This window comes from Amborella trichopoda, chromosome 8, assembly GCF_054954075.1.
Source record: "Amborella trichopoda isolate Santa Cruz 75 chromosome 8, AtrichopodaSantaCruz75HAP2 v2.0, whole genome shotgun sequence".
In the NCBI taxonomy this organism is placed as follows: Eukaryota; Viridiplantae; Streptophyta; class Magnoliopsida; order Amborellales; family Amborellaceae; genus Amborella; species Amborella trichopoda.
Genome location: NC_142343.1, coordinates 4,056,034 through 4,128,122, shown reverse-complemented (window position 1 = coordinate 4,128,122; position 72,089 = coordinate 4,056,034). Strand labels below are relative to the sequence as shown.

The 72,089-nt window shown below is 32.8% G+C and overlaps 1 protein-coding gene and 1 long non-coding RNA gene across 7 annotated transcripts in view; both read right to left on the bottom strand.

Moving 5' to 3' along the window:
* TOPP2 (type one serine/threonine protein phosphatase 2) overlaps window positions 1-6,540 on the bottom strand; it is a 13,734-nt gene extending 7,194 nt beyond the window's left edge. For all 3 annotated transcript variants that reach the window (XM_088873423.1, XM_088873425.1, XM_088873424.1), the window contains exons 1-3: window positions 5,855-6,540; window positions 3,119-3,675; window positions 2,559-2,785 (exon numbers count right to left, since the gene is read on the bottom strand). In XM_088873423.1, coding sequence (XP_088729549.1) covers window positions 2,597-2,785; window positions 3,119-3,675; window positions 5,855-6,053 — 945 coding nt within the window. In that variant the 5' untranslated portion in view covers window positions 6,054-6,540 and the 3' untranslated portion in view covers window positions 2,559-2,596. The remainder of the gene's footprint in view (window positions 1-2,558; window positions 2,786-3,118; window positions 3,676-5,854) is intronic.
* Window positions 6,541-33,097: 26,557 nt separating this feature from the next.
* On the bottom strand, window positions 33,098-64,073 carry LOC148780719 (uncharacterized). Of its 4 annotated transcripts, XR_016060400.1 has the most exons (4): window positions 61,147-64,073; window positions 49,832-49,899; window positions 48,691-48,823; window positions 33,098-33,613 (listed from the first exon to the last, which is right to left on the bottom strand). It is a non-coding gene; the product is annotated as an uncharacterized LOC148780719 (long non-coding RNA). The 4 variants fall into 4 exon arrangements; XR_016060401.1 differs by lacking the exons at window positions 33,098-33,613; window positions 49,832-49,899 and having other exon boundaries at window positions 48,545-48,823; XR_016060399.1 differs by lacking the exons at window positions 33,098-33,613; window positions 48,691-48,823 and having other exon boundaries at window positions 49,452-49,899.
* Window positions 64,074-72,089: the final 8,016 nt, after the last annotated feature.

Sequence of the window (72,089 nt, the reverse complement as noted above, 5' to 3'; positions counted from 1 at the left end):
TTGGATCGAAGTGTTTCTCAAAGTTACGAAAAACGGATCCAAACAACACCCAGATAGATTAGATTTAGTTTTGGCGTTTTATAATCCTATTAAAGGGTGTTTTTTATAAATTTAGCACCTGAAGACATCTCAGAGGTGGGAGTTTGGAGTTCAAACAATCAAAATAAGTGCAAAACTTTATTTTTTAGATTGCTTGCTTTATTTTGAGATGTCTTCTTCAGGATCTAGTCAAAGTGGATGCCCGAGTTGGAAATATGGATATAACCCGAATCCAAATAACAAAAATTGCATTAGATGTAATTATTGTGAAAAAGATACAAAATGGTGCATAAACCAGTTTAAGAAACATCTTGCCAGTATTAAGAGGGATGTTGCCCTTTGTAAAAATGTTCCTGAAGCTATTAGAGAGGAGATTAAGCAATATATGAGTTCTGTAAGACAAAAAAAGGAACAAATCCTTGTCATTTGAATAGATTTATTTTTGCTTCTTCTAGAAGAAATGATCTAGGTTGGAAGTATGGTTATAACCCAAAACCAAATGATAAAAATTGGAAAAGGTATAATTTTCGTGAAAAAAATACCAATTGGGGGTATTAACCGATTCAAGAAACACCTTGCTGGTATTAAAAGGAATGTTGCTTCTTATAAAAAGATTCCTAAAGCTATTCAAGATTCAAAATGAGATTAGAAAATTTTTGAATTTAAAAGAACCAGAAAATGATGAAAATGAGCCTTGTTCTATGGAAATATCTTCTCCAGGTTATTCTAAAAGTGGTGATCCTGGTTGGAAGTATGGTTATAACCTGAATCTGAATGACAAAAATCGTATGAAATGTAATTATTGCGGAAAGGATACTAATGACAAAAATTGTATTAAATGTATTTATTGTGGAAAGGTTACTAATGGAGGCATTTACCGGTTTACAACACACCGTGTTGGTATTAAAGGGGATGTTGCCCCATGTAAAATTATTGCTGAGGCTACCAAGGAGGAGATTATATAATATTTGAGTTCATGGAAGCACAAATAGATAAAAAAGGGTAGAGCAGCCAAGACTCCTAGGGCCTCATCTGCACATACTAATAAGAGGGAGGTAGAAGAAAAGGAGGAGGAAGAAGCAGATTCAGAAGAAACAGAGGAGGACGAACGTTATATTGAAGAGGGGATGATGATGGCTTCGAATCTGATGCATATAATGAGGCATACCCTATTCCTTCTGATGATGATGACTGAAGACTCTTGGTACTGAGTATTGAGTGTTGAGTGTTGACTATTGTGTCCTAGACTGTATAGTTTTTGAATTTCTATATATTTTCATTTTCTTATTTTTGGTTTCTACTTTCTAGTTTCTAGTTCTATTATCTAATTTTTGTGTGTACAGTCTCCAATGTATCAGACTATCAGTGTCTACTTGTATAGTTTTACTGTTTTAACATTGTATGAAAATTGACAAATGAAAATATGGATAATGGTCTCAAAAAAAATATGGATTATGGATTATGGTCTCTTGCAGATTATCAAAATTCTCTTCTCGATTTCTATCTTTCTTTTTTCAACTGGTATTATGGTCTTATGGATTATCAAAATTCTTATGAATTATGGTCTTATGAAATATCAAAATTCTTATGGATTAATCATTATCAGACTATCTTTTTTTTTTTCAACTGGACCGCTCAGGTTCTAGGCACCCGCCGAAGCACTGGGCAGCCTAGAACCCCATGGCCGCCTGGGTGCCGCCTAACGCTTTTTGAAACACTGCCCTTAAAAAATTGTCACTTTCCTTTCGGAAAATATATAGGATTGTGGCTTTGAGAAGCATAGGACGCTAACTTGCTTAATATCAACAGGTCAATATCATTTGGCTTCTCTTCTCTTGCTCAATTTCATGTTTGTTTGAAAAATGCACATGCTCCAGTAGAATTTCTAGTTGCACTAAATCTGTCCTTTTTTGAATTGTGCAATTGTGTTTGACCTTCAGAACACATACTATTTATTTCATGACCATTTATCTTAAAAAAATAAAAAAATAAAAAATCCTAATGAAGAGCAGTTGCTGCAATCAATTTTTTCAAGGGGTGACGGAATTCATTATTCCTAAAAGAGGAAATGACACTCCCAGAGGCTATGTCAAATTCCAGCAAAGCAAACCATACCAGATTGGTGACAGTCAAATGCACATAGTGTTAAAAACCCTGAGTGAGAACTACAAACGCAGCTGTGAATAATAAATGAAAAATAACAGATAGGCAATCCTTAACATTACAAAGGTAGACGTAACACTCCCAGAAACATGTAAAAATTTTCAACAAGTAACAAGAATTAAGCAACAATAACAACAGTAATGCTAAACAAGCACCTATGACAAACTATAAGACTCGCAAATACCAGTGGTGATGTTTTAAATGTATCATAGCCGTATCATAGCCTAGAAGAGAGCTAAAGGTGTCGGTAGCATACAGTATCAACAATGCCACATTGCAATCAATTAAAGAACAAACTAATGAGAAGGTGCACAAAGCACAATGACCAATACAACCATGAAAGAAAGGCGCAATACCTTGATGCCAAAGGAGGTCATATCAGGCTTAACTGCCATTACATCCTAGTTGCTCCCATTAATTTTGGTTTTCTCTCTGCAGGCTTCAAAATTTGAAAAGAGCACATCAACGTTTCATCAACACTCATCAGTGCACCTGCATTATCAAATTCGCCACAGTAATTGGGCGCCGAGAATATTGTAACAAGTTGTCTATCAGCAAAGAATTCATATCCATCCTCAACAACCTGCAACGATAAGAATTTGTCATCACAACCATAAAACTTTAAGAGAAAGTTTACTTCATTAAATGGAATCAGACAAACCCATGGTCCATTTGGGCCACCATCATCCGATGAAATGATGGATGTCTATCGAGAGAGATAGATCCACCAGATCTCTCGATCCACCAGAACAGGACATGAACCCAACAATGGCTTTTGGGGTCCATCTCTGGCCAGTGCCATCTACCATTTCATCGTGAAGTATGCAATCGATAGTTCATTCAGATTGTAGTACACTTCTCCATAAGATTAACTAGGTGTGATATACAGGTCAAGAAGAACAAGAACAGCTATTACCTGATGAGCACGACAGATAAGATCCAAATCATGCTTTTGAAGAAACTCTGACACTTTATCAGGCCCAAAGGTGTAAGAAACACCTCTATCATTCATACCCCACCCGTTATCTTTACCAGGGTCCGACCAAAGCAAATCACAAAGCAAACCAGCGTCCGGAACATCTGTTGGACGAGTTACGCTCTTAATCTGATCCAAGTTAGACAAATCTGGTGAAAGGCCACCATGCATGCATAGTATCTTTTCGTCTATAAGCGCAGCTACTGGCAGGCAGTTAAAACAATCAGTAAAGACCTTCCATAATCTGACATTGAAGCGGCGTTTGCATTCATCATAAAACCCATATATCCGATTTATAGAGGCACATTCATGATTGCCTCTCAAGAGGAAAAAATTCTCGGGATACTTAATTTTGTATGCAAGAAGGAGGCATATTGTTTCCAGACTTTGCTTGCCCCTGTCTACATAGTCCCCTAGAAATAAGTAGTTTGCCTTTGGTGGCAAACCCCCATATTCAAATAGCCTAAGTAGATCAGAGTATTGACCATGTACGTCACCTGAAAATCCAATCATGAGCCAAGATACCAAGTAAGAAGTCGTGAACTTTATAAAGCACAGAAAACAATTCATCAAGGAGTATGTAAACTTCACTTAAAAGGATACAGAAGTTTAAACTATAAGAGCTGATAAAATGTTTGCCAAAAAAACACAAGTTTCCACAATTTCTACTGCTTGACAATTCATAGTATTTCTGAAGAAGTTGATCCTCTGGAAAAAAGAAGAGTCTTACAAAATCACTGAAGTATCACTATATCCTTGAAACCACCATCTAAAAAGAGACAATACATTGGAGGCAACTAGCATGTTAACTAGACCTGTGATCTTTAGATTCAAAGTACTTACACTAAATATTGATTAATTATAAAGAAAAATTAGGGTATTTCTAAATCTACCTCCAGATGCCAAGAATCATGCAGAGTCCAGTATTTCATTCCTAGGAATATTTCCAAAGGGAAACATCTATTGCACATGGCACAACCAACACAATGTCATGAGTTCTGAGTAGCTAAATTATCTGTACCATCATTGCAAGAGATCCATAACAGATCAGCGACAACGGAAGGGCACAAGTCCAATTTACAAAGAAATCCTGTATTTTTTTTAATAGATTCCAAAAATTGTTCAAGAACTTTGCAAGCATACAAGCATAGGATTGGGACACAGACAAGATTTTATTGCAAAGCAACATCGGAAGACAGTTCAGATCCTAAGTTGAATTTGCTTTATCAACAGAGAAGAACCATCGCATGTAAAGTTCAAATTGCACAGTTGATCATCGTAAGAAATGAATGGAGAATAAGAGAAGCATAAAATAATAGAACAACAGTGTTTTAGTAATCAAAAAATATAGCTATCATATTTCCAGTTAGGCCACAACAATCCCATATAAGGTAAAAGTTCCACCAGTAGTTCCATACTACAGATACAGATGCGACCAAAACTTCAACAAACAGATGCCTATATATTTCAGTAAGAACACACGGTTACATCCTTCTCCTTTCTTAGAAGAGCCCAATCAAGCCCGGTAAACCTCATAGAAAAAATAAAAAAATAAAACTTAGTAGCCATCAATTTCTTCAAGAACACCAAAAAAAAGGAACAAAGAAAATATAAAATTTCAAATTCGGAATGAATACATCAGAAGGGATTTAGGGGTAGCTCTAATAGGCCATAAGGTGAGGGAAAGTAAACTTACGTGGTCTAACCATGTGTAGCTTTGATCTAGAATAGCATCAGGTAGGAGAGGTGATTGGGTTCACGTGGAAGGCTCTAAATGGAAGTAGTGAGAAGATATAAGTGACTAGGTGGTCTGACCATGTGCAGCTTCGATATAGAATAGCATCAGGTAAGAGAGGTGATTGGGTTCAAGTGGAAGGCTCTAAATGGAAGTAGTGAGAAGAGATATAGTGACTTATGGTCTGACCAAAGGTATGGCGCTTGATAGAGTGGAATGGAACATGATTCTTGTAGCCGACCCCAAATAATTGGGATAAGGCTCGAACGATTATGATGATATGATGATGATGATGATGATAATGATAATGATCTACAAATTCCAATAAGAAGACAGAAATCACTTATAGTTGAAAACAGAAATACATGCCACATAACCATAAATTGAACAGCCTTCAAACATATTGTTATTCCCATTTCCCATCTTTCTTCAGAAATTTTGAAAAATTAAACAATATCCAGACATCCAACACATTAAGAAACTTAAGTTTCTCTAACAGAATTCCATCTGTTCCCCCAAAAATCCTCAAATTTGTAATTACTAAAGGCAATATTCTACTAGTAAAAATTAAGCTGATACGCAAATATCTAGTTTGCAATCACAATCTGCACAAGACAATAGTTCAGACCAAAAGAAGCAGGAGCTAACAAACACCCACTATCAATAATTAAAAGAACCCCACATTCTACATAAAAACCACACAGAAATAACAATGAAACATAAGTCCCAGTATTCCATAATCAAACAAATACACGGAATTCTACCAAATTATACATAAGGAGAAGAAGAAAAAATAAAACAAGAACCACAAAATAGTCAAACAAAAATACGCAAAGATCAAGCTAACAATCGGAAACCAAAGAACCAGAATGACAGCCATAAGAGAGGAAGATCCATATGAAAATCAAGACAATTATCACCATGAAAAGCCATGAATTTACCACAAATCTTGATAGGAGCTTCAAGCTCCAAGAGCGTAGGTTGTTGCAGAAAGATCTCTCTAGACGTCATGGCGAGTTGCCTGATCTCTGACTCAGAGAGCTGGACCTGCTTTCCAGGACGAGCTCCTCTAACCTCTAAGAGCCTGTTGATTATATCATCTAGAATTGCAGGGTCCATTCTCTGCCCCTGTAGAGCCATTCCTCAAAGCCTGAGCATCAAACCCTAGGTCGAGTTGTCACACAATTATCACAAGCGTCCGTAACCAGATAAACCTCAAATCCCTATCTCTTCCTCTCTCTGCAGACGAACCAAAGCAAACGCTAAAAACCACTCTTTTACTCTCAATCTCTTTCCTGTTGAGCCTAATAGGCAATTGAAAAACTAGAAAAACCCTAAATCCCTATCTCTCTCTCTGTCTCGCAGCAACTAAGCCTATCCAAACCCTAAATACTCCTGATGTAAATGTGATCCCCCTTTTCCCTCTCTGATTTCCCCTATCTTGTGTTCTCTATCTACTGAAACCGAAGATCTTGAGGAGATATATGAAGACGAGAAGTCAGAAAGTTAGAGAGAGAGTGTGTGTGTGTTTAGAGAGAGAAAGAAAAGACTGAAAATGCAAAGAAGGTTAGAGAGAGAGAAAGAGTTTAGAGTGAGAAAGAGGAGACTGAAAACGCAAAGAGGGTGTGGAAATGTCCTTGGGCCCTCGATTTTAACGTTTCGATAATTTAGCAGGAAATTCTCTCTCTAAAACTCATCCTAAAGTTGAACCCTGGTCTTTTAGATAATTACAGTGTACCCCCTGATCTCGTATCGACGAACAAGCGCATAGGGGCTTTTAGGGAATGACGTTAATATAGGTTAGTAGTATATAAATACCGTGCGGCCTTATTTATTTGGCAAGCATACCCTTCGATGGGGCCAAGATTCGGAAAGGAAAGAATTTTGCGTGGAAAAATAAGATGCACACTTTTGATTTGATTTTTAAAAAGGACACGATTTCTATTTGGCCAACCCGCGTATTGTTGAAATGTAATTTTGGCAATAAATATATTTTTTAAATATAATTTGATTTTAATGTTTTGAGAATGTATAATCTTTAATATGGAGATCATGAATATGAAAAAATAAAAATAATTTATATTAAAAAAATATTTTACAATTGTTTTTTATATGGACTACCTATTTGCATCCTCTTTAAGATAAATGCTTTATACCTTTAGACCGTATATTGTAGAAATGCGGTTCAACCCACATGAAACCATTTTCAAAGGAAAATGGGCATGTAATTTTCGAATATGATGCACCAAAGAGCATTCACCATTGATTATCGTTTATCGATGGTGTAGATCAATGGCAGTGGCATCCATGGGTAAATAACGGTTTATTACTTGTCACTCTCTAACCACAGTGTCCCGCTTCAATGTCTTTTAATCATTTTGGTCAATCATCACTAGTGCAATTTAATTTTTTTATTTTGGATGAGGTGTGTATAAGGTTGCAATCTTGAACAATCAAAGTATGGCGTACCTCTAAACTTTGTTATAAGATTCAATTTTGGTGTCGAAATTTTTAAGATGTCTCAAAAATCTATTTTCATCTTTAATATATAAAATTTTAAACTCCAAAAATAGTTCAAATCAAGTAGATTTATAAACACATGAAAATTTTGAAAATAGATTGTTCAGATAATTTGTCACAAGATGTTCTATTTTAGAGACTTGAAATATATCGACGTCGACATGACAAATTAGATAGGTTTTCCAATATCAAAATACCCTTTTTAGATGGAGTTTTGAGGTGCATCTTAATTCTACAATTTAAGGTGTCAACCTTATATGAACTTTTTGCATTAATATTTGTCTCCCTAGATTGAATCATAAAAAAAATTAGGCAAGTTAAAAAAAAGACAATATTTTCAAAAGTGGCTTAAAAACATGGAATGAATCAATCGAACAGTTTTAGATGAATAAAACAAAGTTATAATCTGTTGAGTGAGCAGGCAACAATTTTAAAATGAGGCCAAAAGAGTCACTGTATAACTCTGTCATGAGCTAGGAGCATTTAAGGTCATATTTGACAATTTAAAAAAAAAAAAATATATATATATATATATATATATATATATATATATATATATATATATATATATATATATATATATATATATATATATATATATATATATATTAAACAGAACATATGTTACAGATGTTGCTATGGCCCAATATATGCAACGATTTTATTGTGAGCATGGTACAACAAATCAGTACTAGACATAGGAATCCAATAACAAATTATAAGAATAACAATCCCAAAAAGGTAAAATTTATTGTTAGGGACAAAAAAAAAAATACCTCACAACATTTGTCCATCTAAATTACTGCACATTGAGTACATCAATCCAACAACAAAAGACCCCAAAAAGTTAAAATTTAAACAAACTTATGTATAGAAAGATAAAATAATAGAAGGCTTATTCATATTATACATTTTGTGTAAGCAAATCCAATTAGTTATGCTTCACCACCAATTCCCAGCCACCTAAATGGTCAACTATGAGTGAGTCACTCTCTCCACTACCTCTACTATCTTTGTGGAGTAGAATGTGTTTGGAAGAATACTGTTGAAAACTTTGGAATAATTGGTGACTGTTGGAATAAAGTCTTTTTGGAGGAAATGCATTTTTATGGGGACCATGCTTGTGAAACTTTTGATCATATTATCAAGAATCTTTATTTTGTTTCACTTTTAACATGCTTATCTCAAATCCAAGAGGGAAATTTATCAAATTATCTGTTATAGATGAATAATTTAACACCTTAATAATATCTTTTATTTTGATTTCAAAATGCCAATAAGTAACGAAAAAGTTTGAAGAAAGTTGCACCTTATACTATAGAAGTGAGGCACAACTCAAACATTAAGTAGAAAAGAGTTTTATGAAGTACGTTGTCAAAAAAAAACGAGTGTTCTGAAGTTGAAAAACCTTTTAAGTGATCATTTCGATCTCGAGATGTGTAGATATAAAGAAAAAAAGAATTTTTATAGAGAAAAACGAATTCCACAATCCTGAAATTATCTGCTTCTCAATTAGTGTAAATGATATTACACTAGCTCAAGACTCACAAGCAAATAGAAAGAAGAAGAAGAAGAATCAAAATGAGGTGGAAGAAAAACTAATCTTTTATTCAAAGATGAAAAATGGGGTTGGCATTACAATCTTGATACACCCAATATTAACCTTAACACATGTGACCCCTATTTTCTTACATCTTTAAATAGAGGTTTTTGACAACCATATTTACTACAATAAACTCCCAACTCACAACAATAACTTCTAACTTACAACAATAGCTACTAACCACCTAATAGTTTTAAAATTCCTGCTACACAAACTTACAAGTGCAACCTCACTGTATCAGTCATGATAAAATAAAATAAAGACCAATGCAATTTTTAGAAAATACACTTTAACAATTTTAATACTTCATCTTAAAGTGAATTTTCTAGAGAGGATATCATGATTGACTAAGTGTGATGCGATCATCTCCATCACTTCCTAAAATAGAAAATCCAACGATTTGACAAGTCATCAATGAGATACTCAAATTCCACCAAGGATGGTTGCATAACCCACCCTTGAGTAAGAGGTAATATTGGGAATATACTCTCTCTTTAGCCCACAAATGATGCACCGCTTCATTCGTGCTGCCGAAATAGGTTCTTTCGGATCAATGAGAGATCTCCAAATATATATTATTGATCTTTAAGAAGAATTGGGAAAGATAAAGACCGCCTTGAGTTGAGTTCCCAACTCAACAATAAAACCGTTCAGCCTTCCAATTCAAAATGACAATTGATCTTCTTCACAAAGGGAGTCAAGAAATATCAACACAACCCTTGTGGCTCTAATACCATGTAGAGAAGACGGATTCTACAATCCTAGAACTATCCACTTCTCAATTGGTATAAATAATGTCACACTAGCCCAAGACTTAATCAAATAGAAAGAAAAAGAAGAAGAAGAAAAAAAAGATCCAAAATGAGGAGGAAGAAAAACTAATCTTTCATTCAAAGATGAATGAAAAATGAGGTACATAAAGGCATTACGATCTTGACACCCAAGATTAATCTTAACACATGTGACTCCTATTTCTTACTCCACACCTCTCTTTCAATAGAGGTTTTTATAACTATATTTACTACAATAACTCCCCACTCACAACAATAACTTCTAACTTATAACAATAACTACTATCCACCTAGTAGTTTTATAACTTCCTGCTATACAAACTTACAAGTGCAACCTCACAACATCACTGATGATAAAATAAAGTAAAAAGTAATACAATTTCTAGAAAATACACTTTAACAATTTTAACATTTTTTAAGTCTTGAAAATAATTCATGTTATAACAAGTTATTTGGATCATCTATTTTCAAAATTTTCAAATATATTATAGAGCTGCTATCTGCTTTATTTTTAGAATTTCAAATTTCATATTTAAGGTTGAACAAGATTTTTCAGGTGTAGGTTTCCAATATGAGAGCTACATTTTTTGACAAAATTTAGAAATGCAACTTACTTTGTAGAGTATAAGGTGGGCACCTCATACAAACCTCACCCCATAAACAAACACATAGTTTTCAGTTAGAATAGTTCCAAATGAGTAAAATGTGAAATAGTTAATCTCATATGGATATTTTGATAAATTTCCTAAGCCAAAATTCAAGCATTTCATTTTGAAGTTTTAAAGGTTTTAATTTGTAAAGACATGGAAAAGAGGAAAGAAGTCCCTTGGAAGCTTATTTGAAAAATAATAAATGCATTGCATCAAAAAGTCGCATTATCTAAAGGAAAATGTTTTGATAGGGCTGCAGTCCGTTCAAAACAAGTAAAGCCTCACCTCAAAACTCACAAAAAATTGCATTTCTAGTGTTGGACAACCTTCAAATAGATCATCTTGGCCTTGGTCCTTATGGTTGTAAAAAAAAAAAACAAATGATTTCAAGACAAAAAAATGGTGTATATTATAACAGATTAACTAGATTGTCCGTTTCACCTGAAAACTAAGGTTCAAGGATCTGTAAGTCTGTACCATTTTTTGAGGTGCAAAACAAAAAAAATTAGGATTTCAAGACCAAAAAATGATGTATAATATAACACATTAGCTAGATTGTCCATTTTACCCGAAAACAAAGGTTGAAAGATCTGTAAGATCTGTACAATTTTTTTAGCATCAAATTTCATAGTCGGTGTTGGAAATTAATTCTAGAACCATCATGGAGATTTTTGATACCTAAAGTGCTTCCGGATGATGATTCGATAAGGGTTTATAAGCCTAGGTTTTATTGAAATTAAGATCCTCATTTTAAAATATTTTGAATAACTACTATTTAATGAATTTCAAACTAGAAACTTTATCTTTCTTCAAAAATTCTATATTTTATTCCGAGACTTGGTGACTATAATCACAACCCACTAGTGGTCCCTTTTCTTTGCAAAATTTAATATATTGTTTCACCGTTCACATGTTAAAGCAATATCTATATCTATTTAAAACAATTAATTCAATTTAATAAGGTTTCTCTTGGTTAGTATCGCATTCTTTAAAGGCAGATTGTCAGGTATTTTGTAGTATTTGTTCATAACTATTTTATTCAAACTACATGATAGAGATGGGGATACTTGGTGTTATTTTGCTATTGGAGATAAGAGAAGTTTGAAGGGGAAGTTTATATGAGAGAACAAAAAGGAAAATTCAAAAGAGACGACTAAGTGGAATTATTTGAGGGGAAAATGTTTATATAATGAGCTGTCCACTTTTTATTTTATATTAATGAAAAATGAGTAGGGGCCTTCTCCCCGACTGACTTACCCAAAAAAACACCTTAATATAATGTTCCAATATTACTTGTAGAAGTAAAGTTACAATAATTTACCTCAATATTTGATTAAATGCTCGGGCCGAGCCCTTGGCTCAGGCCCGAGACTAGTATTCGGCCTGAGTCCAATTAACTCGGCTTGAGCTGGGTTGTGTACTATTCAAGCTAAAAATTGTTTTAAAAAATTCAAAAAAAATAATAATAATAGAAAATATATTTTTAAAGTAAAATTAAACAAAACACATTTAAATGAGGTTAAAAAAGCATTAAAAATGGATTTTGAGAAAAATCAATTTGCGATCAGGCGCATTTTTTAAATAATCCAAAAAAAAAGGAAAATATAAAAATAAGTATTCATGGCCAAAATACTTTCCAATCTTTACCAAAATGATAGAACACATATAAAACATGTTACACTAATTAAAATAGACATTATAGAATACCGCAACCTGATTTCTACAAGTAACGTGGTCAACTTTTGTGAACCGCACCCTGGTTTGTATAAAGAAAGATATATATCTCAAGGGTTTGACCTGCACATATCATATTGCAACAACTTACCTTAGGAAACAATGAGGGACCAGAAGTGTCCTTTTTTTTTGGTGAGTCAATGGGGAGAGGGCCCCTACTCTTAGTAGGAATTGAGCCCAAGACGTAGCGTTTGACATCGTCAAGAGCTATCCAATTAAGCTTAGGCCATAACTGAGCTCGATAGGAGAACCGCAATATACAATTGTTCTGCATAGTACTTTCCAAGTTTGGAGAACTGTTTGATGCAGTGGTTTAAAAAATGGATCGGTGCCCCTGATCGGGCACTCCAAAAACCCTTTCAGATCGGTGAATTGACGATCTTGACCGAAAATCGGCCGAATAATTGAGCTTTAAAAAAAATCCAGAAAATTTATTAAAATTCATTATTAATGTTGTCTTTTGGGAATCCAATAAGAAATGAGGGTATTACATTATTAACTTTCAATTTTTTTCATCAATTTGTGAATGTTGAGATGTTCTTTCTTTGAATAAACTTATATTAACCATTAAATTTACATCACATAAAAGAAAAATCATAGAATTATCATGGATAAAGTATATAATTATGCATGAACTACAACAAAGAGTAAACTAAATCGATGAAAAAATGGCCACTAAAATCTCGAATTGGCGGAAAACCCTAATCCGCTAAAAAAATCCAAATTATTACAACTTAACTAACTATAATCCAAAATTAGCACAACCTAACTAACTATAATATTATATATTAAAATTAAAATTTTTGGTTTACATTTTATAATTATTTTATTATACAAATAATAACAAATCCAAAATATTTTATAATATTATCTAATTTAAAGTGTATTATAGACAACTATTAGAAAATTAGTACATTAAATGATTTATAATGTAAAAATTAATAAATAAAATAAAAGATTTGGCTATCAATGTAAAAATTATTAAAATGCATCCCGATTTTTTAAATAAAAAGAGATTGTTAGTAGAAAGAGAGAGATTTCAAATAGAATAACCATTTTATTTTTCATTTTTTTTACACTTTTTTTTTATTTACAACAAAAATAATTTATAGAGCTTTGGACATCAAGGAAGAAATTACAACAAAAAAATACATGGCACCCAAGGCAAAAGGATTTGACCTTGGGAGGTCAAAGAAAACATTGGGCACAATAACCATCAACACCACCTCACCACATGTGATATCATGTTTCCTAAGTACATATTCAAATTCGGTCTTCATTTAATGATGTTTGTGGGAATTATCCTACATTGAAGGATCGGTATTGAACTTTCCTCTATAAATAATAATGTGATAACATGTAATAGAAATGTGTGAAGCTGTTGAGGCAGCCCAACGTGTGAGGTACCATGTGTGATTGTGACACTGTGGGTGTGAGATTGTGCCACGTGTAGAATCAAAAATTGGGTCATGTCATCGGGTGGTTCACTGTTTAGAACCGCCCGGTTCTCTCTAGACACGGGCTCGGTTCGACTCGCCGACTTTTTCATACACTGGTTTGATGTATTAGTGCAGATCATTTATCACTTTTTTATTCACCTTATGATCCAAAAAAACTTCCAAAACAAATTGCTCAATACTACAAAAAATTGTATTAATTTTTTAAGAATCGACTACTCTCATTTAAAACATCTAACTCAAATTAAGAAGAGGAGAAAAACTATCCTCCTCTTTAGCTATGGGTAGGAATTGCCCTTTTCAGTTGTTTTTGTTAATTTTTCTTAATCTAACAACTGTGATGTGAATCATGCTTAGCTCTTCACCAAAGAACACCATAATACTACATAAATGAGCTAAATAATTGGAAAAGTTTATATATAAGGTGCCAATTTTGTACCTCAAAAATCCATAAGATAAGTCTTTTTCATTGCCGAAAAACCGTCTAGTTGATCACCTGACCTCAAGAAGATGTATAGAGGAAAAACAAGAGAGTTCAACTCCAAAAAGATGTGCATCTTGTAACACATTAGCTTGACTGTTTAGAGGAGCATCATACTTTATTTTTTTAGGGTAGATCAGTGGGGAATACATGCCCCTACCCGTTTTTAGAAATAATTGGCAGTTATCCAATGCGTCAGTGGGAACGAAAACCTAGACTGATAGTTGAGGCTCAAGTAGTGCTACCACCACGATCACAACCACATTCCCATGAGCGTCTTACTTTAATTATTTAATATTGCAACCTTATATAAACCACACCCTCATATAATTATAAAAAATTATGCAAAGTGAAAATTTCCGAGTTTTTCTTTTAGAAAACTCACCCACTGGACGAAGTTGACTATAGTAGGCTTGTCCAATTGAAAAAAGGTTTGTCACCAAATCCCCATTTTTTAAGATATTAGGAGGCTCTAAGATGTGGGTTATTATCATAATTTTCATCCACCTACTCGAGTGTGTGATGAGTCTGCAAATTTTTTAACCTAAGACTGTGCCACGAAGGTGTACCCTCATCTAAACATTTTTTTGTTTTTTTTTTGGAAATAGTTCATATAAGTGCAAGGTTTTGAGCAATCAAATTAGGGCGCACCTCCAAAATTTCACCAGAAGTGGTTGTTTTACTCAAATTAATCATCGTGACCTCAAGATGCATGGACATGAGAAAAAAAATGGATTTCAAGTTTTGGAAATAGTGCATCTTGTAATGCATTTTTGGACCGTCAATTTTCAAGTTGTTATAGATCTACTCAATCTATACTATTTTTTAATCTTTAAATTTTATAATTAAAGATGAAAATATATTTTAAGGCTATCACAAACAGTATTGAAACCAAATTTCTCGATACTATTTGAAGGTGTGTTTTACTTTGATTGTTTAAAGCCTTGGCTCTATACAAACCACAACTTTTTTTAAATCTAAAATTTATAATGAAAATTTTTTACTCTACTTTTTTTAATCTAAATTTTTTTTGGACAACAGCTCCCTCCCCGGTATCACGTTGGAGAAAATCATCTCTTCCTTGTCAAGAAAGGGAAAATTTCATACATTTGCTTACTAAGTCAAAGTGATTTGTTTAATAGGGGATTTAGATGCGTCCTGGAACGCACATGGTAGAGTGAGTCTATCCTCTCGAACTGTCTTGGAGATGGATTTTGGATCCCAAATTTTGCAAGTCTGTCATCATCGATATGTATTTTGATCGTTGAAAATAATTTGCTTTGTTTTTTATGTGTAGACCAATATTTAAAATTTGTCTAGCTGAATCAGAATCGTTTGAGTCAGTTCCCCAACTTTGCATGATTTTTTTTTAGGAAAATTTTATATAGAACCGTGGCTCTAAACAATCAAATTAGAGCCCACCTTAAAAATTTCACTAGAAGAGGTGGTTTTAATGCCCAAATATCCTCAAATTGATCATCTCAACATCAAGATGCATGAACATTAGAAAAAAAATGGATTTCAAGTTTTGGAAATAGTGCATCTTTTAATCCATTTTTGGACCGTCAATTTTCAAGATTTTTAAGTTTTCATAGATCTACTCGATCTACACAAGTTTTAAAGCTTTGAAATTTCTAATTAAAGATAAAAATATATTTTAAGGCTATCGCAAATATTTTCAGTATTGAAACCACGATTTGAAAGTGCAGTTTACTTTGATTATTTAGAGCTTCAGCTTTATACAAAGTGCAACCTTTTTTTTAAAAAAAAAGTTTATACAAATGTGAGGCTCTAAACAATTAAAGTAGGGCACACCTCAAAATTTTCATTCGAAGAGGTTTTTTTCATTCCCAAATATCCTCAAATTGATCATCTCGGCTTCATGATGCATGGACATGAGTTCAAATTTTAGAAATAGTGCATCTTGTAAAGTATTATTTTACGGTCAATTTTCAAGATTTTCAAGTTTTCGTAGATATACTCGATTTACACTATTTTTTACACTTTACATTTTATAACTGAAAATAAAAATATATTTTAAGACTATCACAAAATTTTTCAATATTGAAACCACATTTCTCGAGATCTGCTAGTTTGATTGCTTAGAGCCTCGACTTTATACAAACCGCACCCAATTTTTTTAATGATACTGTGCATGAAAAACCAATCCGCCGTTTTCAATCATTTTCCCTCATTTCTTAAGCCCTCTGTCCTATATATACAACTATACTTTGGATTAAAAAACCACCATAGAAGAAATAAAGAGTCCAAACTTCAACGAAACTGAAATAGAAAATCTTGAATTTCCTTTCCATTGCATATTACTTCAAATTTGTCTCAATTTTCCTACTACATCGACCTATAAAAGCCTTAAAACAAAATTTTATGAATAAACCAAAATCTCAATTTTGGGTTTTTCTTTTCCGCTATTTTCTTTGAATCTCCTATATATATATATATATATATATATATATATATATATATATATATATATATATATATATATATATATATTACCATATCAGGAATATGTTTATAACAATAATAGGCATTAATGTATAACATTATTAGGCATTAATGTATGCCCTAATTTGGCTGTAGTATTTTTTAGTATGTATATTGTATATATGTATATTGTATATATGTTGACCTTCTCTCAATGGAAAAGAATAACCTTGTCCTCATTCCATTCCCAACTCTTCGACTTAATATCTATAAGATAAAAAATATTGAAGAGGGTGGTTTGTCCCTAAGCAAGCAGCCGAAGAGGGAGATTGAGACTAGGCAATGGAGCCGTAGTAGTCTTGAAGGTAAGTGGGTTGCTTTCCTAGTACGGTTGAGATGACGAAGAGGATGGTGGTTCTAGGAAGAGGGTAATGAGGTAGTGGTACAATAGGTCTGATTTTGGTTGGGTGGCGCGTGGTGAGCTGGTTGTTGTGTGGAAGAGATGTGTGGGTCCTCATGGTCAACGGGTAGCAGGGGAAGAACAGAGGAATTAGTGATGGGTGAAGGGAGAAACACAAAAGGAAAGATGTTTTCATGAAAGATTATATCCCGATTGACGAGATTTTCTTGGTGGGAATGTCAAAAAATTTGTAACCTTTTTGACCATGAGGGTATCCGATAAATATGCCGGGTCAAGGCCTTTTTTTCTCCTCCCATAATTCTCTTTGCCTCCGTGCTTACTGTGACTCTGGCTGGGCAAGCTGTCCTATGACACGCCGCTCCACCACGGGCTATTGGTTACACCTCGGGTCCAGTCCCATCTCTTGGAGGACAAAGAAACAATCCACTATTTCCCGTTTTTCAGCTGAAGCTGAATATTATGCCATGGCTGTCACAACATCCGAGCTTACTTGGTTATCTTTATTACTACGAGACTTTGGCATCCCTCTATCCACTTTCACACCACTTTACTGTGACAATGAGGCAACTCTACACATTGTTGCCAATCCTGCTTTCCATGAGCGCACTAAGCACATAAAAATCGACTGCCATGTCGTCCGTGAGAAGCTACAACAAGGATTGATTCAGCCCATGAAGATTTCGTCCTGCCAACAACTTGCAGACATATTTACAAAATCTCTTGGCCGTGATTCCTTTCAATTTCTAAAATCCAAGTTGGGGGTTTGCAACCTACACCCTCCAACTTGAGGGAGAGTCTTACCATATTTGCAGTCGCTATATCAGGAATCTGTTCATAGCAATATTAGGCATTAATGTATAACATTATTAAGCATTAAAGTATAGCCAGATTTGTCGTCGCCATATCAGGAATATGTTCATAGCAATATTAGGCATTAATGTATAGCCCAATTTGGCTGCAGTATTTTTTAGTATGTATGTTGTATATATGTTGACCTTCTCTCAATGGAAAAGAATAACCTTGTCCTCATTCCATTCCCAACTCTTCGACTTACATATATATATATATATATATATATATATATATATATAACTTCTATTAGATGAGACCATAAGATGAAAATTTATTCTTTTTTAAAATTTTTTAAATTTTTTTATTTTGAGCTTATTTTTTATTTCTAGCTTAAAATATATATTGTTTTGCATTGTAACTAGTTTTTTAAAGCTATCTTCTCATTTTGAAATCGATCTTTTCATGTTTTAGTGTTTTTTTCTCTTTGGTTTTTTCATTTATTTCATCCCCAAATTTTTTTCTTTGTTTTTATTTTTCTTTTTCTTTAACATCATGGGTTACTAAGTCAACCATCTCGACTCAAAAGTGTTAGGCGATTGATCCTATCCACTGGTCTGATGTTTTAAACATAGGTTTCGAAAAAAGACCCATGAGAGAAGCCGAACCCTAAATACTTTTGCTTTTATCGAAAAAATTCCCATGTTTTAGGACATTTTTTAGGTAAGGATAAAGTTTATATTATATACCAACATTATATTGCAGAAGTAAGGTGCACATCAAAAATCCACCTGAAAAGGTGTCCGATGTTGAAAAGCCCTACAATTAATTATCTCGACCTCAAGATGTTTGGACATGAAAACAAATGATTTTAAGTCCTGAAACCAATGCATCTTGTAACACAATATCTAGCCCATCCATTTTCCAAATTTTTAAGTCTTTATAGATATGCTTGATCTACACTTTATTTTTTAGCTTTAAATTTTATAATTAAGGATAAAACTAGATTTTAAGACCATCATAAAAGTTTTCAGCAATAGAAAGACATCTTTTAATTAGATTCAGAGATACATCTGAATGGCACCTTATACAAACCACACCCTTTTAATAATGGAAAAGTGTTTGGTGAGTCGGCCAACTCACACTATTCTTGTTCGGCCTCCCTACAAAATATAGGAAAATATATAATGAGACCATTTACCTTTTACACAAGGTAGTCACAATTAATATTGACCATTGGATGTGAAATTAGGTGGCTGCATTTATTTCATTGACCAAGCTCAAAGTTCAAAAAAACTTTTTCCAAACTTTGTAACACACCTAAGCTATCAGATTTCACATCGGATGATTGCAAGCAATTGTGACCTCCATATACCACAGTTTAATAGTCTCATTGTATACAATCCTATAAAATATATCTCAAAAATGTATTTTCGACCAAAAATTTTAGAGTTCAATAATCTCAACCATAACAATGATCTAAATTTAGAACTTTTATTTTTTTTAAATATAACTGTTATTTTATGAATTTCTTTCTTCACCATCCATTCTAACTTTCAGTGGATGTAACCCTTTTTGACATCCATCTTAGAGATGGACGTTAGACTGACATGGGTGAGGAAATGAAAGAAGTATGCAATGGAGATGGCTTATCAGGACTTAGATTTACACGGTCTCCTACTGCAAATCCATTGCTTGCCATATAAAAAAAGGTGTTTTAAGCTTTTTCTTGCTTTTGTGTCTATGAGAGAGAGAGAGAGAGAGAGAGGACAATTCCTATAGATTACATTCGAGTGAAAGGAAAGAGAGAGAGAGGAGAATTCCTATGGATTACATTTGAATGAAAGGAGAAATGGTATATTTTTGTGTTGTTCGGAAAATCATAAAATATTTGTTTAGTTTTTTTAGAGGAATGAAGCAAGAGAGAGTAGTGGGGGGTTTTCAAGAAAGTTGTGGAAAATATATTCCCATGGATTTCATAAAACCGAAAGGCGAAATGGGATATTTTGGTTCTTTACTTCTTTTAGAGAGATGTTCAAAAATTGGTGCTCAAGAAAGTTGTGGTAAAAATACTTCAATGAGTTGAATGATCTATTTAAGATGCAAAGGGGATTCGTCATTCCCAGATTCCCAGAGATAGCGAGAGATATGGTTGTAAATATTATAGTGAATTTCTTCTCCATTGTGGGTAAAAAGGGGAATATCTTGGTCATTTTCACTCTCTCTTTTTGTCATTAGGGAGGCATTCCACCTAGCCACGATTTGCTTTTTGAAGGAAGTATATGAGACATTTTATCTTTGGTTTGTCACAATTAATATTGATCATTGGATGCGAAATTTTTTATTTTATTTTTTGAGTTCAAACTTCAAAAGAACTTTTTTCGAACTTTGTGACACACCCAAGCTATCAGGTTTCACATCGGATGATTGTAAGTAATTGTGACCTTCTTGTATCAAAGATAAATGGTCTCATTATATATATATATATATATATATATATATATATATATATATATATATATATATATATATATATATATATATATATGTGCGGTTTGTATAAAGCCTAGGCTCTAAACAATCAAATTAGAGTCTACCACACCCATGTGTGTAGGAACCAAAGGATCATCATTAAATTTAGCATAGATCTGTAGAAAAGTTATCACATGGGTGTGGGGCTTGACTTTTTTAAATATCTGTGCCAAATTTAATTATGATCTTTTGAGGTCCTACACACATGCGTGTAGGAATGTCTCATAGGATCATTACTGTATATATATATATAAACAGAATATGGTATTATTCCTCCATTTTTATTTTTTAATCTAGTTTTTACCTTTTCTGCAAATAAATATGGTAATCCAGCAATAAATTTTTCTTTCCAATGATTCTGCTGGCTATCTTCTCTACTTAATAATCTGGAAAAGAAAACATCTTTATACCATTTATAATGGGATAGGGTTGGACATCTTAAATTAGATAACAAATCTTCAGATCGGGCTTCAAGTAAGGCTGTACTCCCCACAAAATGAAGTGTGATGGTGTAAATGAGAGTATTAACAGCATCACTTTCGGAATATAAGACATCTTGATTATTTTCATTTTTAACAGTCCATTGGCGAGTATTATTCAAAATTTGTTGTTTTGTATTTTCAGGTAAGTGGAAATCCCACCAACCTCGAAGCCATCTTGTGAAACCACAAACAATGGCTTTGGCGACCTCTTGATCATGGTTGCCTACCATTTTGTACGCAGAGGCATACATGGTCATATGTTTCATAGTGTCTAATATTTGTTGTTCAGATAATCCATCTATATTCCAATTTACTATTGATCTTCCTGAATAGGATGGGCTACCAAATCTTCTTCGAATTGTATATCAACAGGGGTAGGTCTATGATGATAGGGCCTAGCTGTTAAAGGTTTCCATGATTTTCCATATACTATTCTTTGAATATTATTATTATCTTGTTCATGACTATTTTCCGTAAAGGCTTCTTCCATATTTTCTATTGTGTTAGCAATTATGGGTGTTTCTTCTTGTAAGGTTAATGTATATGATTCAGGGATTTCTGCAGAAATTTTCTCATTTCCTTTGTCTTGAATGTTTAAAGTTTTCTCTTTAATTTGTAATTTAGATAATTTTAATATGAATTGATCCATTAAGGTTTTATTACCTTCTCCAAAATTAAAATTTTCTTTATCAAGTGATGGAGGTAGTTTAAATAAAACATTTGTGGTTTCTTTTATAGGTACATGTCTTAACATATTTTCAATTCTGGATGCTTGCCTTCCTAAAGATTGCATATATAAATTTGTATAGTTATTTTGTTCTATTACATGTGGAATTAATTCAGTTTTATGTATTATTTCTCCTGTGGTCATTTTATATGGTGTAGCCTTTGTTTCTAATTTTAATTTTGGTTTTGATCCTTTTATAATAATACTTTTTTCAGGAGGGTAAATACTTTTCATTGTATTTCCTTCAGTTGTTTTATATGAAGCATATTGACTTTGTATTGTATTTATTTCAAAATTAGGAATATGTCGTTTTCTTTCCCTACATATTTCTTTTAACCAGACAAAAAATCCTTTGTTATATCATTCTCTTTTTCGTGCCTTATTGTACTTTATATGAAATAATTCTACTAATCTAGGTTGAAAATGTTTTTTATACCAAGTTCTTATCTCCTTGTTTTCTTCAGATAAGTAATCTTGTTCTATAAATTGTTTGCTAAGTCTTTTTTCTTTTGTAAGAGTTAAGACTTGAAAATCCATTTCTGAGTCAGTTATTTCTGGTTCAGATTTTTGTATGGACCTATATTGTGGGATGATGATATTTTCTCTTGTTCTATGTAGACTTTCTAAGTTTGGATTTATAGAAGAGGTAGAACTTCTCGGTAATTCTATTATAGGTTTTGTAGATGATTTTATTTCAGAATCATCTTTACTGTTATTTCTTCTATTGTTGGTAAATTGGATTTCTATTTTACCATTAGGATTTTCTAATATTCTTTCTCGAATACTATTTATTCTTGAGGCTTGGTACTGATGATTTTCATTGCAGATTGACCATGATTCTGGTAGAGTAATTTCTGACCATTCTATGGTTTTTGGTATAATAGTATTAGATTTTTCAATATTGGTTTGAAAAAGTATTGTTTTTCCTCTTGTATCATGTTGTAAAACATTAGGGCATAATGTGGTCATAACTTTGTAATATATTCTATATACTATGGCTAAATTCTGAGATCCTGGGATCATATCGAACCCTTGGGTTTTCAGGTTTAGGGTTAATACCTTAAGGATATTTGGATCTTTTAATGATATAGAATAATTTGGGAAGCAATTAAAGTATACTGGACCATTACATAAACTAGATTCTACCATGCCTAATAAGGAATCATTAAACTTATTATGTCTAGTATCTCTTAAACATACTAATATTGAATTATTAAGTCCTAACCTGGTTAATGGTTTAATAGCTACTTGTATTAAACCTATATGAAGGTAATTGTAACTTTTATCATTATGAGATTGTATTATTTTATTACTTAATAACTGAAAATCTTCCCGGGTACTTGTTACTGATAAAGTTTGTTCTACGGTTTTTATAGCATAACCTACGTTGAAGTTAAAAGATCCTTTCTTATATATATCACTTATAGGGACTTTAGGTATATTCCAGTTCTGTATTTGGTTTTCAATACTACCTATTACTATCTCTTCTTTATCTTTTATCCTTAGAATATTACTAGTTTGGGGTAATGCTTTATTTGATAGATTCCTAATGAAATTCTCCATTATTAGGTTGCGGATGAGTGTTCGTAGCTATCTCTTACGTCTTTTTAACCTCAGCGGCTCTCCTGGCCTTAACGGTCTTTTGACTGGATGCTATCTAACCTCAACTCTCGGACCAACTTTCTCTAATGAAGGAATTTAATTAGGTTTCTCTCTCCTAAAGTATTACTCTTAGTAGTAATATTTTTTGGATACTATTTAAAGAAGACTATGGTGTGGCTCTGATACCAATTCTAACCAAGATCTACCACAACAACTCTAACCAAGATCTACCACAATTCTAACCTACTACAATTCTAACATAATAAAGACTAAATTTAATAAAGATTCTATACTATCAGTCTTAGATAACCAAAATAGAGACTTAATACTATGATAATAATGAGAGATACAGGAGTAATATCAATAGTAATCCATGTATTATAAGTAGTTTGATATATCTTTATGCTACATACAACACGCATTATCATAACAACTGTAAATTGTTACAAACTTGAAGCAAACTGAAAGCAAACTTGAAAATAACAAACTGTTACAAACTTAAACTTATCAGCTATAAAAATCAAAGCGACTCATAAAACAAAACTTACAGGCTCATAAAACAAAACTTACAGACTCATAAAACAAAACTTACAGAGTGCAGATATAGTAACTGCATAATAGTTTCCACTCGTCTGGGTAATAATCTGGTAAGGCTTTGACGTTACAGTCACACATAGATGGTTTAAAAGAGAAGAAAAATGGGAAGAGATGAGAAGCGAGACTGTTCTCTAAGAGGAGAGGTTGTTTCGAATGTTTCTCTTCCTCCCCTATTTATAGAGAAGTAAGAGATATAGGTGGGTGCCACGTGGTTGGTCCTGGTTGTAGAGGATCATTCATCCTTATCTTCGAGAATCTTGCTTTAGTTGTAAAAGACCGGTTGATGAGATGGTTGGAGCATCTTTTGAGTAATTGTGGAGACAGGTGGAATTTTTTCTGATGACAGGTGGCTTTGTCGGTGGCTCGAGCATCTTTATTTGGGTCATATCTGGGTCACATCTATTTTGCTTTTGCTTTAGGTCACATCAGCTTTGCTTTAGGTCACATCAGCTTTGCTTTAGGTCACGTCAGCTTTGCTTTGAGTCACATCAGCTTTGCTTTGGGTCACATCAGCTTTGCTTTGGGTCACATCAGCTTTGCTTTGGGTCACATCGGCTTTGCTTTGGGTTACATCAGCTTTGCTTTGGGTCACATCTTTGCTTTATGTCATATCATAAATATTATGGTATCCATATTGGGTTAATACAAGGTATGTTTTTGGGACATTCCATGTCCTGATGGGTCTGGTGTATCAAGTGGTATTTCTATTTCGGGAGTACTTGGTGTGCTGGCAGTTTCTGCCACTTCTTCAAATATTTTCAGTGGTTGTTTTTCTAGTTCTTCTTTGGTGGCTTTGGGATTTTGCTTTTTCATTATGGTAATATATTCTGCTAGACTATTTGGGTTGAAGTATGAATGAGAGCCATATGCTAATGGGATTCTTTTGAGCTATATATTGTTTGGTTCAATATTATGGTAGACAAAGACGTCCCACCATTTTATGGCAATTTGTTTGCCTAAACATGGCATATATTCAAAACTATTTGTATTATTTGGGGATATCACAAAATTCCATTTAACGATCCATGGTACTTGATACATCGCAATAAAATATAAGTGGTAATCTATATTGGGATCACTTCCATTGAAGTCAATAAAACGGTTTTGAGAGAGTTGCAGAGGTTCAGGAAGTATTTGGGTTAAAGATCCCTATGTTGCAAACCAGTTACGAAACCAATTTGGAAATGAAGTGTTTATAGGAATTTTAAACTGTAAGAACCAAGTGTGAGAATTATATGGGTTTTGAAGTGTCAGTATCTTATGCCAAGCATCTGTAGTATTTATTTAGGAAATCTGGGGAATATATTCTCTTGGCTTTGGAAGAGTCTGATCCCCAATCTTCAAAAGATAATACTTTCCTTATTTGTAATTTTGAATATGCTACTATTTTTGAATTCTTTTGATTATAATGTACCAAGGAAATATAATCTATTTCTAGCAGAATCATTTCGTACCATTCTCTTGTTTTGGTACCTACAGATGGACAAAGATTATTGCATAAGTAATACTTAGCAATACTATTTGGGTTGTCATTCACATGTCTGGATTCTATGATTGCATCAGCAACAAAATAGGTTTCAAGATATGGAGTTTTGCTGGATAAAGTTGGTTTCTTTGGTGTAGAGGTTTGGAAAACTGGAGTTGGAGGAGAAGCTGAAGGTTGGCTTGAATAAGTTGGATAATTGATATTTGGGGAATAGGAAATATGACTATTATTGGGTGATAAAGCAGGTTCTATTCTTATTGGTGACTGGGTAATATTTACTGGAATGATATCCAGTGAGGTTTCCATAGGGGCTTTTCCCCTTTGCTCAGGAGTAGAAGTATTATTATTTTTATTCATATTTGCATAAAACAAAGTTAGTGGAAAAGATAAAGCTGGTGGATCAAAATGATCAGTGTTGCCCTCCCTGCAAAAATTCAAGAGTAAGAAAATCAGGAAGATGGTTAGTAGTACCTTTTAAGTGTTCGATAGAAAAATCAAAGGATGATAATATTGCCTGCCATCGAGCAAAGATTTGCTTAGAGACAAGGTTTTGCACATCCTTAGTAAGAATATCAGTGGCGGCTTTACAATCTGTTCTAATAAGAAAATGTGTATTAAGTATATCACTTTGAAATTTAGTAACACAATGAACTATGGAAAGTATTTCTTTTTTCACGGTAGAATAATTTTGTTGAGTAGAATTCCAAGCTTTCGAAGTATAGCGGACTAGTTGTTCATCTGAGTTTATTTGTTGTTTTAAAATACCTCCTAATCCTAATTCAGAAGCATCACATTCTATTATTTTGAAAGCATTAGGATTAGCTAGATTTAAACAAGGTAATTATTTAGATTTAATTTTTATTTTCTTTATAGCTTGAGTATGTTCCTCTGTCCATTTAGGAGGATTCTTTTTAAGCCGTTCGTATAATGGTTTACCATCTATAGCCAAATTGTCATAAAAGTCTACTATATAATTTAAACATCCTAAAAATCTTTGTAATTCGGTTTTGTCTAAAATAATATCAGGAAATTTATCACCAAATTGAATAGATCTTTCGATTGGCATAATTGTACCATAATGAGTATGATGGCCTAAAAATCTTATTTTTGTTTGGAAAAGATTTATCTTTTTAGCAGATACTACTAATCATGCATGTTTGATTGCTTGTACAAAAGTATGAATATGTTTAAAATGTTGTTCTATAGTATCTGAGAAGACTAAAACATCATCAATATATACTATCATAAATTTATAATATGGGTTAAATACTTCATTCATTATTTTTTGAAATTCTGATGGAACATTTTTTAATCCAAATGGCATTACGTTCCATTCATATTGTCCAAATGGAACATTGAATGCAGTTTTATATTTATCTTCTACTTTTATTTGTATTTGCCAATAATCAGATTTTAAATCAAATTTAGAAAAGATTCTAGCAGTAGCTAGTCTACCTAGTAAGTCTTTTTTATTCGGTATTGGATACCTAATCCATTGTAAAACTTTATTTAAAGGTTTATAATTTATTACTAATCTTGGTACGCCTCTTTCTTTTTCCGCATTTTTATTGACATAGAAAGCAGCACAGCTCCAAGGAGATGCACTTATTCTTATTAGATTTTTGCTTTGTAATTCATCAATTTCTTTTTTACAAAATTCTAATAAGGTTGTATTCATTTGTACTGGTCTAGCCTTGGTAGGAATTTTTGATTCATCAAACCCCTTTTCGTAAGGTAATCCTACTATATGTTTCTTTCTTGTCCAAAAAGCATTAGGAAGGTTACTACAAATTTCTGTTTCTATTTGAGTCCGAAGATTATTGATTTTTGTTATTATTTCAGGGTTTTCTAAGTCTTCTTCTATTTGTTTATATTTTATTTCTATTTTAAGGGAACATAGAAACTTTTCTTTATTATCCATTTTGTCTTTGACTCTATTGATTTCTTTAAGTTTTGGTTTTTCTAAAAATTCAAACTTAATTGTTTGTCCTACTCTAGATGTTTCTATTCCTGTATTATTAATTGTTATTGGATATAGTAAGGTTAGGAATGGAATTCCAAGTATGACTGCCTGACTTAAGTTTTTTACTATAATAAAAGGTGTTGAAAAACAGTGTCCATTATTACATACCATAGCATTTGATAATTTGTATTTAATAAATAATCTACTACCATCAGCAGTATTAAGTATTTGAGTAGTTTTATCAAAATATTTTGATGGAACTAAACCTTCATTAATACAATTTAAATCTGCACATGAATCTACTAAAGCTAATGTTTAAAAATTATATTCTTCTTCGATGACAATTTTTACTAATATAAACCATTTTTGAGAAATAATTTTATTTACTAAGTTTACCAATATATTTTCTTCAACTTCTTTGGTTCTGAAGGTTTCTGGTTCTTTATCACTAGGATCTGCTAGTTGATCGAATTCGATTTCGTCTGTATCAGTTACAGTTCGTGATATGTCATTCTATATTTGATTCTAGTTTTTAATTGTTCTATTTTTGTTTTTATTTCATTTACTTCTTTTTTTAATTCAGATATTGTGGATTCTCTTTGAAATATATCTTTTTTAATAATTCGTTTGAGTATTTCAGCAAAATTGTAATCCTCTGGTGGTTTGAGTAATGGAATTGGTTTATTTTTTACTTTTGTTAATGTGATAAATTGGATAATAATTTCTCTCTTTTCCTCTGGATCATTTATTTTTTCTATAAGGTCTAATATTAATGTATCTTCTTTGGATAGCATATTACAGGAACATTCTTCTATATTCTGTTCAGATCCAGATTGTTCTGTTGAGGACATGAAATAATCTTCATCTTCTATTTGTCCTACCATTGCAGTATCAGTGGAAGATTCAGAAGAATCATCATCATATATTTGTATTATATCATATAGTTTATTTCTAATGGATTCTTCTAAGATTATAGTATCTATTTTCTTTTTTATTTTACATTGGCTTTTATAATGGCCAACTTTTCCGCATTTATAACACACAGGTAATTTCCTTTTACCCTTATGGTATTTGTATTTTGGAGAGAATCTTTTTATGAATTTATCTTTCTTGTGTTTTTTATGAGATTTCTTTTCTTTTCTTTCTGTCTTATATCTTTTATTTTTATGAAATTTATCTCTAGATTTTTCTATATGATATCCGAATTGTTCACAGAAGTCTCCTAATTCTTTTTTACCAGTCATTTTTTGTTTATCTAATTGTTTCTTTAGTTTCATGTCGGTACATAGGGCTAATCCTTCTGCACATAGTTCTGTAGATAATTCTCCTAATGTATAAACAGAATATGGTATTATTCCTCCATTTTTATTTTTTAATCTAGTTTTTACCTTTTCTGCAAATAAATATGGTAATTCAGCAATAAATTTTTCTTTCCAATGATCTTGCTGGCTATCTTCTCTGCTTAATAGTCTGGAAAAGAAAACATCTTTGTACCATTTATAATGGGATAGGGTTGGACATCTTAAATTAGATAACAAATCTTCAGATTGGGCTTCAAGTAAGGCTGTACTCCCCACAAAATGAAGTGTGATGGTGTAAATGAGAGTATTAACAGCATCACTTTCGGAATACAAGACATCTTGATTATTTTCATTTTTAACAGTCCATTGGCGAGTATTATTCAAAATTTGTTGTTTTGTATTTTCAGGTAAGTGGAAATCCCACCAACCTCGAAGCCATCCTGTGAAACCACAAACAATGGCTTTGGCGACCTCTTGATCATGGTTGCCTACCATTTTGCACGCAGAGGCATACATGGTCATATGTTTCATAGTGTCTAATATTTGTTGTTCAGATAATCCATCTATATTCCAATTTACTATTGATCTTCCTGAATAGGAAATATTCTGGGCTACTAAATTTTAGTCCAATTGTATGTTTAATTGTCCATGGAATACAAATCTATATTTGATTAATTTGATGAGAGAGGGCTCTGATTACCATTGATTCAGTGATTCAGCTTATCAATTTATCCTTTATCATGTATAGTAAAGGTTGATTTTTTCTTTTAGTGTATATTGTTGATCAGGGAATGGTAGATGGTAGGACAAAGATCATGGATACCATGGACCTACAAATAGCTATTAAAGAATCAAACAGTAAACTTTACGAGTAACAAAATTAGCCTTGAATCTGATTTTTGTAACGAGAAGAAATCATAGTTTTCTTGTTTTGTATATGTTGGTTCTCAAAAGAGACATATTTTTTATTGAATCTGATGAGATTGAATTGTTGTTGATATTGTTGGGTTATGTGTTGTGTGATTGATGATCATTTCTTGTCGTTTGTTCCTTGATTAGCTCTAGCCCTTTAGATTAGCGAGCTACATTGTGGGAACTAGGAAAGAAATCATCATTTTCTTGTTTTGCATATGTTGGATACAACCTGCTTGTCAATAATTCTAGGTCCATGTTGAATCCATTATTTTGTTAGTTTTGATAGATATGCATTCTTACCTTTCAATTTATTTCCAAGATTTATAAAGCATATTGTTTAGAAAATTGAAGCCTACAGTGAAATGCCTTTTCAATTTTTTTAAAAGATTTATAAAGCATAATGTTTAGGAAATTGAAGCTTACTGGTGAAATGCCTTGTGTTTCTTAAGAGAAAATTAGATGTAACTTGTGATTACTAAACATGAGTACCTTGTTAAAGTGTGCTAATCAGCAATGTTTTGAAATGAATTTTGTTGTATTAATTAATCAGAGCATCGTGTGACCAATTCCAAAGATCTAGCTGCAAGCAATTGTAACAACTCAGTTTGATGATGGGTTTGAAGATGGAAGTTGGATTTGGAACCATTCTCGATAATTTGACACTAGGTTTGAAGCTCCTTGAGAGAAGCTTGAGTTCCCCATAAGCTCTATGTACATAGCGGAAGTGTAATTTTCTATGTAAAAAGCTTTTAGCGAGAAATTATTTGTATAAATCCATGGATGCATGGGGGTGTTACTAATGTAATAATGATTGATCATAGTATTCCAAAGAAATACATTGGGGTTGTGAAACATTGTGTCAATTTGTATACATGGTTGCTCTTTGTTTTCAATTTTAAACAAGGATTTTTACTTTTTATGCAGTATTTCTTGTGACAATCTCTGTGAAGGAACTGTTTCTTGTGTATATCTTCTCTAACTATGGTTTTTTGTCAGCTAAATTCAACAAATAATTCAATTAATGATCCACACTGAGAAGTCTTAGATACCCAGATTGTGCATATTTGTTAGGTTTATGTGGCCTTTAAAGGCCTTATGAGTGTGTATTGAAATACTTTTACAGTGAAACATAAACTCAGTGGGAGTGTGGTCCCTCGAGGATCATACTAAGCAAATGATGTTTGCTTCTACCGGACTGTGCTTATCGATTTAAGCCAGACGGTTGGAAAACCCAAGGTACCTGGGCATAAATAATTAATCGAGGAGGGTTTTGGGTTAACCCTTGATGAGGTCAGAGCTTATGCCTAGATGAGTGAGTCGAGGGATTGTGTGACCCTTGTGTGTGATGGTAGACCTACTGAGACGGGGGCCAAAATCTCATCCATGTTCCATCACACGGCATGCATATTGATAGATCGTTTGGAAAAGCCAGATTTCCACTTTTGAGTGAAGCGTATGCATGTGCGAGAGATACCCTTATGCGTCATAGAGTTGTGGTCGCATCAAGTCGTGGTGACCTTGACTCGTCTCTAAGGGAGGACCCGTAATTCACAAACCGGGATTGCGACCCCTTGATTCATCAACCTGACTTTGGTGACCCCCTAATGAGCCCCTGCTTGGATTGTGGGTTATGGGAAACACTGGGTCGGTTCGATAAAGCTAGTGTGGTCAGTAGTCCACAGTTGAAGGTGGAGTACCCCGTTATTACAGATTAGATTCCTTAAAACCATACGGATCATTTTCCTGTCATATTAATTTAATTGTGTTCATTTTATTATTGAAATGATTTTAGTTTTATTATTTGAATTTTTATGAATCTCTCAATATTTTATTTTTGATTTTTGGACTTATAAAAATACAGTTATTGTTCTTACAAAGTTATAAAAATTCAAATATATATTTTAAATTGTTTTATTTAATTTTGAAAATAATTTTTTTTATAACATTCCATGGGGGCCCATAGTGCACATGGGCCCACCATGTGGCATATGGGTAGGGGCCCACATGTGCCACAAAAGGGTGGCACGCCCCACCCTCTTTGGATTCTCTTGTTTGCTTTTAAGATAATGTTAGTTTGATTTGTGGCATGTGGTCAAATCTTGGAGGGAATATATTGACCATGGCTTTATCTATTTTGTAGCAAGTTTGTTTTAAAGAGATATGGTCAATTTGAATTGATATGGATCTTATCTTATTTATATTTAGTAGTATTTATCTACTTGATATTATTTGACATATCCTTATGGAATATGTGAAATGGATCGTGCAATTTTATAAAATACATGATATTTATTTTATTTAAATATCTTGATGGGAAAATGGTTTAAAGAAGAGGGATAATGGTCCAAGCACCTTGTATAATGTTGATGGCCCATTTATGGAATGGATAACTCAAATCTCTTATCCCACAAGTCACCTTGATCAATGGTCTAGATTCAATCTCATGAAAGAGGCAAACTATGGGAAAACCCTAAGAAACCCTAAACCTAAATATTCACTATAAATAGGGGTGCTCTCCCCCAATCTCAACACAACCTCTCTCTCTCCCATAACCTCTCTCTCACCTCTCTTTGCTAAAAGGGCACACCCCATTCTCTCTCCTCCATCTTTCTCTCTCTACTTTGCTCATCTAAGTTAATTTTTTCAAATTTTAGGTGGTACTTTCTCTCCTCTCTATATCTAAGTTAATTTGGCGGTTAAAGTTTTAGTAGAGTTTTTATTTGGGGGTTAAAGTTTTAGTAGAGTTTTTAAATGGTGATTATCTAGTTTGGCAGAAATTAGCTATCTCGGTTTGAGATTGAAGCTAGACCACAGATCCCGCATCATTGGATGTGGTAACTCGGTGTGGGGTATAAAAGCCCGGTTGAAGTAATCTCCGGCATCTTTTCTTTTTATTTGTTAAGTTCTTTTATTTTATATTCTCAAGCATAATATTAGGTTGTATGAATAGCATCAAGTAGTTGAGATTTATTTTTTTTTGGAATTTCTATTGTTCGTAATAAGACCATTTGTGAGTGATCTTGTTGCCAAAATTATAAAGGGTGATTATTATTTAAAAAAAAAAAAAATTGCATTTCCCCGGCAAACGATCACATATGTCTTTCTTTCAATAGTAGTAGTTTTTTGTAATTTTATTTTGATAATCGTTTGATCTAGATATGAAATAAACAATATTTGCATGTGAGGAAACCATGGACGATAACATTGTATATTGAAACTTTGTATTTGGGTATGAGAAATATTCAAGGCATGGCTGAAATAAAAATAAAATGAAATAACTAAATAAAACTCCCCAATTAGTGTGTGTTCATTTTGGTCACTTGTTTTGGATTTGCATCCTCAAGATAAATACGTATGTTAGGAGGAATTTGATGTTTGAAGGGTACATCATCCCCTTTAGGACTACTATACATGTCATCATTCATGTTGGTTAAGAAAAACCATCATGGCCTGCAATCGAATCCAAACATAACCTACAAATAAACCAACTTAAAAATTTGGAACATTTCATGGTATGTTTCTTTATTCTTCAAACATTTTATCTCATCCAAATTTATAAGCTTTATGCTATTTATAAGTTTGTTTCTTTATTCTTCAGACATTTGTTCTCATCCAAATCTATAAGCTTTTTGATATTTATAAGCTTTTTGATATTTGTTCCTTCAATACAAATTAATGATATCCATTTATAATGCAATTTAGCTCTATCCATGTGGCTTTTAAGTTTTCCTGAAGATGGGTTTTGCTATAAAGCATTATTTGTCTCTCTGTCATGTGGATTTCATTCTCATATTGAAAAGATGCAATTTCATCACAAAGCAACATAAAAAGTGATGATGAATACAAATTCCACGGCTGAAGTAAACTATTGAAGTTTAACATACATACCCAAAGTTCTTTTTAATGTGTTAATTGTGGTGTTAATAAAAAGTAAACAAAATACAAGTATCAGGAAGCCCACAAATAGGTTGCTCTATACAAACACCCCACAAAAGAGCTCAAAAAAATGTTTTACATCTAAAATATGAACAAGAAGTTAACATACAAAAAATGGCGGACCGTGTGCTCAAAAAGGTGCCCAAAAAAATTCTAGGTTTGTTGTCTTGTGTTGCTCCCTCTTTATAACATTCACCTCTTTAGAACCATCATTATTGCTTCCTTTTTACCTGTGATTCTATTGGTGCATGTAGACTTTTCATGGTGTCTGTTGTCATTTAAATGATTATTGAAATACCATTAGAAATCTATGGGATGTTACTATATTAAAGTCTTACATAGAGAGAAAGATACAATAACGTCCATACAAATGCTATCAATTCTGAAGTAGTCAATACCTTGATAGGACTATCAATTTCTTATGCATTGACAAACCATAAGGGATGATCCTCGATGGTTGCCTCCATGGTTAGGATGAAAATCAATTTCTAGGTCAGAATTTCTACACCAAAATTACCTTTATTTTAACCAATGGAACCTTTGCAAGGAGAAAACCAACAAATATAAGGGTTTATATAGAAGCAAGGAGAAAACCAGTAATTGAACATTATCTTGCAAGAAATGTTTTATTTTTTATTGGAAGTACGACATTATGATGACATAGAGCATACCCAAAACTCATATTTTATCTTCAATCGTTCTAGGAAAGGGAAATCTCGTTTGCATTTTTTGATAGGCTCATCAAGCCCATAACTAGAAAATTCACAAAAAAATAAAAAAATAAAAGTTCAAATAAAAACCCACAACCCATTATTTATAATATTATTTAAAGTCCCCACTACAAAAATCAGGTTCAATATAATTTTGTTACTTTACGATTTGATTATTCCACGGCTATTTGTATCCATGATCTTCGTCCTACCATCTACTACTCCCTGATCAACAATATACGCAAAGAAGATGAAGAAGGAGATCAACCTTTACTATACATGATAAGGGATACATTGATAAGCTGAATCAATGGTAATTAGAACCCTTGGTCATCAAATTAATCAAATATTAATTAAAAATATACAAAACAATATTCCATGGACAATTAAACATACAGTTGGACTAAGACAATTTGCACCCACAAGAGAAAAGCTTCATGCTTTCACATGAACCATTTCAATAAAAATTCATATTGGCACATTTGTCAAAACTGTTATTCATATAAACAAATGTGTTAATCAATAAAACTAAGATAAAACCTCAAAACCCAAAAGATTAGGCTGAAAAATTAGGTTAAGGGTTTACAACCTAAAAACAATAAAAATCCAAAAAAATCAAGTTTAGGTACAAAAATCAGGTTCAATGTTTCAGAGCTCCAAAGAAAAGAAAAAAAAAAAAAAAAGACTCTTTTGAAAAAATTCACAGATATATTTTTCTTTTTCTTTTTCTTTTTTCTAAGAAAAAAAATCATAGATATCTTGATATAGGATTCGTCTAAAAAAATTTCAAAAACATTTTTTTAAAAAAAATAAATAAATAAAAGAAAGAAAGAGAAAGACCACAACCCACTGGTTACACATTATAAAAATCATAACTAGGGTTTTATACCTTATAAAGAAAAATCGTTTATTTTTCACCCAAAATACATTGATTTCCAGTAGGGATGATTAAAAAAATAAAATCAATTTTTTTTTTTTTTTTTTTTAACTAGGAGCTCATGAAACCTACAACCTAAAAATGCAAAAAAAGAAAAATCCACAACCCATTATTTGGTATTAGATTTTCATAGCTCAAAGCCTCAAACAAAAACTTGGCTTTTTTCCAAAAAAAATAAAAATAAAAAATGGAAGGAATCAATCTACCAGATTTTGATTTTGCTATTTCTTGCTCTTTGGATTTGTTAGCCAAAGAAATTTTGAGCCACTTATATTGTCTTCAAAACTCATTCTCAAAAGAAATCAGCATACACTTTGATATGTTAGCTAAAGAAATCGCGAACCCGTGTGGCTGATTTTAAGGAAGAAGATGAGAAAGGGAATTTTTGTGGAGGGCTAGGTAGGTTATTAGAAGAAGAAGAGAGAGATTGGAGGTGGAGAGATCCGGAGGAAGTGAGAAGAAAAATGGTACAGTGACCCTATGGGAAGAAGAGGGCGAGAGGGAATGTAGAGAGAGAAAGGCAAGAGAGTAAAAAGGGAGTGAGACTAAACAAAAGTATCGAGAGAGAGACAGTAAAGGAGGAGCAAAAGAGTACAAATGAGGAGAGATTTAAAAAAAAAGTAATTTTTTTAAAAAAGAGGGGGAGGATTTGAAATTTCACCTTGATATTTGAATATAAATTTAATGGTGATCAATTGGGATCTGATGCTTGTAGGTGTGGGAAGGTCCTATAAAAAATAATAATAATATATATATATATATATATATATATATATATATATATATATATATATATATATATATATATATATAGAAAAATGCTGTGAGATTATATATATATATATGCCTTATTATACACATTAAAATTTGTTTTTTTTTAAAAACATTGTTAAATAGGCCGACCTAGGCCTTATTTGGGCCTAGACAAGACATTAACGGGCTAATCAGGGACAGCATGGCCCGCTAGACGAATTCCGGTAGTCCGCAGGCAGGCCCTGTCCATTGGCAGCCCTAATCCTAAATAGGTAACCCCATTTAGTTAGGAAAAGGCTACGATGATGACGATTTTGGAGATATGGCCTATACATAATGGCAGCCAACTTTGAGACTGTGATAAATCTAAGTGTATAAATGCTCAAATTCGATTGTTTTATGATTTTATTTTTGAAAAAAATCATCATATCTAGATCTGAAAATCCCATACCAACCGAATCCTAGTGAACGAAAATTTTATCCTCACAAAAGCCCAATACATACCCGAATAACAAAATGTGCATTTCCAAAAATAATTCAAATGATTTTTGAGTTCCTAAAGAACTTCCAATTGCAATCCATTTTCCTTGTCGATGTCCCTGACAAAAGAAATTGGAAAATTTGAGAAGTCATATTTTCAAAAATTAGATGTCCTATATGTATACTCTTGGCAGGGGTTAAAAGCTTTGAGGTCCTAAAATTTTTTATAGGCTCTATGCCATTTCTCATGCAATCTCTCTCTCTTGGATAGTTGATCCCTAAGAATCGGTGTCTATAAAAGCGGATTGGTGACGTGGTTAGTCCATCCTCGATCCTAGTATGGGCAATTCGGATCGTCCTCGAATCGTCTAAATCGGTGATATGAAAAATAAAATAAATATTAAAATAGAGATTATGGGGTGAGGATTTAAGGTCTAGATGAGCTTAAAAAAAAAGAAAAAGAAAATAAAAATGTGGGTTTTAGGGGAGAACCAGACCGGGACCCATATCATTCAGAAACGGGATCAATCCCAACTGATTCTGTATCTGAATTAGCTACCCGGATGAAAATCGTTGGGTTTTATAACACATATAAGAATCTAAATTAAGCATTGCTAACATCAGTCTAAGTCCAAGCCCAATTCTTGTTGCCCCGTCTCTCTCTCTCAGGTATAATTCATGTGACCTTTGAAAATCCATGGCGACAGCTAATACAGTGGACGTACAGTGATAGAGACAAAACTAGACCCATCAAAATAAGACATCACCCAAGTGCTAGCCGCAATCTCCACCACCGTTAATCCAATGATTAGATGGTGATAGACACTTATTATGGTTTATATGGATCACAACTTACTTTCCCTTTGTCTTTAGTGGTCGTTTCCTTGATGGTTGCTTGCTTGCTTTTTCTTGTTAGATTATGTTCCATACTATTCTCACTTCATATCTCTTAAGATTTTTCTTAAATAATGAGTTTCACCCTTAATTACTGTGTTTTCCATAATCCAGATTTGTCCTAATGGATCAGTCCATCCAAATCCATAGAAAAATATACAACAGTTAGCTTAAAGAAATGTATAGAAATGAATGCAGGAAATACGTTGAGGTAACTCCATTGGGCACAACTGCCCAACATCACCATCAAACTAGCATATAAAATTTACTCGGGTTATTTTGTGAATTTTATCTCCCCCATGAAGTTCTCACAAGTTAATAGTAACAAGCTTTTTGCATGCACATTCATTCGCCAAATTCAAATAAGCATTTTAATTTCCGCCTAAAAATGTAAAATCTACAATATGATTCCCAACCTCCATGATTCCCTCAAAAGGAATTCAATGGTGATCCATTTGGGGTCTTATGTAGGCGTGGGAGGGTCCTATAAAATCATTATATATATAGAACAGTGTTTTAAAAAACGGAGAGTCAAACCGGACTTGCCCGGTTCGACTCGGGAACCGGCATAGCCCGTGCCGGTTCCAGCACAAAACCGAAAACCGCCCGATTTTAGAGTAGAACAGCCGGTTCCCATCCGGTTCACACACGTAACGCATGACACACACGTGCGAGCGTGCCCCACGCATACTCACATGCGCACACGTGTCTGAGCGCACGTGCGAGCGTGCCCTACGCACACTCACACGTGCACATGTGTGCCAAAGCGCACGTGCGAGCATGGCCCCATGCACACTCACACGTGCACACGTGTGAGCGTGCCCCACGTGTGAGGTTGCCTTAATATTTTTGCACACATATTATAATTCATATTACATAGGTATTTATATACCAAAGTTGAATACCCATCTTTCGATGTAGGATAATTTTCAAACATCATTAAATGAAAACGAAATGTAGATATAGTCTATTAATCAGCAATTCATAATCACATGTAGTTAGATGACTTGGTGGTTATGGCTTTTGTTTTTTTACTTGATGTCCCAAGGTCGAAACCCTTGGGCATATGTTGCATTTTTGTTGTGTATATACTGGTTGGTATAAATATAAATATTTTTGTTGTGTATACAGTGGTTGGTATAAATATAAATATTTTTGTAAATAGTATAAAAGACATCAAAAAATGAAAAATAAAAAAATTAATTTTTTATATAACAGTTAATTTTTGTTGTATATAGTGGTATAATTATTTTTGTAAATAATATGAAAGGTATAAAAAAATAAAAACAAAAAGTTTATTCTATTTGAAATCTCCATCTTTCTACTAACAATCTCTTTCACTAAATTAATTATAGAAACCTAAAAAAATAAATTTTTGAAAAATTGAAGCGTTATTTCCAAAATTTGTACGCATTTTATTAATTTTTACATTGATAACCAAATCTTTTATTTAATTTATGAATTTTTACATTATAAATCATGTAATGTACTATTTTTCTTACAGTTGTCAATAATATATTTTAAATTAGATAATATTATAACATATTTTTAATTTATTATTATTTGTCTAATAAAATAATTATAAAATGTAAACTTATAATTATAATTTCAGTATATAATATTATAATTAGTGAGGTTGTAATAATTTTGGATTATAGTTAGTTAGGCTGTAATAGTTTGGGTTTTTTTAATGGATTAGGGTTTTTTGTAGAAAACGAGATTTTAATGGCCATTCTTTCATGATTAGTCTACTCTTTATAATAGTCCATAAATAATTATATATTTTATCTATGATAATTCTATGATTTTTCTTTTATGTGATACAAATTTAATAGTTAAAATAAGTTTATACAGGGAAAGAGCAACTTAATATTCACAAATTGATAAAAAAAATGAAAGTTAATAATGTAGTACCCTCAGTTTTATTAGATTCCTAAAAAAAAAGATTTATAATGAATTTTAATAATTTTTTCGGATTTTTTTTTAAGCTTTAATCCGACCGATTCTCGATCCGGATCGTCGATTCGTCAAACCGGATCGGTTTTTGAGGTGCCCGATCCGGGTCATCGATCCGCTTTTTAAACCATTGATGTAGAGTAATGATCCTATGAGACCTTCCCACACCCATGTGTGTAGGACCCCAAAGCATCACCATAAAATTTGACATAAATCTCTATAGAAGTTAAGTCCTACATCCATGTGATAACTTTTCTAGATATCTATGCTAAATTTAATGGTGATCGTTTAGGGTCCTACACATATGGGTGTGGGAGGATCTCATAGGATCGTTGGAGGGTCTCATAGGATCTTTATATATATATATAGCGAGAGAGAGAGAGAGATAGACTCCAAACAATCAAATTAGAGCGTACCTTCAAATAGTGTCGAGAAATGTGGTTTCAATACTGGAAATCTTTGTGATAGCCTTAAAATACATTTTTATTTTTATGTATAAAATTTAAAGCTTCAAATATAGTGTAGATCGACAGATCTATGAAAATTTAAAAATCTTGAAAATTGACGATCTAAAAATGCGTTACAAAATACACTATTTCAAAAACTTGAAATGCATTTTTTTCTCATGTCCATGCATGTTAATGTTGAGATCATCAATTTGAGGATATTTGGGCATCACAGCAACATCTTCTAATCAAATTTTTGATATAGGCTCTAATTTGAATGTTTAGAGCCTTGGCGCTCTCTCTCCCTCTATATATATATATATATACAAACGCCCAGGATCTACAGTCCGATCCTATTTATCTTATTAAGGTAATAATTGAACAAGCAATCCTATTTTAAAGTAGATATGTAAATATCTAACTATTATATTTAATTAATTCATGTAGAATCCTATAATAATTTAGGATGAACAGTAATATGCAGATAAACGGAATAATAGAGACATCTATAACAAACCATTGAGCATAATTTAAATTGCCAACTTTTATACTGAATAATATCTTAAATTGCATAATTCATATCAAACATGTCAAACTTTTAACTATTACAAACAACTCACTGTTTATACAAACTATAGAACAAAAAAGTAAAAATAGTAAACAAAGAAGCAAAAATCAAAATAACTTACTGGGTGCATATACAGTAACTGGAAAATAACTTCCAGTGATGTGGACAGTATGAAGGTAAAGAAGTAATATTGCAATCACACATATTGAGAGAGAAAAGGTATTGAAGCTATGAGGTCAAGATAGCTTGTTGAAATTGAAGCAATGAAGAAAGAGAGAGAGGTATAACAAAACCTGTTACTGGGAAAGAAGACAACAATAGATGAGGGAAGGTGCTACCTGAGACTTTGTGACGACTTCGGAAGGATGGTAGAAGAGTAGATTGAAAGAAGAGAGGAGAGAGAGAGCAAGAAGGAGGAAGAGGGAACTCAGACTGACCTCTGAGCAACCTTGGAAGCGACCTGGAGAGCGACCTCGGGAACGACCTGGGGAGCGACCTTGGGAGTGACCTGCCTTCATGAGAAGGAGGAGGTCTTCTTATATAGAGAGGCTTTCTTCGTCTCGAAGCAAAGGAGAGGAGACGTAAAGGTAAAGTAAAAGGAGACTAGACGTAAAGGTGAGTGACACGACATAAAGGAAGATGACATGATGTAAAGAGAAAAAACAAAAATAACAACGACAAAAAGGGATGCTTTAAAAAGCATCTGCTACAATGATGTTTTTTGTCTTTTCTGCTAATGGCTACAGTGGAAGTATCTTGCACAGTGCTTTCTTGTCATGTTGTGTCGGTGCAGAATCTCTGTACAGTGTTTTGTCGGTGGGATGTTGGTGATGAGATTGGAAGAGAATCTTCTTTTGTTGGTATTCGTCGGTGGTATTATTGGCAGTACTGGTGTTGATTTTGACAGCATCGGTGGTGATATTGACAGCATCGGTGCTTGAGTGTTGTAGGAATATTTTTTATGGTCTCTGACTGAATTCATCCGGATCATGTTCTTCGGGATCAGTTTCTTCTTCCGGATCTTCTATAGGAAGATTGAGGTATTGATTGGTATGTAAGGGAGATGATTGTACTGTTTCTTCAGAGGAGACTGGCTTTCTCCCTGCTTCAGCAAATATTTCTTTGAAGCCGTAGGTAATTTGATGAACAGGATAGGTAATTTGATGAACAGGAGAATGGGAAGGTGAACGGATTGCCAAAGGCGGTTGTTCCCCTTCATATGGTATTATTTTACTGGTCATGGGTTGTTTGTCTCGGCGAGAAGTGCCTCGAGAACCCATATTAGTAAAGGAAGGTAAAGGTAAAATATTATTATTATTATTCTCATCGAATAATTGTAATGCAAGAGATAAGGGCTGTTCGTCGTTGGAGTCAAGAAAATATAGATGATCAATATTTGGATGAATATATAGCAGCTTACTTAGTAGCCAAAATAGAAAGGAAAAAGAAGAAGATTGATCATAATTATATCAAGCAAGATTTTATGTCAGAAGAAAATAAACAAATAAGACAATGATATCTTACAAAAGTACCATTACAATTAAGAGAACAATTACAGGCTAAATATAATAAATTTCTTAAAAAAGAAAGGGAAACAAAAGGATATTTTCACTAGTTAATAAGAAATTATCAAAATAAACTCCATATCCCTTCATTTGATAAACTCCAAACATTGGAAGAAAAAAACATATCTAAGTACTGATGGTACTACTACTGCTAGTACACATCCACCTGCAAAAAACATAATACTCAAGGCAGTCATCCCATCAAAGGATGAACCACCACAACCTCAATCAATGTATGATATAATTGCTACTCCATATAAAATGTTACCTAAAGAACTTGGTAAGAAACAGGAATTAATACCTCATAAAGTAGAACAAAATAATTATACAAATCTGTATATGCAATCTTTAGGAAAACAGGCAGAAAGAATAGAAAGGTTAGTTTCAACAGAAAAAACCCCGACTATTCCTACTACTATTCCCAAAGCAGTTTTGTTCAAACCACCTCCAGAATTAAATAAAAACAAATTCCATATAGGAGATAATAATAAATCTTTGATGGATCAATTAATAGCAAAATTATCACAACTTGATATAAAGGGAATACCTTCTCCTCAAATTAGTATTCCTAAACCAATTACACCTGTTATATCTAGTCCCCTACCTGAATCTTCAGATAAAGGAAAGGCTAAAATCCCAGAGCATGATACTATGATGCTCCAAGAAATAGAACCAAAAATTGAAGATACAATAGAAAACCAAGAAAATGCTTTTATGGATACTACACTTATTGATTTGAATAGAATAGCGTATGGAAAAAATTGGAAACCAATAACAGCCTTACCATATCACAACAGACCAACTCCTGTGGATATTCAATTAGAAGAGGATCCAATACAACAAGTCATATCCTATTTAGGAAGATCAATAGTTAATTGGTCAATAGATGGTTTATCGGATTTAAAAATATTAGATGTCATGAGGCACATGCCAATGTTTGCATCTGCAAATAAAATGGCAGGCAACCCAGATCAAGAAGTTGCTAAAGCAATAGTTAATGGTTTTACTGGCTGGTTAATAGGCTGGTGGGATTTTTATGTCGATGATGAAACCAAAAATAGAATCCTAACCAATACAAGGCAATGGACCGCCAGAAATGAACAAAATCAAGAAATAATATACACTGGAAGTGATGCAGTAAATACTCTCATATATACCATTACACTTCATTTTGTAGGCAGTACATCACTGCTAGCAGCAAGAGCAGAGGATCTGCTCTCTAACTTACGCTGTCCAACATTATCCCATTACAAATGGTATAAAGATGTATTTTCGCAAGATTATTAATAAGAGAAGATTCTCAATTAGATCATTGGAAAGAGAAATTCATATCAGGATTACCATATCTTTTCGCAGAAAAAGTCAAAGAAAGACTGCGAAAGAAAAATAATGGAGTCATCATATATTCAGCTTATACACTCGGAGAACTCTCCGCAGAAATATGTGTTGAAGGCTTAGCCTTATGCACTGATATGAATCTTAAAAGACAATTAGATAAACAAAAGATCACTAAACGGAAAGAACTTTGTGACTTTTGTGAACAATTTGGATATTACCTTGATAGAAAAAATATGCCAGAAAAATTGTATAAAAAAAAGAAAAAATACAAAAAATACAAAAAAGACAAATATAAATCTAAAAATAAAGATTCATATAAAAAGTCCAAAAAAAAATGAATCAATAAATTTTCCCCCAATATTAAGAAGAAAAGAAAATTACCTGTATGCTATAAGTGTGGCAAAGTAGGACATTATAAACACCAATGTAAATTAAAAAAGAAAATATAATCATTACACCTAGAAGAAGCAATAAAAGCAAAATTATATAATATAATCAATTATGATTCTTCATCTTCTACTTCTACTGATTCTCATATAGATCAAATTCAAGATAATGATCTGATATGGACAGAGTCATCTGACTCTTCCAATACTTCTGATACAGACTCTTCTATGTCAATACAAGATAATGATTGTAGCTGTCCTATACCTACACATAATGTTCATACACTCACATAGGAAGATAATTTCATATTAGACATTATTGACAAGATTTCTGATCCGAATGAAAAGAGATCTGTCATTACTCAATTTATTTCATTAACAAAAATTAAGGCAAAACCACTTCCAATCAATAAACAATCGGAAGAATATAATTTCGCCTCAATAATGAAAAGAATAAGTCAACAACATAGTTCGCAACAAAAAGAACCTTCGATTTTTGAGCTCAAACAAGAATCAAAAAAATTAAGAAAGAAGTATCTCAATTAAAAAATAGAATTAGAACTTTGGAATTACAAAACTTATCTCAACCAAATTCCGATACTGATGAAATAGACTTTGATCAAGTCAAAACATATGAGACATGCTTCTCATCAGATATTCCAGAATCCGCAGAAATTCCAGAAGCCAAAACACAAGTAATACCACTTCCCTCCGTCAATTTAATAGACAAAATAATGATTCAAAAATGGTTTGTTCAAGTCAAAATAATTGTTGCAAAAGGTTATAGTTTTGAAACTTCAGCTTTAATAGATTCAGGAGCTGATCTTAATTGCATAAATGAAGGATTAGTACCTTCTAAATATTTTGATAAAACAACTCAAATACTTAATACTGCAGATGGAAGTAGATTGTTTATCAATTATAAGTTATCCAATGCTTCTGTTTGTAATAATTACCAATGTATCAATTCACCATTTATAATGGTAAAAGGATTAAGCCAAGCAGTTATACTTGGAGTACCATTCCTTACCCTTTTATATCCTTTATCAATAGACCAAACAGGAATATCTTCAAATTATCAAAATGAACCAATACATTTTGAATTCATCCATAAACCAAAATTAAAGGAAATCAATAATGTAAAAGATCAATTACATAATAAAGAAAAATTTCTTTGTACTCTTAAACAAGAAATTAAATATAAATATATTGAAGAACAAATCAATACTCCTTTAATTCAACAAAAAATTAAAATAATACAGCAACAAATAGAAACATCTATTTGTAGCGAACATCCTAATGCTTTTTGGGAAAGAAAAAAGCATAGTATTAGTCTTCTATATGAACAAGGATTTGATGAAAAACAAATACCTACTAAAGCTAGACCAATACAAATGAATACTGTTCTATTAGAAATGTGTCGCAAAGAGATTACTGAACTCCAACATAAAAAGTTAATAAGACCAAGCTCCTCACCTTGGAGCTGTGCAGCTTTTTATGTCAATAAAAATGCAGAAAAGGAACGAGGAGTTCCTAGATTGGTTATCAATTATAAACCTTTAAATAAAGTCTTAAGATGGATTAGATATCCTATTCCTAATAAGAAAGATTTATTAGATAGAACCGCTCAAGCTTGTATATTTTCCAAATTTGATATGAAGTCTGGATATTGGCAAATACAAATTCAAGAACAAGATAAATATAAAACGGCATTCAATGTACCATTTGCCCAATATGAATGGAATGTAATGCCTTTTGGATTAAAAAATGCTCCATCAAAATTTCAAAAAATAATGAATGATATTTTTAATGTTTATCATCAATTCATGATAGTTTATATAGACGATGTGTTAATATTCTCTGACTCTATAGATCAACATATAAAACATATTAATACTTTTATACATGCAGCCCAAAACGCTGGATTAGTAGTTTCAGCAAAAAAGATGACTTTATTCCAAACCAATATTAGATTTCTTGGTCATATGATTCATCATGGCACAATTATTCCTATTGATAGATCCATACAATTTGCTGATAAATTCCCTGATCAAATATTGGATAAAAAGGAACTTCAAAGGTTCCTAGGTTATTTAAATTATGTTAGTGATTTTTATCCTAATCTTGCTATCGATTCCAAACCTTTATATGGTAGACTCAAAAAGAATCCTCCACCATGGACCAATATTCATACCCAAGCAGTACAAGTAATCAAACGCAAGGTAAAGACTCTTGAATGTCTTTCTCTTCCTCATCCTACTGCTTTCAAAATCATAGAATGTGACGCCTCAGATATAGGCTTAGGGGGCATTCTTAAATAAAAAATAGATAATCAAGAACAATTACTCCGATACACTTCCAAAGCCTGGAATTCCACACAAATGAATTATTCAATGGTCAAAAAAGAATTATTAGCCATTGTTCATTGTGTTTTCAAATTTCAAAGTGATGTTCTTAATCAACAATTTCTTATAAGAACCGACTGCAAAGCAGCCAAAGATATTCTGCAAAAAGATGTCCAAAATTTGGTTTCTAAACAAATATTTGCTCGTTGGCAGGCAATACTTTCTGCATTTGATTTTAAAATCGAACATCTTCCCGGGTCATCAAATTCTTTGCCTGACTTTTTAACCCGTGAATTTTTGCAGGGGGCAACACTAACTCCAACGACGAACAGCCCTTATCTCTTGCATTACAATTATTTGAGGAGAATAAGAATAATAATATTTTACCTTTACCTTCCTTTACTAATATGGGTTCTCGAGGCACTTCTCGCCGAGACAAACAACCCATGACCAGTAAAATAATACCATATGAAGAGGAACAACCGCCTTTGGCAATCCGTTCACATTCCCATTCTCCTGTTCATCAAATTACCTATCCTGAAGCTACGGCTTCAAAACTCATATATTCTCCAACACAAAACAAATCTGCTTCTCAAACCAATATACCCAGATCTTTGTATATTGAAAGAGCCTATCTCATGGATATTACTATCGATGAGAAACATATAAATACTGAGCCCATAAAACTTGTTCTTCTTTATTTACTCAATCATCTTAACCCTTCCAATGGGGTTAAAACAAGAGAATATTTTGAAGCAATATTGATGGAAACAGGATCCATATCTGTTGTCCATTATTACCAACAGAATACAAGGACCATCGCATATTCTAAGGTCCAAATTAAAAATCTACTTTCCTATGAAGAGTGGGGTTGCAATCTCGCGCATGGGAAGAAACTTCATAACCCAGATTTTTCATACAAATATTTCAAGTATGCCGAATACATTTAGGCATGGCATAAATTTTTCTATTATCAAAATCTCAATTATACTCATAGCTGGTACATCCAGTTTAGACTACCTGTTTTCGAAAGATTCTCCACTTGGTTTAAAAACTGGTTTTTTGTGTCGGGTTCAACTTCCTCCTGCTTTCAAAACAGTGCACGAAAAATTCCAAGAATATAACCAGATTGATAATACCATAGACATTCACTTTTATTTCATGGCCCTATACCAAATACCCTGGATAATGAAATGGGAGTATTCTATCTCCCCTGATACCACCTCTGATTACTCATATATCCCTAGACTTGGAAAGACCATTTCTGTTAAGTGGTGGGACATATTCAATATGGACCCAACATCACTAACTCCAAAACGAATACCTAGAAAACCCTGGAAAAACCACAAAGGCAGAATACAGCCAATACTTCCTTTGATTTTCCCACATACCTAAGAAATATGCTTCAATCAAACCCTAATGCCTCCAAAGAAACATTAGAAAAACAGATGAAAGAAATATTTGCTGAAGCAGGGAGAAAGCCAGTCTCCTCTGAAGAAACAGTACAATCATCTCCCTTACATACCAATCAATACTTCAATCTTCCTATAGAAGATCCGGAAGAAGAAACTGATCCTGAAGAAGATAATCCGAATGAATTCAGTCAGAGACCATAAAAAATATTCCTACAACACTCAAGCACCGATGCTGTCAATATCACCACCGATGCTGTCAAAATCAACACCAGTAGTGCCAATAATACCACCGACGAATACCAACAAAAGAAGATTCTCTTCCAATCTCATCACCAACATCCCACCGACAAAACACTATACAGAGATTCTGCACCGACACAACAAGACAAGAAAAGCACTGTGCAAGATACTTCCACTGTAGCCATTAGCAGAAAAGACAAAAAACATCACTGTAGTAGATGCTTTTTAAAGCATCCCTTTTTGTCGTTTTTATTTTTGTTTTTTCTCTTTACATCATGTCATCTTCCTTTATGTCGTGTCACTCACCTTTACGTCTAGTCTCCTTTTACTTTACCTTTACGTCTCCTCTCCTTTGCTTCGAGACGAAGAAAGCCTCTCTATATAAGAAGACCTCCTCCTTCTCATGAAGGCAGGTCACTCCCAAGATCGCTCCCTAGGTCGTTCCCGAGGTCGCTCCCCAGGTCGCTTCCAAGGTTGCTTAGAGGTCAGTCTGAGTTCCCTCTTCCTCCTTCCTACTCTCTCTCTCCTCTCTTCTTTCAATCTACTCTTCTACCATCCTTCCGAAGTCGTCACAAAGTCTCAGGTAGCACATTCCCTCATCCATTGTTGTCTTCTTTCCCAGTAACAGGTTTTGTTATACCTCTCTCTCTTTCTTCATTGCTTCAATTTCAGCAAGCTATCTTGACCTCATAGCTTCAATACCTTTTCTCTCTCAATATGTGTGATTGCAATATTACTTCTTTACCTTCATACTGTCCACACCACTGGAAGTTATTTTCCAGTTACTGTATATGCACCCAATAAGTTATTTTGATTTCTGCTTCTTTGTTTTCTATTTTTACTTTTTTGTTCAATAGTTTGTATAAACAGTGAGTTGTTTGTAATAGTTAAAAGTTTGACATGTTTGATATGAATTATGCAATTTAAGATATTATTCAGTATAAAAGTTGGCAATTTAAATTATGCTCAATGGTTTGTTATAGATGTCTCTATTATTCCGTTTATCTGCATATTACTGTTCATCCTAAATTATTATAGGATTCTACATGAATTAATTAAATATAATAGTTTGATATTTACATATCTACTTTAAAATAGGATTGCTTGTTCAATTATTACCTTAATAAGATAAATAGGATCGGACTGTAGATCCTGGGCGTTTGTGGTATCAGAGCCAAACAGTAACAACTGTGTAAATAGGAAACTGTTTATACAGTACATGAACAAGTAAAATTGTTACACGTCCTGAATAGTTCACTAAGAAGTGAGAGGATAAGTTATACTATTACTAGGGAAACCTACTTAAACTTACCACCAAGAAAGTTGATCCGAGAGTTAAGACACGAGACGAGAAGAATCTATTGCAAAGTACCGCCAAGGCCAGGAAGAGCCGCTTAGGGAAAACGCTGGATCCTTGATCGTCCTGAGTTGTCATTATCCGCAACCTACGGATGACAAATTTAATTAGGAATCTTAAAAGTAACAGTACAACTTCATCGCAAACACTTAGAGTGAAAAATAAGGAACAAATTATAATCAATGATATTGAAGATCATATTCAAAAATGGAATACTCCCAAAGTACCAATTAATGACATTTATAATAAAGGATCATTCAAATTAAAGATGGGTTATGCCATCAAAACAGTAGAAGAAAGTTTATCTGTAACTCAGAATCAAGAAAACTTTCAACTACTATCGAAAAAAGTTATTGAAAAACATATAAAAAATAAATACAAATATTTACACATTGGATTAATCCAAATAGCAGTGAAACCCTTAACCCGACTTGGGTTAAACACCTCTGTGGTTGTATGCCTAAGAGATACAAGACACTATAATTTCACAGATTCACTACTCGGCATGGTTGAATCCAGCCTTTGTAGTGGACCGATATATTTCAATTGTTTTCCAAATTTTTCAGTTTCTTTAACGGATCCACATATATTAGATATATTATCAATTAATTTGAAAACACATGGATTCCATATGTTACAAGGTTCCCAAAATTTGGCAATAGTATATAGAATATATTATAAAGTTATGAATACCTTATGTCCAAATATTATACGAATGGATCCAAAAGATCAAACCATATTATTCCAAACAAATATGGAAAAATCTCATACAATTGTCCCTAGAACAATTAAATGGTCAGATATTATATTACCACAATCTTGGGCATTACAACATACAAATCATCCCCAAGAAGTACCAAAAAATAATATTCCAAATCAAATCATTGAACACCCTGATGGAAATATAGAAATAAATTTCCAAATCAATCACAGGATGACATAGATGTTCATAGAAAAAGGAATAAAAATAACATAATTCCTAACAGAAAATCTTGTTCAACATCTTCTAATGTTATTATACTTCCACAATCTTCTCAATCTATTTCCCATACAAATCCTCAGTTAGAATTTCAATTCTCAGGAACAAGAAGAACACCTGACAATATTATTCTTCCCACATATACGGAATCCACATATATTCCGGTATCTGCTCCTGAACCCAACCTAGAGGAATATCAAATGTTAACTTTACAAATAGAAGAAAATATAGATGATCAATATTTGGATGAATATATAGCAGCTTACTTAGCAGCCAAAATAGAAAGGAAAAAGAAGAAGATTGATCATAATTATATCAAGCAAGATTTTATGTCAGAAGAAAATAAACAAATAAGACAATGGTATCTTACAAAAGTACCATTACAATTAAGAAAACAATTACAGGCTAAATATAATAAATTTCTTAAAAAACAAAGGGAAACAGAATGATATTTTCACTAGTTAATAAGAAATTATCAAAATAAACTCCATATCCCTTCATTTGATAAACTCCAAACATTGGAAGAAAAAACATATCTAAGTACGGATGGTACTACTACTGCTAGTACACATCCACCTGGCAAAAGCAAAATACTCAAGGCAGTCATCCCATCAAAGGATGAACCACCACAACCTCAATCAATGTATGATATAATTGCTACTTCATATAAAATCTTACCTAAAGAACTTGGTAAGAAATAGGAATTAATACCTCATATAGTAGAAAAAAATAATTATACAAATCTGTATATGCAATCTTTAGGAAAACAGGCCGAAAGAATAGAAAGGTTAGTTTCAACAGAAAAAACCCCGACTATTCCTACTATTCCTAAAGCAGTTTTGTTCAAACCACCTCCAGAATTAAATAAAAACAAATTCCATATAGGAGATAATAATAAATCTCTGATAGATCAATTAATAGCAAAATTATCACAACTTGATATAAAGGGAATACCTTCTCCTCAAATTAGTATTCCTAAACCAATTACACCTGTTATATCTAGTCCCCTACCTGAATCTTCAGATAAAGGAAAGGCTAAAATCCCAGAACATGATACTATGATGCTCCAAGAAATAGAACCAAAAATTGAAGATACAATAGAAAACCAAGAAAATGCTTTTATGGATACTACACCTATTGATTTGAATAGAATAGCTTACGAAAAAAATTGGAAACCAATAACAGCCTTACCATATCACAAGAGACCAACTCCTGTGGATATTCAATTAGAAAAGGATCCAATACAACAAGTCATATCCTATTCAGGAAGATCAATAGTTAATTGGTCGATAGATGGTTTATCGGATTTAAAAATATTAGATGTCATGAGGCACATGACAATGTTTGCATCTGCAAATAAAATGGAAGGCAACCCAGATCAAGAAGTTGCCAAAGCAATAGTTAATGGTTTTACTGACTGGTTACGAGGCTGGTGGGATTTTTATGTCGATGATGAAACCAAAAATAGAATCCTAACCAAAACAAGGCAATGGACCGCCAGAAATGAACAAAATCAAGAAATAATATACACTGAAAGTGATGCAGTAAATACTCTCATATATACCATTACACTTCATTTTATAGGCAGTACATCACTGCTAGCAGCAAGAGCAAAGGATCTGCTCTCTAACTTACGCTGTCCAACATTATCCCATTACAAATGGTATAAAGATGTATTTTTCTCAAGATTATTAATAAGAGAAGATTCTCAATTAGATCATTGGAAAGAGAAATTCATATCAGGATTACCATATCTTTTCGCAGAAAAAGTCAAAGAAAGACTGCGAAAGAAAAATAATGGAGTCATCATATATTCAGCTTATACACTCGGAGAACTCTCCGCAAATATGTGCTGAAGGCTTAGCCTTATGCACTGATATGAAGCTTAAAAGACAATTAGATAAACAAAAGATCACCAAACGGAAAGAACTTGGTGACTTTTGTGAACAATTTGGATATTACCTTGATAGAAAAAATATGCCAGAAAAATTGTATAAGAAAAAGAAAAAATACAAAAAATACAAAAAAGACAAATATAAATCTAAAAATAAAGATTCATATAAAAAGTCCAAAAGAAAATTAATCAATAAATTTTCCCCCAATACTAAGAAGAAAAGAAAATTACCTGTATGCTATAAGTGTGGCAAAGTAGGACATTATATTAAACACCAATGTAAATTAAAAAAGAAAATAGAATCATTACACCTAGAAGAAGCAATAAAAGCAAAATTATATAATATAATCAATTATGATTCTTCATCTTCTACTTCTACTGATTCTCATATAGATCAAATTCAAGATGATGATCTGATATGGACAGAGTCATCTGACTCTTCCAATACTTCTGATACAGACTCTTCTATGTCAATACAAGATAATTATTGTAGCTGTCCTATACCTACACATAATGTTCATACACTCGCACAGGAAGATAATTTCATATTGGACATTATTGACAAGATTTTTGATCCGAATGAAAAGAGATCTGTCATTACTCAATTTATTTCATTAACAAAAAATAAGGCAAAACCACTTCCAATCAATAAACAATCGGAAGAATATAATTTCGCCTCAATAATGAAAAGAATAAGTCAACAACATAGTTCGCAACAAAAAGAACCTTCGATTTCTGACCTCAAACAAGAAATCAAAGAAATTAAGAAAGAAGTATCCCAATTAAAAAATAGAATTAGAACTTTGGAATTACAAAACTTATCTCAACCAAATTCCGATACTGATGAAATAGACTTTGATCAAGTCATAACATATGAGACATGCTTCTCATCAGATATTCCAGAATCTGCAAAAATTCCAGAAGTCAAAACACAAGTAATACCACTTCCCTCTGTCAATTTAATAGACAAAATAATGATTCAAAAATGGTTTGTTCAAGTCAAAATTATTTAAAGGTTTATAATTGATAACCAATCTAGGAACTCCTCGTTCCTTCTGCATTTTTATTGACATAAAAAGCTGCACAGCTCCTAGGTGAGGAATTTGGTCTTATTAACTTTTTATTTTGGAGTTCAGTAATCTCTTTGCGACACATTTCTAATAGAATAGTATTCATTTGTATTGGTCTAGCTTTAGTAGGTATTTGTTTTTCATCAAATCCTTGTTCATATGGAAGACTAATACTATGCTTTTTTCTTTCCCAAAAAGCATTAGGATGTTCGCTACAAATAGATGTTTCTATTTGTTGCTGTATTATTTTAATTTTTTGTTGAATTAAAGGAGTATAGATTTGTTCTTTAATATATTTATATTTAATTTCTTGTTTAAGAGTACAAAGAAATTTTTCTTTATTATGTAATTGATCTTTTACATTATTGATTTCCTTTAATTTTGGTTTATGGATGAATTCAAAATGTATTGTATATATATATATATATATATATATATATATATATATATATATGAAAAAGTTTATATAGAGTAGAGGCTCTAAACAATCAAAATAAAGTGCACCTTTAAATAGTGTTGAAATATGTGGTTTCAATATTGAAAATCTTTGTGATAGCCTTAAAATATATTTTCATCTTTAGTTATAAAATTTAAAGCTTAAAAAATAGTGTCGAATAAGAAGATCTATGAAAACTTGAAAAAACTTGAATATTTTCGATCAAAAAATGCACTACAAGATGCACTATTTCCAAAACTTGAAATCCATTTTTTTCTCATGTCCATGTTGCTGGAATATAGCATATCGGGCCCTTTTTCTACAGAAAATTTATTTTTTCAATAATGGTACAAGAGCCATATTGAAGTATATGTGAAATCCCATATGGTTAACATGAAGCAATGCCATATACATGGATCAATTTTTAAGTTTTAATAGGATGTATCACTGGAAGGAAAACCCGGTCGTGTGTTTGGATTCCTTATAGGAAGTTGGTTTGGATTAACAGTTTGGAGACAACTTGATAATCCTAATTAGCTGCACTTAAGGGAATTATGGCAGGAGTAATATTTGGATCTCAACTCCTATATACCATAAATGTGAGAGTTACAAAATAAATGAATTCTCTATAAAAAGAGATTAAACACCACTAGAACAGACGGGGAGAATGATGGAAAAGAGGTGAATGAAACTCACCAAAGAGGACTCTCAAAATAGCCTGTCACCAAATGACATAGTCTATAGGTTTTGGCATGGAACCTTCAATCTCTCATATGATTTAAGGATAGATCCAAGTAAGTCAATTTTATTTTATTTATATATTATTATTATTATTATTATTATTATTATTATTGAGATTAAGACATGTATCTTGATGTAAGATAATCAATTTAAGGATATTTGGGCATCTAAAGAATCTTTTCTAGCAAAATTTTTGAGGTTGGCTCTAATTTAATTTTGGGGTTTTAATTGAAAGGTTGGGCTGTATTTTCTAGCTAATAAAGAATTTCAGACCATTTGTTATTGATCCAACCACAATAAATGGACACTCTTTTGTATTAAATTAATTTTTATGATATGTAACTTATTGTAGGGTGCTTAAGAACCCATAGTTTGCGGAATTGGAAATCATAAATATCGGGATCCCACCCAAGATTGTGTACATAATGGCTAAGTATGGAATAGATGAATATAACTATAAATTGAGTAGAAGAAATAAAGCAAAAATACAAAGTCACATCACAATGACGCAATATTAACATGGTTCACCCCGTAGGATCCATAGCCTTATCAAGCAAAAATCCACTATCTCAATGAAAATTACAATTTTGAGTTATAAGAGATAATACATCTTTTGAAATATCAGTAAAAACTATACCGATCTTCCCTTCTAAACTCGCTCTCTAGACCGAGCAACAATGTCGATCATCTCATCTTCTCATCGCTATATTACTACCAGAAAGAACACAATGAGAGCAACTAAGAGGCTTTCTCTCTGTAGAAATAGAAATTTTACCAACCCAAAACCCATATGAATACTGCCCCTTTCTCGGAGGCCATGTCTCTAAAGAATTTTAGAGAGAGTTGCTCTTTCCTTTAGAGAGGAGAATGCAACAAGATAGGAAATTGTATATTACATGTCACAAGATAGGCAAATATCTATTACACCATTGTATTATAATTATGTGAAAGAACCACCACAAGAATTATGTGGGGAATAATTATTTTCTCAAAGAGTTCATCTCTCTCTAAATTCTTTATAGTATCATAGCTTGAGGAATGTGCTTTTCTTGGTACATATAATTGAATCAGTACCGGCACTTTAATGCACTATGTCCAATTTTTTCACAAATTTAACACCTTCCTTGGGGTGTTTGAGTTGTTTGTTGTATCTGTGAAAATTATTTGAATATTTGATTCACGTGATGCATAAGTGTAGTACCACTTTCTTGGTTTGTTTGAGGCATATCATGTCCCCTATTATTGTTCTGGCATGTGTGAGTAAATCTACGCCCCTGAGAATTGAAAAACTGTTAACCGCCAAAGTTGTGTCTCCCTCTACCTATATAATTTCTAGTACCTCTATTTGGTCCAAAATTTGTTTGTTGTCCAACAAGAGCTATGTTATGATTTGGATATGAGTATTCTTTAGAGACATGAGGTTGATTTCTAATCTCATAGCTTTGAAGAAATGTTATAATTTCATAATATGAAGGAATCAGAGCCTTAACCATAGTGATAGTAAAAATCTCATATTTTGGACTAAGTTCATTAAGAAATCAAAATACCTTATTTTCGTTTGGTATAGGTTTTTCAATAGCTGCCAAATCATCACAAATACACTTGAATTTGCATATGTATTCTAATAGGGTTGAATGCCCCTTCTTGCAGAGTTGGAGTTGGTGGATAAATTGGAACTCCCTAGCTTGAGAATCACCTACATAGACATTCTTTAGGAATTTTCAAACTTCTGCAGAAGTCTTGAGGCCGACAACAAAGCTAAGACACTTTTCTGATAATATCCATGTGATCTAGGTTTTAAGAAGCCAGTCGGACTGAGAGAGAGCATTTGAGTTTTTTATAACAAATAATTGTTCAATGTCAATTTAATAGATACAAAATTTCCCAAATTAAGGGTGGAGGGATAAGGATACTTGTTTGATGAAGATGACCCGTCCAATAAAGAAGAGATATTGAGGTTTAGATGGGTCGTAAAAAAAAAACAAAAAAAAAATGGTAAGAGAGTTGGTTTAGATGAATATGAGGGCGTTGAAGCTAGCAAAAAAACGAAGACAAAATGACGACGGTAATGCAAAGGGTATGATGATTAGAGTATGAAAGAGAAAACAAATTTTCCTATAGAGAGAGAAAACGTGGCCAAGGTGTGATGGGTTATACATAGAGGAAATAAAAAAATAACGATCCAAACAAGGTGTGATGGGGTTAATGTGAGGCTCAAATATGTATTTTCATAAAAAGAGGGAGAGAGTTGCTAACCTTTTGTGCAATGGGAGGAAAGACAATCCAAGGCTTGTGAAGAACAAACACTGCCTCGACTTGAAGACTAAGGCAGGCGTTATCCTTTGTCCAAAACGTTATGAGTTCTTGCAAGGCGTCAACAATAGCGATAACAGGAGGCCTTCCTGTGCTGCTAAGGTGAGCCTTGGAAATAGCGTCGAAATATACAACAAGTTTTTCTCAGAAATTGCCAACAGGAATAATATCGTGGAGATGCTGCTTGGTGAGGCACAAATTTTAGATCGAACAAGAGAGGCTTACTTTCGCAGAAAAACGGCCCCGATAAGAAGGCTGAGAGGATCAACTTTGCTATGATACTACAAAGAATTTTAGAAAGAGAAGAATTTTTTGGGAAAATAATTTTGCCCCACACAAATTTTTTAGTAGTTTTTTTATTGTATATATAATGATAATACAATGATGTAATCGACACTTTATTATCTTTTTGACATGCTATATACACATGCTATATACACCTTCCCCTAATTTCTCTCTACGAGTGATTCTCTTGCTCTCTCTGTGTGTATTGGAGCTTTATTTCGAGCGTTATGAACATGGATTGATACCTAGTAAATAAATCATAAATAAAATGAGATTCAATTCTAAAAAAATAAATAAACTAGTGATCAATACAATATAAAGCTGCAATACAATAAAGTCTATAAATCTCTGAGAGCATTTAGTGATTTTCTACAATAATTCAGCAGCCATATGCAATGAGCCCGTTTTAGTATTTAAAAAAAGGAAAAAGAAAAAAGGAAAGAAATAAAAGCAGGAAAAAGGTAAATGAAATTTTTTTTTGAAGGTATAAAAAATGAACTTTTATAAAACAGGAAACATGTAAATAAACTTTCCTAAAACAAAAATAGATGTTATTAATAGTAAAGTTTTTTTGGAACGATTTATTGTAAATATAAAAAAAGCGTGTTTAGACTTCTTCATGAAAAAAACGCGATTTTTTGACGTTCTTTTGAAAAAAGCGATTTATCTCGTGGTTTTGATATATATGTAACATTAATATGAAGTTTCCTATTTAGTATGGATTCCTAACCTTATAGATATGGGAAGAAAGTACAGAGAATTTATGAATTCTATTTTGGTCACCATATGGAAATGGTGGTTGCTCTGGAAAAAGACGGAGCTAGAGCCTTCTGTGCATAAGATGCAATTTCCTCTTAGAGAGAAGAAAATCTCCTTTGGATATATGATGGTGCCTCTTTTAGACTCCTGAAGATTGAAAGGCTCGTTTGTTCGTGTAGAAAAGTGGTTCCTATAGAGATTTGGAGTTGTTCCCTTTTTAGTCAGAGAGAAATTAAGTTTCTCATTACTCTCGCGTCTCTATCTGATGTTGTCGATATTGCCAGAAGTAAAAAGACTGAATGAAAAGTTGTTTTAAAGGGTTTCCTCGACTTGGTTTTATCGAGGTTTACTCTAAAATATTTGATGTAACTCTCATTGGTATAGTGAATTTATATCTGCCGTACCCGTGGATGTAGCCCTTTTGGGGTGAACCACATAAATCTTTGTGTTCTTGTTGTATGTGTTTCATGCTTTATTTCTCGTACTTTATTTGCCAAAATAAACCCATCGGGTTTAGAGCTTCCACGCACAACAAGTGGTATCAAAACTCAATACTATACACACTTTCCTAACTTATTACATTCTCCTCTCAAAAAAAAAGAGCAATGCACTTTTCTATCATTTCTCTTGGATACCTATCTCTATTTTAGAAATCTCTTATCATAACCTACAAAGGGGTTATCCTCAAAATGATAAGTATTTTGCCTTCGCCTTCTCTTTTATAGAGATCACTTGGGCTTCTTTTTTGTTTCCCAAGTAAACCCCTTTTTCCCTTTCCTATGGTACAATTAATTTTTTTAATAAAATATATGTGAAGTGATTTTTACTATCACCAAATCTAACAATCTCCACCTTATAACAAAATCACCAAATTTTACCTACTTTCATTGAAGAGATTTCTTGATTTCTTCTTACTTGTCTTCATTGTGAAATTCTAACAACACCCTGCCTCTATATTTCTATATCTCAAATTATGTATCCATTAAATTTTCCCATTCATCTTTTTAGTCATACAGGCCTTAGCCTCATATACACTTTGTGCTCTAATACCAATTGTAGGATTCTCGAAAACCTTTTATAAGTTGCTATCTGTAGTCATTTTAATTAAAAAAAGGGAAAATATTTTGATAGGGCTGCAAACTATTAAAATAAACAAAGCCTCATCTCAAAGCTCACCAAAAATTGTAGTTCTGGTATTGGAAAACCTTTAAATTAATCATATTGACCTTGACCATTATGATTATGAAAAAAATTAAAATTTCAAGCCCTAAAAATAGTTTACACATTATCTAGACAATCCATTTGCCTTAAAAATAAATATTGACAAATCTTGCCGATCGGAACCATTTTTTGAGCTACGAATTTCATAACAACAGTAGAAATTAATTTTAAAGCCATCATAGATATTTCACATGCCCAAAGTATTTTTTACACATGGTTTTTAGGTGAAGCCTTACTTATTTTCAGAAGGCGCAGGCCTTATGGAAATTGCATCAAAAAGGCAAAAAAAAAAAAAAAAAACAAAACAAAGAAAGAAAAAAAGAAGAAGATAAAAGGCCAACACAACTTGTTTGGGCTTTTTGGGAAGACGTAAAATCAATTGGAACCTACACTTTGGCCACGATAGTGATAATGATTTATGAGAAAATAACGTATATATCTATTATATGTTGTGTTATTATGAAATTACTGTGAAGTTTTCATTATTACATGTATACCCATTTTTCAAATTTATAACATTTTTTTTAAAAAAAAGATAGAACTGGCCTTTTTGGTTTTTGAAAAATCAAAATGTTTAAACGTTTCGATTTTTCAAAAACTAAAACACTCGTATTTTATTTTTTAAAAAACCTAAAATTGGATATTTTTGGTTTTTTCAAAATTGAAAACTATCTTTAATTTTCCAATAACTTACTGGAAAATTTACTAAACGAGACAGATTTTTGGTTTTTGAAAGACCAAAATTGTCATGTTTTCAATTATTCCAAACTGAAAATTAGATATTTTCAGTTTTTTAAAAACCAAAAACTATCTTTCATTTTCCAGTTACTTGCTAGAAAGAGACATATTTTTGGTTTTTAAAAAACCGAATAAGCAATTTGGTTTTTCAAAAACCGAAAATTGGATTTTTTTTTTCAAAAACCAAAAAATATCTTTCATTTTCCAGTTACTTATAGGAAAATTTACTAGAAAGAGATTGATTTTCGATTTTTGAAAAATCAAAATTATCGTGTTTTCGATTTTCAAAGCCGAAAACTATCTTTCATTTTTCAGTAACTTACAGGAAAATTTATTGGAAAGAGACAGATTTTCAGTTTTTCAAAAGCTAATTTCTAATTTCTTAAAAACCGAAACAGGCAGTCCTGTTTTTTTTTTTTTTTTAAAGATTATGAAGTTGAAGAAACGATGATATATATATATGAAAACGATTCAATACGCCTGCTCGTGTCTTTGCACTTGTACACCAACAGGTATGATTTTCCTTTTCCCCTCGATGGAGATCTCGCGGTCCCCAATGCGAGCAGTCGCCATCTGACATTTGCAGGGACAGCTCAAGCAATCCCTGAAGGTTACATTTGCAAAGACAACAACTCTCACTCTCTCTCCACGGCAACTCTCTCTCTTCTCGCTCCTGTTGTCTCTCCCTCTCTCTCGCTCCTGCTGTCTCTCATCAGCAATGATGGCTCTTCACGACAACTCTCTCTCTCTTCTCCAGCTCTATCTCCCTCTCCCTCTCTCTCTTCTCCAGCTCTATCTCCCTCTCCCTCTCTCTTGTGCAAGTTAATTTTTTTGCGTTTTTAAATTGCTTATGGTAGATATAGCTGCTATCCAAGCAGCAAACTCATAATCTCCACTGCGAAGGGCAGCCTATATGGAAATTACCAACTTTTGGTGAGTATAACTCGAGAAACACATAAAATAATTGCATGAATGACATGGAATACATTGGCCTAGTACATGTAGGTTCCATGCAAATTTTCCAAATAATTGTAAGTTGTTATTAACTAGCTGATGACAAAATGAATATTTCCTCACGAAGTAGAACAAAACCAAAAAAATCATAATCACTTTATACGTAATGCAAGTTAAAGATACCAAAATTGAGATTTTCATGAAAAATAGAGTGATGAGAATGATACAACAACACAAATTAAAGAAATATGACCTATATCTCTTTAAATTTTCTATAATTCAGGAAAAAAGAAACTTTTTTCATACCAGACACCAAATAAAAATGGGAACTTTTTTCATCATATTGAGAACGAACCTCAGAGCAAACCTTATGATAAGCACAGAGACAACCAAAACCCCCAAAACCCAAAACAAAAGAATGATATCACCTGTAAAATCAAAATAATGCACCAACATCGTATCCTAGAAAAATAAAGTCTAAAATAAAAAAAAACTAAAATAGATTCAAAGATATCCTAAAAACATAAAGAAATTGACTTTAGAAATAAAACTAAATTTGTAATGGGGGAAAAGATTCAAAGATAGTATACATAAACCTCGAGTGAACCTCAAATCTACTGAAGATTGCTCAATCATTTTTGCAGCAGCAATGGAGCACAATTTTTTTTGAAATTTCAAAATTTTTCTGTATTTTAGGTTGTATTTGTAGAGAGAGAGGGGCATAGAGGGAGATTGAGAGAGTGGGGAAAAAACATGATGGAGGTAAATAGCAGAGGAGTCACAAAGGTTTGTTAATCATAAACTTCATGCATACTGACTAAATCTTGGTGTGGTCTCAATTCATTCTTGCAGTTCAATTGAAATTGTAATACATTAATATTGTGTACAGAATTGATACGAACATAGGTTTGTTGCTCTGTATCCGTTCACAGGGACACATTGAATGACTGAAAAACCAAAACCCCCAAAAACCAAAATGGAACAAACAAAATCGAAATGCAAAGATTAAACAATAGCACACCTGAAACTCGGATGAACCTCAAACTACTGAAGATTATCTCAATCGTCTTTGCAGCAGCAATAGAGCATAGAAAATTTGGGAAATTTCAGAAATTTTCAGTGTGCTAGGTTATATTTCTATAGAGTGAGAGAGAGGGGCAGCGAGAGATATATTGAGAGGGGGAGAGAGCGGTAGTCGGGAGAGAGATTGAGAGAAAGGGGCTAGTTTCAAAGAGATTACGAGGGTTTGAGAGATAAGCCAGTGAAGGAGCAGCAGGAGAGAGAGAGAGAGGTTCCTCAAGTTTGATGGAGAGAGAGAGGTGGGAGAATGGCAGCAGGAGAGAGAGAGGGGTGGAAGGAGGAGAGATAGAGGGTGGGAGAGTGGCAGCAGGAGAGAGAGGGGTGGAAGATGGAGAAGAGCGAGAGAAGGTGGGAGAGTGGCAGCAAGAGAGGAAGAGTTAACTGAAAGATTGAGAAGAGAGAAAAAGGGTGGGAGAGTAACAGCAGAGAAGAGAGAGATACCATCGTGAGAGACAGGAGAGAGAGAGAGAGAGATGGGGCGGGCTTGCCTCTGAAAGGCGTGACCTGTGAAGCCCTCCTGCAAATGTTAGTGGTTACTGTAGCTTGAGGGAGGCATTGACAGAGCGTTGGGCATGGCGAGATCTTCATTGCGAGATCTACACCGTTGGCATATGAAGTCCATATACGCGAGCAGGCGTATGAAATCTTTTTCCATATATATATATCACAAAAACTTCGCAGTGATTCTATAATAATGCTAAATATAACGCATATATACATTATTTTCTCTTTTTTTTAAACGGATCAAGATGGCCCCCAATTCCAATGAGATTGATTATTTGATAAGGAAAAGTGTTCAATGAATTGTGCAATAGCCCGCTTACTCTTCAACATCTATCTTTAAGATGGATGTGTAAAACGCACGAGTCAAATCTGGTGCCAAAAACATTCTAAAAAAAAGCACATTTTAAAGTTCAATTATTATTATTATTTTTCACATATATGCTAAGCTTTCTTAAAAATGATTAATCCTTAAAATTTTGGATAAAAAATTGATCTTTAATGCGAATTTTAGGGGGGGCGCAGGTGTTCATTTGAGTCCGGTACTCATAGAAACCCCATCTATTTGAAAATGAGTGCAGTTTGTATAGAGCCGAGGTTCTAAACAATCAAAATAAAGCATACCTTCAAATAGTATTGAGAAATGTGGTTTCAATACCGAAAATCTTTGTGAAAGTCTCAAAATATATTTTCATTTTTAATTATAAAATTTAAAGCTTAAAATAGTGTAGAGCAAGTAGATCTATGCAAACTTGAAAATTGACAATCCAAAGATGCGTTAAATGATGCAAAATTTCAAAAATTAAAACCTTTTTTTTTTTTTCTAATGTCCATACATCTTGATATCGAGATGATCAGTTTGAAGATATTTGAGTATCAAAACAATGAAATTTTTTAAGTAGGCTCTAATTTGATTATTTAGAGCTTCGGCTCTATTTAAACTTTTTCCTTTGATAATTCATATTCTTCTTGTACTGTACATCATTCTTGTACTATGATGGATGATTTAGTAATATCTTCCCAACTTTTGGGAACATGCCTAGGGATTCCCGTCACGTGGCAAACGCTCAAGGTCGCAATCCCACGCAACCTAAAATTAACATATTAAAAAATTATATACATTTTTCCATGTTTTGGGACAGGAAGGAGAGAGGAAATATGTGCAAAAATAAGTTGTATAAATCACAATTTAAGTTGCTTAACCTTATGGTAAATACAAATTTGGTCAGTAAAAGTGGCAAAATTTGTGTGAACAACTGCGAATGCCCAGGCATGCAATAGGATAGAGATATAGAGAGAGAGCATGCAGGGGAAGAGAGGCGTTCTACGATCTCATTTTCAGAGAACGCAATGAGGCTGCAGACCGGCTTGTCAAAGCGCGTGCCTTGATGCAATCCTTTGCTTTGCTTTTGTTTTTCTTGTGTTCTTTTTTGTATTTCTTCATTTTCTCATTGAAACTTCTTACTTACCGCTCAAACAAAAAAAAACGAAGACAATTTGGTTTAACAGAAGTGGCCAGTATTTTGTGTACAACTATAGCGCCTAGGCATGCAATAGGAGAGATAGGGAGAGTATCTTAAGAGCAATATTGTCATATGCGATTCGTAGTTGGTTTTGGTTTGGTGAGAATAATGAAGCAATTTGATGTTTCAGCTTATTCAAGGGAAAACTTTAGATTTTTTTAAAAATTGAATATAAACAAATTAGATATTTATATGCATAATATATAAAAATAATAAAAAAAACTAAAAATAAAAATTTCAAAAAAATAAAATATAAAAAAATACTTTTATATGATATTTCTTTGCTTTCTGTTGAATCTGCCCAAGACAGACTGTAGCGGCTCAAATATGACCAAAGCAGTAGTACCAGGCTTTGCTTCGCTTTGGTCTAAGCTTAAAATCCGAAGGCTTCAGCCTCGGCTAAAGTGAAGTGAATTCGACAACAGTCCTTGAGAGTAAATAACAGTTTGGTTAGCAAAAGTAGCAAAAATTTTGTGCACAGACACGGAGCATACAACAAGAGAGAGAAGAAAGATAGAAAGAGAGAGATAGAGAGCAGGAAAAAGAAAAAATAGAGAGATAGAGAGAATCTTGAGAGTAAACTAACCGTTATAGAGGAGGGAACCTGGTTTGGGGTGGGGAAGAGAGAGGGAGGAAATGAAACCTTGAGGATATTCTCCTCAACGTTGTGGCTGAGGTAAACTGACCATTGTAGAGGAGGTAACCTGTATCCTGAGGTCTGGTTTTGGGTTAACTAGACTCCGACACTTGATAATGAAGTATAGTTGTGGGCTAAACCCAAACCTCAAGATACAGATTATCCACTCTCATGCCAGTTAGCGCATACATTCTCTATCTCATTTTAGAGAGTGAGGGATGTTTAGGAGTTATGCGGTGAGAGAGGAGCATTTATAGGAGGTGTGAGGATGCTTGTGCCTTGGTGCATGGTTAGAAGGGTAGCAACCAGGTATTGATGGGCACCATATAATTGTGTACCAACCGCACAATCCTCTAACACAAACGCCACTATCTTTATGGTGACTTTCTCAAAAAGACGTGGATGGAAAAATTGTCCGATCCTTGCTCCGCCACAAAAATAGAAGTTGTAGTATGCGATTGATTTTTTCTTTTTGAACATATCTGTGAAGAGTAATGATCCTATAACATTAAGATCACCATTAAAATTGGTACGGATCTTTAGAAAAGTTATCATATGGATGTGGGACTTGACTTTTCTATAGATCCATACCAATTTTAATGGTGATCCTTTGAGGTCTTACACACATGGATGGGGGAGGGTCCTATAAGATCATTTCTCATTTGTAAAACCAATTAATATGCAGTCAGCCCGCATATTGTAGAAATGAGGGCTTGGTAATAAATATATTTTTTAAATACAATATAATACTAAGTTTTAGAGAATATATAATCTTTGGCATGGGAATCTTGAATATAGGAAAAAAATTAAAAATATGAATAATAATTATATTTAAAAAACATTTGACCGTTAGTTACAATTGTTTTTAGATAGACCACCTATGTACATCCATCTTTAAGATGGATGGTTTATACCTCTGGAATGCATATTGTAGAAATACGGTTCTGCTCGCATGAAACAATATTCTTTAATATATTCACCTAAGCCCCAATAGAAACAGTACAGATACTATGCTCCTTTGGGAGCGTAGTTTATTTCTATTCCCTCGGTTAGATGACCTACTTGGAGCATTTTCCCAATCTAAAGTTTCTTTAACCGCTTTAGAATCACTATATGATTATTCTCAAAACAAAAGAAATTGAAATTTGAGTTCTTTAATACTTAGATCTCACCCTAAAAAAATTGGTCGGGTTTTATTCACGCTTGAGACATTATTATTTTTAAGTGTTTAGAGGGTCCAATTAGGAAATTTTTAATTAAGGTTAATCTATGTGCTAATTTGGGGTCCCCAGATGGGTTTTACCAAAGGGAGTAAATACATTGTATATTCCCTAGGAAGTAGAATATCTTTTCATAAAGGAATAGATATCACATAAAATTTAGGAATGCTTTTGGTTGGTTTTGTTGTTACAATTGATACTAGTCGAGGGATGGCAATGGGCCGGGTAGCCTGGGCCACAAACTATGGCCCGAGGGACAGGCTATGGCCAAGTTCGATGAGGCCTGGCCCAATTGGTCCGACCCTAAAAAAAGAAAGACCTGAGCCAAGAACTATGGCCCGAGGGCCGGGCTAGGGCTAGGTTCTGCCCTGCACAACCCCTTATTTTTATTTTTTTTCTTATTTTATTGATCTGGCCCTATAGAGGCGAGGGTCATGGGCAAGGCTGGCCCAGCCCGGGCCCAATTGCCACCCTTCATTTAAAGGGAAAACTACTAAAATGCTAATGAAAACCCAACATGTCTCCCCCTCTCTTGTTAGGACTCTTAGACGCACTTTACCAAATAAAAGGTTTTGAGGTAAAAGTTGTCTTGCTTTATCCACACGCGAAAGAGAATGTGTGTGAGAGAGAGATTTGCAATATGTGCTCGCGCCACGATGAACATGGCTTTCAAGCCCAGATATTTAGCCCATTGTTAAAATAGGGATCGTCCGTAAACATAACATTCATCATTTGTATATAGAAGTTATAATCATTTTTATTCGTTAGATGTTAAATTTAATGGTTTCGAGTGGGTCAAGAAGTCTGAGATTTTTTTTTTTGAATCTTTATATCTATTCAATGACACTCTTATATCTACCCATTTAAAATTAAAAATAAAAATAAAAATAAAAATTATGATTTTCATGTACAAATGATAAATGATCTTTTGTGCTTAATCCCGTTCAAATTTCCCCTTTAGTTTTTAATTTGTAAAAAACTATATTACCTTATCTTATATTGAAAAACATGCGCACTGTTCTTGTCCATAACTCGAACAAAATCCAAATTTACTTACAAAAATCCATTCATTAAAGGCCCACCTTCTATCTTGTCATCATCGGACAAGAATCTTCTTACGTTCCTTGCTATTATTGTCGTCCTTTATTACTTTCTAAGAAGGCTAATGAATGGAAGCAAGCGATTTGGTACAAAATGTCTCATCACAACTTGTACGAAATATTGTGGTTCACAAGTAGCTTTTCAAAAGTATTATGTTATCTTTTTGAAATTAGAAAAAATATTTTTATATTTTTTATTTTTAAGTATCATTTATAATTGATCAAAATTTTAAAAATTATTTTGCAGCATAAAAATTATAGATTTTATTTCTTTTAATCCACTTAACTAATTTAAGCATGTTTTTTTAAACCAAACAAATCTAAAAAGCCATATTTTTTCTAAAAGCCATCTTTCCAAACTTCTAGAGTTAGAGAAAAGGGCTTCATGGAAGTGAGAGGATACTGAGAGGAGAGAGAGAGGTGTTTGGAAAACAAGGTAGCAGTGATAGAATGAGAGATGTAGGAAGAAAGAGAAAGAGAGAAGTTTGGAGTATATAAATGAAGAGAGAAAAATGATTGAGTTTAAAAAGAGCTTGTCTTTCTCACAATTGTTTAGGTTAAAAAATAGGTTTAAAGTGGCCAGGAGTTTGAAGATATCTTTTAAAACCTTCGATTTATCAATAAATGAAACATAAAAATAAGGGATATAAAGATAGTTTCCCTTGGAACCAATGATTTAAAAAATGGAACGATGCCCAGATCGGGCACCCAAAAAACCCATTCGATCTGTGAATGGGTGATCCAGATCGGGAATCGATCGAATCGATTAAATTAAACTTTAAAAAAATTTCAAAAAAATTATTAAAACTCATTATAAATACTGTTTTTTAGGAATCCAATAAGAAATCGGGGTACTACATTATTAATTTTTATTTTTTTCATAAATATCTGAATATTGAGATTTTTTTCCCTGTGTGAACTTATTTTAACTATTAAATTTACATCACACAAGAAAAATTATATAATTATCAGGGATGAAGTATATAATCATACATGGACTATAATAAAAAATGATTTAAATCGATGAAAAATGGCTACCAAAATCTCGTATTGGTGGAAAACATTATATACCGAAATTGAAATTGTTGGTTTACATTTTATAACTATTTTATTATACAAATAATAAGCAATCCAATATTTTATTTTTTTGGACAAGAAATACTTGTTATATTACCTTTGATCTTTTTTTTAACAAAAACATTTTATTTCTTTTGACAATAATGTTTTATTTTGACAAAAAAAAGAAATTTTGTTATATCACTCCTTTCTTTTTTTCCTTTTTAATAAGAACCATATATTTTTTTACAAAAAACTTTTATTATTTTGTATAAAAAAAGTATTTTGTAAAAGAAAATTTTTATTTAGTTTTTATGGAAGGATGGAACCTAGCTAGGAGTTGATCCCGCGACGTCCAAAGCAGTAAACGATGCACTAACTACCACATCAAACATTCATTTGTAATATTGGTAGGCCACTTAATAATTATATTATATCTATTTCTCAGCTATTACCTTACCACAATTATCCCATATCGAACCCACCGAAAAACTCTTGTGAGAATAAATATTATTCTGCTAACGTTACCATTTACGTGCGAAACACATGCAGTAATGTGAGACCTGTGATGAGGGACACGTGCCCGTTTAACAGTAAATGCTCATTTAAACCCAAAAAATTATAAAAATGCCCCCTATGATTCATTTTAACCCAAAACCAGGTGATTCATGATGTCACCCGGCCGTGTACAGAACCAGGCGATTCATGATGTCACTCGACGAGACCAGGCGATGTCCCGGGCGATTCATGACGTCACCCGGTCGTGTACAGAACCGGGTGATTTACTATACATAATCGCATGTTTTTCTCTAGAACCAGAGAAGAACTGGCGATTCTCCGTTTTACAAAAGAATCGATACGGGATGACTGATTCTAGGTTCGAATCGGCCGCACCCAGCTGTGTATAGAACCGGGCGATTCATGACCCGGCAATTTACTATACAGAATCGCCTGTTCTTCTCTAGAACCAGAGAAGAACGGGAGATTCTTCGTTTTACAAAAGAATCGACATGGGAAGACTAATTCTCGGCTCGAATCGGCCGATTCCGTGTCGACTCGACGACTTTTAAAACACTGCTTGGAACTATTCTCAAAGGAGCATTATTTCCTAACATGTTATACTCGCCATATAATTCCTAAATGAAAAATGATGTACGGTTACAACTTTAAAAAGTAAAATTAAAGATGCATCTCAAAAATCCATCGGAGAAAGTTGTTTTAATGTTGAAAAACCCTCTAATTGATCATCTCGATATCGAGATGTATGACTATGAAAAAAAAAAAAAACAAATTTTGAGTAACAGAAATAGTGCATCTTGAAATACATTATCCAGACCGTCCATTTTCAAGATTTTCATATATTTATAGGTCTATTTGATTTTAATCCTTTTTAGAGTTTAAAATTTTATAATTAAATATGAAAGTAGATTTTTAGATAATCACAAGAATTTTTTACACCAAAAATACATATTATGATAAAATTAAGGTTGCAACCTTATAGAACTAAACACTTTTAGAATAAAAACATATGAACCTTATTTTTCTTATTTTATATTTTCTTAAGTAACTGGGTGGTTAGGTTTTATATTGTATAACTAAAATGCTTCCTCGAGAGAAGATAATTCCTCATAGATGATGCTTTCCTCGTTTATTTTTCTTTAAGATTTGGCGTTAGAATGATTGATACAACTCTCAATTTGAGAGGAAAAAAAAAGGAAGGAAATGAAACTATTTTTTTCTAATGAATAATAGCATTCGAATTTTGTAAAGGGCCAAATATTCCCATCTTTTGTTAACATTCAAGAACTCAAATATTGGCATTACCAGATGTAATCAATTAGTTTTTTAAAGTTGGTTCTCGAAATCAAAAACGATATTCCCAACCGTGCTAAAAAACTCTGGCAAGCCACTTCGGACTCACTCGAGTAGCTCGGACTCGCCACCGACTTGGTGAGGCCGAGTATTCCCGAGTTGGGTGATCCACCTTGGGGATCTTAAAATAAATAAATAAATAAATAAATAAAAATTCAAAAAAAAAAAATTTGTGATAAGTTTTTCATGTTTTCTATCATTTTGGCAAAAATTGGAAAGTATTTTGGCCAAGGATAATAATTTTTGCATTTTCCCTTCTTTTAGGATTATTTCTAATATTTATCCATCTGATTTTTTCAAAATCCATTTTTCACTACTTTTTTTAACTTCTAATGCATTTTTTACTTCTAATGCATAAGATTATTTCTAATGCATTTTTTGTTTTAAATGCATTTTTCTACTTCTAATGCATTTTTTACTTCTAATGCATAAGATTGTTTACTTCATAATGCACAAGATTGTTTACTTCTAATGCATAAGATTGTTTACTTCTAATGCATTTTATACTTCTAATGCATTTTTTACTTCTAATGCATAAGATTGTTTACTTCTAATGCATTTTATATTTCTAATGCATTTTTTTACTTCTAATGCATAAGATTGTTTACTTCTAATGCATAAGATTATTTAATATTACCTCTAATGCGTTTTTTACTTCTAATGCATAAGATTACTTCTATTGCATTTTTTACTTCCAATGCATAAGGTTATTTCTAATGCATTTTTTTCAAAATTCATTTAGACGTGTTTTGTTTAATATTACGTTAAATCAATGTTGCCAAATTTGCTTCGGAGTCTTTTCGGTTTGATGAGAAAAATGAAGCAATTCGGTGTTTCGGCCGATTCAGGGGACGACTTCAGGGTTTTTTAAAACTTAATATAAATAAATTAAATATTTATATATAAATATATACAAATAATAGAAAAACTAAAAATAGAAAGAAATAAAAAAGGCTTTTATATAGCTATTTCTTTGCTAGTTGAAGCATACCCGAAGCAAACCCAAATCTGACCGAAGTAGCCCAAAGCGGCCCGAATCTAATTGAAGCGATAACACTAGGCTTCGCTTCCGTTTATATCTAAAATCTGAAGGCTTCGGCATCTTCTGCCAAACCAAACTAAATTTTAATAACATTGCATTAAACATATTTTTCATATTTATTGACTTTTTTTTTTTGTTTTAGACACTTTTTGGCTTGACAAAGACCCTACCCGATCCAATTAGTCAAAAAAATAGAAAAAATACCTTGTCTGACTTAGGGCGAGTAGCTCGACCCCCAATTCATAGTTTCAAACATGAATCCCAACAATAAATGAACGCTAAGAAGCTCTTAGAGGGCATATCGTCAGATTGAGAATTGAATGAATTCTCGGAGTTCTCCTAACTTCCTAGAAAGAGAAAGAAATAATATAACTTCTACGGCCTGGTAAACATTCTCTCTTATCTATTCTATTATATATTAAGCGAGAGCAATACCTTCCCTATTCTTTCACTACGTATTCCACCATATTAATAACTTTTTTTTCTCTCTCATACCATCATCTCTTGTCCATCTCTCTTATTTTTTTTCTCTTAATATATCTCAGTTCTCCCCCACGATTTTTTCTCTCTTCTCTGTCCTCACTAATATTCTCATGCACCTCCGCTATCTCTATTTCCTAATAACTTCTTTAAATCCCCGCCCCCCTTTTATTTATCCCTTTTTCTCTCTCTTTTCATAACGCCCTATTTCTCTCTCCCTCTCTTTCCATAATGGAGTCCATTATCTCTCTCTCCATCTCTATCTCATATTTTTCTCTTCCTCTCTTTCTATAACGGCCTATTTCTCTTTCCCTCTCTTTCTATAATAAAGTCCATTCTCTCTCTCTATCCCATATTTCTATCTCTTCCTCTCTTTTGATAATGTTATATTTCTCTCTCTTTTTCTTTCCTCTTCCTCTCTCTCTTTTCCTCCCATATTTCTCACGGCATCCCCTCTATGACAAAACACACACTCTCTCCTCTTCTCATCTCCATAAACCTAAATGTTCATTGTAATGGCATTTTCAAGGTAAATATTATTCTTCCTTTTTATATACTTTTTCATTGTTTTCTCTTTTATTTTCTATCTTTTCCGTCACGTTCTATTTAGTTTCTATGTGGAGTTGAGTTTTTTTTTAGATTATATGCAATTGAGTTGTTTTGTTTGTTTTTTTAGATCTTTCAATGATTTACAAGGTAAATAACCTTTTGTTTTCTCTGTATTCTATGCAATTTTTTCATTGTTTTTTCCTACATTTCGGTCATTTCCATCATGTTCTCTTTAGGTTTTATGTGGAATTGATTTTTATTTTTTTAGGATATTATATGTCGAGTTATTTCTGTAGATCTTTGAGTGATCTATAAAAGCCTTAAAATGATTTGTTGATTGTGGCTCTATACATCAAAGTTGTTTCGAGATGTTCTCATCGAATCTACTGTGAAAATAGAATTTGGGTTTTCAAGGTAAGTAATATTCCGTTTTCTTTGCATTTCTTCATTACTTTTGCCTACATTTTCAGTCTTTTCTATCATGTTCTTCTTAGTTTTAATGTGGAATTGATTTTTTTTTTTTTTAACATTATGTGGAATTGAGTTCTTTTTATTTGTTTTTGTAGATCTTTAAGTGATCTACAAGGTAAGTAACCTTATGTTTTCTTTGCATTTCTTCATTGCTTTTTCCATCATGTTCTCCTTAGTTTATATATGGAATTGATTTTTATTTGTTTAGAATATTATGTGAAATCGAATTATCTTTGCAGATCTTTGAGTGATCTATAGAAGCCCTAAAAATTTTTGTTGATTGACGCTATGTAGATCAAGTTGTTTCGAGATGTTCTCAATGGATCTATTGTGAAAACAAAATTTTAGGCTTTCAAAGTAAATAATCTTATGTTTTCTCTGCATTTCTATACATTTCTTCATTATTTTTGCATACATTTTCGGTTCTTTCTTC